Here is a 62,633-nt window from a genome sequence, read left to right as displayed (position 1 = left end):
CATTTCTGTAAAGTTCAATGAAATAGCTGCTCCAAACTGTCTGTATTCTTTCAGACTTAAATAAGTGATATTGGAGTGTCTGTTACATAGTGGTGGAAGTGAAACGGATCACAAAATTCACGGTTCGGATCATTTACGGTTTTTGAGCCACGGATCGAATCATTTGTGGAGGTGGGTGTGGACTGGAGGTGGGGGTGGGGTAGTTCCATACTGCATCAAAAACGCCTCGGTTACGACTGTAACCTCGGTTCCCTGAAGAGGGAACGAGCGTTGCGTCGAAATTGACGCTATGGGGAACGCTTTGCGTGATGACGTCTTGAAGCACATGTAAAATCAGTCCAATGGTGTGGCGGAACGTCAGAGGCGGGTGACGTCACGTACCAGGAAGCTATAAAAGCCGGCCCGAAACAGAAAACGAAAGCTTCGTAGAGTCTGAAGTCGTGCTGACAGGCATGAAGGAGATATGGCAAGGCGACGCAACGCTCGTTCCCTCTTCAGGGAACCGAGGTTACAGTCGTAACCGAGGCGTTCCCTTTCAAGGGAACTCGCGTTGCGTCGAAATTGATGCTATGGGGAACGTCTATACCAACGCCACCATAGCTACAAATGTCTGTCCTGTGTGAAATCAAGTGAGCAGCACTAGGAAGACAAAACCTGAGACCCTGGAGTAGAGTCTAGGTCTAAAGAGTAGAACCTGACGAAGGTGTGCGGTAAGGACCGGCCTGCCGCATCACAAACGTCCTGTAAAGATACTCCTGATATAAGGGCCTTAGAGGCCGCCATACTCCTAGTAGAGTGCGACCGGACAGCCCAAGGAGAAGGCTGCCCAGCCGCCTCATAAGCAAGTGAGATGGTCTCAACCACCCACTTGCTCATCCTTTGCTTAGACACTGGACCTCCCTTGTTAGGGGAGCAATTAATCACTTTTCCGCCACAGGGCAGCTCTGTGGACATATGCGTCTAACGCCCGAACAGGGCAAAGCAAATTATTCGCCTCCTGGTCCGCTTTTCAAAAGGGAGGAGGACCTCCAAGTGCCACGAGGGAAACGAGATACCAAAGGGTCTTTCCCCACAGACATTCCACCCAAAGGACTGTGGTAAGCACCTACGGCCGCCACATAAACCTTTAAAGTGGACGGGGTCAGACCTGCAGTGAACCGGTCCTGCAGGAACTCCAGAACTGTACCAATTGGGCAGTTGACTGGATCCAACCGACGGTCACTACACAAAGAAGTGAATACTCTCCACTTCCGGGCATAAAGTTTCCTCGTGGAGGGAGCTCTGGACTGTAGAACGGTCTCAACAACCTCAGTTGAGAGACCTGACTCTATGAGCTGGGCCCCCTCAGAGGCCAAGCCCACAGGTTCCACCGTTCTGGCGGGGGTGAAATATTGAGCCCCCTGCTTGGGACAGAAGGTCCCTCCTGACAGGAAGCTCCAGAGGATGCCCGTCGAGGAGGGACACAAGATCGGGAAACCATACTCTGCCCGGCCAGCGCGGGGCTAAAAGAAGCAGGCAAACCCGGTCCCTGCGAACTCTCTCCAGAACTCCCGGGAGCAGAGCCACTGGGGGAAAAGCGTACAGAAGTAGCCTCGGCCACGTCTGTACCATAGCATCCAGTCCAGAGGAGCTGGATGCGTGAGGGAGACCAAAGTCCCTCCATATCAGCTCCACCACCTCGGGGTGGAGCCTCCATTCCCCGGGCCTCGGCCCCTGTCTCGACAGAGTGTCTGCTCCTATATTCTGAACCCCGGGGAGGTAGGCTGCCCTGAGTGACAGCAACTTCCCCTGGGACCACAAGAGGATATGGTGTGCCAGATCGGATAATGGGCGCGAGCGCAAACCCCCTTGGTGGTTGATATAGGCGACTACCGACGTGTTGTCCGTATGTACTAACACATGGTGTCCCCTGAGACCTGTGATAAAGCTCCTCAGAGCCCGGAAGACAGCTAACATCTCTAGGCTATAGAATGCCAGGAACGATGATGGTCTTCCCACAGACCTTGAGATGAGCGACCCTCAGGATCGCTCCCCAACCCGTGAGGGAAGCATCCGTCGTTAGCAGTTTGCGACGACAAGGAGCTCCCAGCACTGGGCCCTGGGACAGGAACCAAGGTTTCTTCCACATAACCAAGGCACGTAGGCATCGCCGCGTGACCTTGATTGTGCGAAATGGGTTGCCCCTCGGGGAAAAACCCTCTGGTCCTGAGCCACCACTGCAGGGGTCTCATGTGCAGTAGTCCAAAAGGTATCACGTTGGAAGCTGCTGCCATGAGACCCAACAGTCTCTGGAACTGTTTGACAGTGAGTAGCTGGCCTAGCTTTACACTTTTCACAGCTGCAAGGATGGAATCTATGCGTGGCGGTGACAGGCGCGCCTGCATCGACACTGAATCCCAAACCACGCCTAAAAAAGTGGTCCTCTGAAATGGAGAAAGCACACTCTTCTCGGCGTTCAGCCGTAACCCCAACTCTTTCATATGGGCGAGAACAACATCTCGATGTTGAACCGCCATCTGATGCGACTGAGCTAAAATCAACCAATCGTCGATGTAGTTCATGATGCGAACACCCTGGAGGCGCAGAGGCGCCAGAGCTGCATCCACGCATTTGGTGAAAGTGCGGGGTGATAAAGCCAGGCCGAATGGAAGAACTCGATATTGGTATGCTTTTGCCCCCGAAAGCAAACCTCAGGAACTTCCAATGACACGGACGGATGGAAATATGCGTCCTTGAGGTCTATCGTGACAAACCAGTCCTCGGACTAATCTGTGGCACGATTGTCTCAATGTTAACATTTTGAACTTGAGCTGCATGACTGCCTCATTCAGAACTCGAAGATCTAAAATGGGACGCAATCCCACGTCCTACTTTGGAACTATGAAGTACCGGCTGTAAAACTCGGTTTCCCTGTTGGAGGGAGGTACATATTCTATGGCCCCTTTCTCTAACAGAGTGTTTACTTCCTGTTCTATAACCAGAACCTGCTCGGGGCCCACCACTGTGGGCAGGACCCCCATAAACCGCGGTGGGCGTTACTAGAATTGTATCTAATACCCTTTTTCCACGGTCGGCAGGACCCAACGAGAAACATTTGACAGTAGCTTCCACGCTGTCAAAGATTCTACTAGAGATACCAGCCTCGCGAGACTGGTTTCTGGATTTTGTTGCTGTTGAGTAGTCGGTTCGTCGCCCTGTAACGGCGCACCGGCAGGGAACGACCAAACAGACTGCTCTAGCACCCTCCTCAGAGGGGGCGGGCATCCCGAGGCCACTACGTTTCCGGGTGGACCTTGAGATATGTGCTCGCCGGAGACCGCTGCGCCCTGTAACACCGGAGGCGACAGGGTTGGCAGAACGGTCCCCTGAGGGTACCGAAGAGAGACGGCACCGTATTTTTCTCCTGCTGTTGAGTAGTCGGTTCGTCGCCCTGTAACGGCGCACCGGCAGGGAACGACCAAACAGACTGCTCTAGCACCCTCCTCAGAGGGGGCGGGCATCCCGAGGCCACTACGTTTCCGGGTGGACCTTGAGATATGTGCTCGCCGGAGACCGCTGCGCCCTGTAACACCGGAGGCGGCAGGGTTGGCAGAACGGTCCCCTGAGGGCACCGAAGAGAGACGGGCACCGTGAAAAGAGGTGTTAACCGCTCTGCTTCGGGGGGACTACCCTCATTTGTCCTGAGCCCTCAGACATCAGGACTTTTTCCCAGCAGCCTTCTTGGCGGTAATAACGGTCCGCAGATCCGTTTTACCCCTCGAAGACTGCTGGGTTTGAGAGCGCCCTCCGTGTCCCCGAGATTTTTGTGGGGGTGCACGGGAGGAAACGCTCTGTTTCTGAGTGGCGCGGTGCTCAGCACTATTTTTAGAGGAGTGAGGCTGCTCCCGCTCAGCAGCCTCATAGAAAGAACGGCGGGGGAGAAGTTTCTGAAGTGCAGCTGCCTGTTTTGAAGCTTCTTGTGACTTCGCTACAGCACTATTAACTGCGTCTCCAAATAACCCTTGCGTGGATACTGGTGCATCTAAAAGAACATGTTTTTCTTTGTCCTTTATGTCACTTAAGTTGAGCCACAGATGCCTCTCAGTGGCCACCAGGGCTGCCATAGAGCGGCCGATGGATTTAGCCGTCTCCTTGGTGGCCCTGAGAGACAAATATGTGGCTCTACGCAGTTCAGACACCGTATCAGCACTAATACCCCCGCCCTCCTCATAATCACCCAATAACTCAGCCTGGTAAGCCTGCATTATGGACATTGTATGTAAACACGCTGCAGCTTGATCGGCGGCGGCATAAGCTTTATGAACCAGGGAAGATGTAACTTTTACTGGCTTGGATGGAAGTGTGGGAGCCTTCAGAGAAGATGCCGTTGCTGGAGAGAGAAAGCTCGCGAGCGTCTCTTCCACCTTCGGCATCTCCCCATAACCATGCTCTTTATAATTGTGAATGGATGAATAGTGTGATGTTTGTGCAGTATACACTCGATATGACACTGGTTTCCCCCACGATCTCGACACCTCGGTGTGGAGATCGGGGAAAAACGGAAGGCTTCTGCACTGAGGCTGTGCACGAGATGGCAGGAAACGTTCGTCGAGCTTGCTTTTCGAACGAGCGCCCTGCCTATCTTCTGGCCACTCAATAGATAATCGCTCGACAGCTCTAGTGATAACATCAAGCAATTCTTCAAACGCATGAGACTGAGGTGGCGAATCCTCAGACTCAGCGTCAATACTAACAACGTCCAACTCCTCAGAGCTGGACAATTGCAGTATTGGTGCCTCCATCGGGGGGGAAGAAACCGCAACGCGTGCTTCCACACCCTGATGAGAGGCACTGGATCTATCAGAAGGAGGCTGAGATAAGGCAGAGCCCGTCTCAATATCCACTGATAGATCCATTTGCGAACCCCAGGTCTGTGATTGCCGCCGTGCCTCGGCAGCGGCGGGACCAGAGCCCTGGGGAACGCGATCGGGATTGAACCGAGCCAAGCGGGATCGGAGCGTACGCAATGGAAGCGCGTCGCAATGCACACAGTCACCACCCTCGAGTGCTGACTGGGCATGCTCCTCACCCAAACAAATAACACAAAGAGTGTGAGTATCACCTCCCGTTAAATAACGCAGGCAGGGATGGACACACACTCTAAACTGCTGCTTGCTCGCCATACTGAATATATATATATATGATATAGAAAGACCAAATATACAGACAGATTTCACACAGAGCGCAACTGAAGACTCAGAAAGCTTTCGTTTTCTGTTTCGGGCCGGCTTTTATAGCTTCCTGGTACGTGACGTCACCCACCTCTGACGTTCCGCCACACCATTGGACTGATTTTACATGTGCTTCAAGACGTCATCACGCAAAGCGTTCCCCATAGCGTCAATTTCGACGCAACGCGAGTTCCCTTGAAAGGGAACTACTAGCCTAACTGATAAAGTTCACTATTTAAAACAAGTGAACAGCCTGTAATTAAATAAGAACAAATACATGATAAATTACAAGCAGAGATGAATACTAAATAACAAAGTTACAAAGTCTAACAGTATTCAGGTAGGCTACATAAATTAATAATTAAGCCTAAATGTAAAATAACTCTATTTGTTCACTGTAGACATTAAATATAGAAATTAAAAATCTTTGTTAAAGCTGTATTTTGTTGTTTTATTAATATTATTGACACAGACAACAGTAGGATAAGGTTTGTGCTGTCACTTTAAGACCGACTGCAAGGACCGAAAAAAACTGACAAACATCCGTTTTCTTTCTCAATTTTGTTTCTCTTTTGTTTACTTATGACATAAACGAGAGAATACTTGCCGAGACAAGCCTTTAGACTGGTATTGACATAATTTTGTGTTTATGTGTCCGTTCAAGCCGAGGGGCAAGGAAACGCAAAAGAGGAATCAATTCGGTGTTCGAGCGCTGTCTGAAACCCCCCAAAACAGATGATTTATGAATGTACAAAGTGTCTCTCTTTATCATGATATATGGATATAGTCCACCACTCCATAGGCGTGTCATTGTAATGCTTTTCTGAGTGCATCTTTTCAGTTTCCAGAAAAACGAGAAAGCTAAAAAATGATCTGTAACTTGTTAATAAAGATGCTGAAATAATAACAGCCGAACTCCATCATAAAATAATGTATTATGTTAGTTAAGTTGTGTTATCATTATCAGAATACCCAGCCAAGAAATACGATCCCTTATTATGGAGAAATAGTAAAATTCAGGTCATAATTTAACGTTTCCTATATGACACATTAATGTAGCTTGTTTTTCCATCTTAATTACTGCCAAATTTCCTTGTCTGAAATACGTAAATCTTAAGTGTTTTAAGATTGTTTTAAAGGTGGTTTTATTTGCTTGAAATAAAGCAAATAAATTTCTCAGGGAAGATATACACGCTCACACTTACATTCACATAGCTGTAATCTTTGGGAGTTTAGATGAGCTCATCTCTTGGCAAGTAGCTCTCCGTAAAAACACTGAGTTCACCACTGATTGGCCCTCTGTAATCCTCTCTTAACACAAATTATGTCATTTGCTTGACTACATTTTTTTTGAATATTGTCACAATGGCTTTGATTGGTGACATTAATCTGGAAACTGGAGCTACTTAATCATTGGGTTATCATAATTATACATTAAAAACTTTAGCTTTGGTTGAAGTTAATTTAATATTTGGTTTAATGTTATACAGACACTAGCCTACTGTTCAAAAGTTTTGGGTCAAAGCCTTTGTTCAGACTGCAGGAAAATCAGATTTTTTTTTCTCAAATCAGAACTTTTTAGGCATGCTGTCCGCAATAAATAACAGACATGTACCATAAGCCACAAACCTTCCATGCTGCACATGTGTCTGGACGTGTGGGCAGTTTCCACATACAGGCCATATACATTGAATGCCACTAGGGATTTCCTACGTTTTCTCTTTTCATGCTGTGTGATGAAGTGACAAGGGGAAGTTTGCAAGCAACCATATGGAACTGCCGTCTCATTAATACATCAAAAACACTTCTCTTGTGAACCTATAAACTAACTGAACTGTATGTTTTTGTTCTCCTAATTGTTCTACTAAAATACACCAAAGCCCTTGTGCTTTCAGCACACACGCAAATGCTGCCAGTGTGTCTAAGTGAGCAATTGGTCGCCAAATTAAAAAAACTGCAATGACAAACATTTCATATGATGAAGAGGCCTCTTGGTGAAAGAGCTTTATAATATGAAGATTGAATGACCTGTGTTATATGGCTTTTCTTTGTGCATCCCTCTTATGCCTGCTTGAAATCAAGCCTCTGCACCAGATGCTCTCACAACCTGCATTTGTACAGCAGGAGTGTGAGTTCACACATCCTATCAGCTGGCTCAATTTAAATATTTTGCTGTTTAAACTGCTTCTTCATTTTTTTTTTCAGCCTTCTCACCTGATCCATTCCAGATGTGCGAGCCGCAGGCTAAGTGAGGTGGCAGTAAATTGCACACTTATGTTCTCATCACACACCGGCTGTGTGTGAAGAACACACAGTACAGTAAATAAACACAATAGTAAATACATCTTATTCTATGGAGAAGTCATAATATTGCTGTACCAGATGGGCTCTGCCCTCATAAAGCTAGACGTCAAATAGTTGATTATGAAGTTATGGCAACAGATACCTCTTATTTTGTTCTGCCCCACCCAAGACAGAAACATGGAAGAACTTTAAAATTCCCCTCATCCTTGAAGGGATAGTTCACCCTAAAATGAGCATTCTGCCATCATTTACTCACCCTCATGTCATTCCAAACTCTGCTTAGATGAACACAAGGATATGTGTTGAGGAATGCTGCTTTTTTTTCTGGGTCTGAACTTGCAAGCAAAATTCCATAAAGGTAAACATTTACTGTGCATGACTCGTGCAGACTATTTTAATTTGAAACACCCAACTCGGGAACTCCGGTATCAAAATGATCCCCAAACTTTCAAATGGTAAAAACCACTTGAGAGGGCGTGCATGGCCAATTTTTAACTAGGAAACTTGTATTTACGATGATTCCAATGCTGCTTTCACATGCTATCAGAAATGTCCTACTTCCCACTTCTCTCTCTTTCTCTCTCTCTCTGACGTGTGTCCTTAGACCTTCAGTTCTGTTGAGGCGAACCAGTCCAGCGTCCTATGATCAAGGTCAATTAAACCACGTTCGCCATTCGGGGGCCAATATATGGGGCAGCTAGTTAAAATATGTTCCACAGTTTGTAGTGATACATACAATATGCTTCAAATGATTATTCATATATGTAAATATGTAAATGCAACTTTAACAACAAGACACATGTGTCTACTTCCGCACAGGCTGTAAGTGGAAGGTGCAGGACGAAGTAAATTATGCCATCTCCAGCCTGAAGCATAGAGAGGTCATGGAGTTGGTCCAGACTGAGCGGGCTGGCTTAGGCTGGGGAACACCACAACAGTTCTGGTCGAAAGCCTCCAAGATGCAGCGGAAGTCCATGGTGGTGTAAGAAGTCACCAGGGTTGAGCAGGAGCGCTTCCACATTAAGGCAGTGTCCCTGGGTTAACAAGGTGTCTGGACCTGATGGGATGCTACGGTGAATAAGTATATTAGCTTGGCAGACATCTGAAGACCTCCATAAGCAAGACTCAGCTTTCAGATAAGGGCAGTTTACGATACCCTCCCACGACCTTTAAACTCCAGTGGTTTGGGGATGAGGTCAGCTATTCCCTTTGTGGTAACATCAAGGCAAGCCTGCAGCACATCCTCTCAGGATGAAAGGTTGCGCTGACACAGGTACGATTTAGGTGGCATCACGATCAAGTCCTCACTAAGCTGGGTGAATTCTTGGAGAAGAGTAGGATAGCAGCAAATTACACGCCTAAGACGCCAAAGTTTACACTATTATCCTTTGTCAGACCAGGTGACATCTATCGGGTATCGGCACAAGAAAGAAATACCTTCCTCAAACCTGGGAGTGGCCAATGTTGGTGGACCTCAAAAAGCAGCTGGTCTTCCCAAGAGAGATAACAATAACCACTTCCGGCCAGACATCGTCATGTGGTCAGCTGAGGATAAGATAGTCATCATCATTGAACTAACCATCCCATGGGAAGGAAACTCTACAGCACCCCATGAAAGGAAACATCTAAAGTGTTTCGATATGGCAGCAGAGTGCCAGGAGGCAGGCTGGAATGCCAATGTTTACCCCGTATCTACTCTGTGAGTCTAACGCCCCAATACAGGCAGCTGCAGGGGGTGGCAGGGAGACTTTTAATATGATGGGCAGGTGTTTTTTGCTCAAAAAGTGTTGTTTGCCCAACTGTTCAAATGAATTTATCAGGCACTTCAAAGTCATGAGTGCTGTGTCTCTGTCAAGGGCTGTTTTTGTATCACTTGTTTTGCTTTCTTCTGAATGGACATTTAGAAGTGCAGGGCTGAAAAGGAAGAAAAACATTTAGTTGGAACGTGAGTAAGGAAAAATGTAATGAAGATGAGCAGATGAGCAGATCACTTTGTTGATGTCATATGTTTTCTCTAAAATATTGTCGAGATTTTAGATAAACTTGATGAAAAAATTTAATCAGGAACATTTTTTTTTTATATATATATATACAATTGGCCACATTCTACTAAGGCAATTGTTGGTACAAATATTGGCATGCATTCTGAATAAAGACGAGTCAGAGGGAAGTACAGACAAGACTAATTCATACCAGAGAACATTTGGAGTTGTGTTCCAAATGATATCCTTGGGCTGTTGGTTATGTGCTGGTAAAAGCCCCATTCACTCAACAAGACTCAGTAATGAGGTGCAAGACATGACTTTCTGTCAGAACTCAGTTAAATTTTATATCACTTCATTGGAAGTTTACTAAACTGCTGAAATAAAGAGCAAGGAGACATATATTTTTCAGGGTTGACTTTTCCACGGTGATGCAACTTATCTTCCCCTTTTTGCCTGTATGTTAGCGTGAACTTCTTTTCTTTCACTTGACATGAAGCCTGGACACACAGAAATGGTGTGACCTCAGTTTCAGCAAATTTATGGAAGGAAGTGTAGTAAGACAGTTTTGGCAGTGCAAGTGCCTGCGCAGATGCCTTCCCGGCTAGAGAACACCATTATATCTGGCAAGGATCATTCATCAGAGGAGCATGGGGGACCTTACTCTAATTTACAGGTCCTGGAGCATGCATCAGATTGAATGTTATATTTGGCCGAAAACGTCATCTCTACTGAGAGCTGGCTGCAAATTAAGAACATTTTCTCATACTGCTGAATGTCTGTACCCTCCATTAATACTGGAGGTCATCTTGACCCATCTGAAAGTTTAATGGGATTGTTCACCCAAAATTTTAAAATATGTCATCTATATGTCGTTATAAACCTGTATGGCTTTCTTTCTTCTGTGGAACATAAAATGAGATGCTGTGTGAGGAACAGATACTAATTTAAAAATCAGAAATGTCTGACATTTTGAATATTATCAGTGAAAATATTTTTTCTTCATATATAGAGTTTTTTTTGGATTTGTTTTATGGTGACTTTTTGTAATTATTGGAGATTTACCGGTTCAGCCCCCATTGCTTTTCATCAAATGCTTAAAAAGCAGCATAAACAGGCGTCAAAACACCCTTTTTATGTTCCACAAAGGAAAGTCAAATGGGTTTGGAACAAACTATATTGAGTAAATAATATGTGCATATTTTGGGTGACCTATCTTTTTTAATATTCTGGAAAAAAATATGTATCACATAAAGCATTTCTTGTAATTTCTACATTTAACATTTGTAAATATTTTTGTTTTGTGCATATCTTGGGCATCAACATTATAGATACCATTCAATCTTCTAACTAGTCTTTTGTGAAGTTTCTGTGCAAACAGAAGTTCATTGTGCTTCTTTTGATCAGTCGATAAACCTTGACTTGATTTCTTTGGCACCTTTATTTAATACAAAATAAACATAAGTGTTTCATTTCATTTTATTTAAAAGTGTTTAACTTTGAACATTATGCTGATCATGAGAACCCACAAATCATTGTTGGTAAAAGAAGAAAAAAGACAGAAACAGAAATAAACAAAGTTTCAAGATTCAGTAACATTTTAAACAAAGAAACATTTGAATGTAAGATGAATAAGAAATATTGTCAGATTCACATTACAAGCCAGTTAAATTGTGGGGTTTTTTATAACCACCTTGGCAGAGATCATTAAATTATTTGAAAGCAGTGGAACAGAATGTTGTTTTGCTGGATTGTGCTGGGTAAACATGTCATGTGTGTTAATTGTTAAAACAAATTTCTGGCATCTTGTTTTGACAGTGGTTGATTCAGGTTAGACATTATGACCTGTGTATGGAGAGGTAGCATGAAAACACACAACAGTGAATGTGTAACCAGCAGAAGCACCTTGGAGATGGTATGTTACATTGCTGGATTGTGGTTACGAAGTGCCCATGCCTGGGTATCAACATACTGTATCTAAAATGCATCCATAACTCATGTAAATTTACATCCCAGGAGAACATTGAGTGTGATGTATTGATGAACCATGCCATATAGGTCAGACGAATGAAGAAGAATTCAAACATCATAGAACAAGGCTAATTCCATTAGCTATGTATAGGCTACGCAAGTTTGAGGGCACACAAACAACATGCCTACCCTGTAACACTGACGCAGAATGAGTGCGTAATGATATTTTCACCTTGCAAATGCCACTGCCTGGTTTTAAACAAATCCATGATGTAGAGCCAGAAAAGCATTTAAAGGTGGGATTGAGGCTGACATATGACAAGTCATAGACCCCTTTTTACTGAAACCACATATAATTCTCTTGGAAACAGCTGATGAAAAGTCAAGGCCATTTTCTGAATAAACATCATCAGCCCCAAACACTAATCATCTCTGGCCAGTTTGATGTCAAACAGACATGGGCCTGAGTAAAGAGCAGGGAAGAGAAACAGGAAAAGTCATTCAATTTCTCGGTCAAAGGAGGCAAGGAATCCAAGAATAGTTGGCTAACTGCTCTAAAATTTGAAGAAATAACTTTTTCTGAACAAATTTCCCTGTTGTCCTGAAAAATAACAACAGTTTGCTGACACTCAAAGTCAGTATTTAAATGAGCGTGCTTTTTGGCCTGTTTTGATAAACTCATTTGTATTTCCGTATAGGGGAAATAGAAGTACCAACAACACTTCTCTGACAATGTGCAGCCTTTGACAAGATACATGAAAAAAGATTCACCTGGTTAGATATAGAGATTGCAGACCAAGATATACTTTTGACCCACAGAAAATAGGCAAAATGTCATGAAATGACTGAGACAGGTCAAATAATTTGTTTTCTCCTAGATTGTGCAGTGCAGTAAAAACCCTTTGTAATGTCCAACCAAAAGGATGGGGATCTTACGGCCTCTTGAAGTTATGAGAATGGGAATCATATTAGAATGGGGAATTCTCAGAATATTTTAGTAGCTAACAATTCTTCCATGACCAATTCAGTTTAGAGATGTTATATTATGTGGCTCTTCTGTAACACAGTTACACAGCTAACATTTACTTCTTACAAATAAATGAGATTATACAACTTTTCTGTAATATAGTGGTTCTTTTCAACCTGCTCTTCCTCGGCCAGACTGGAGAGCCAGTGATCAGAACTGACCACAGATGTGTTCCTTTGGGAACCTTTAAAGCATTGGTTTATATTTCACAAAGTTCTGACATTTTGAACATTATGCACTCAATCAACATCCAGCAAAATCCATCCATTTTTTTTTCTAAAGTTCTGGTGTGAGCTGATTTTTTTCCTCTAACCCCTAAGTGAAAGGGTGGAAACTGGATGTTTTCCAGGAGATAGAATGGATTATAGTAGTGTGCCCTCTTTTAATCTTTACTTCCTCTGGAGAGATGGGTCTGAGTCTTTACAGTCTATAGTGAACAAAGAACAGAAGCCTAAGTCAGAAAGAACATGACTGAGTGCTAAATGGCATGCACTGTTGTCCTATCTATGTTAAAGGGCAAAAGATAACCACTGGAGTCAGAGGCTCCCGGGTTGCCCTGTGATGTGAGCTTTTTATGAGTAAATAAGAAATTTAAAGAAATAAATTCACTTATGATTCCACAGCTAATGATTTTTCATTGAATCTAAAAGATGCACTTAAGTGATGCAAAGAGAGACTAGACGTTCATGACAGCTTGTCTGACTTTTTCGAGATGGAAGAGCTTGTTTGTTTTGGCTAGACTTAAAACAGACTTGGTCTGGCAGGACTAGAGGTTCGTGAAATTGAGATTATGGGTGGAGAGCCACACTTTAGATTAACACAAGTCTTGAAGGAAACCAGCGTGTAGATATTTTTCTCAACATTAGTTGTGCCATATAAGACACTACAAAGTCACTTTACGAACAGACTATCCATTACCGAGCATACCAGGCAAAATGGTACTGCATGTTAAAATAGCATGGAATAGCTTATTTCCTTGGCTTCTACAATATGTTTTAGTTAATTCACTGGTTTTAGACAAACATAGAAGCTGAGAAAGAGGGTCAACTTACATCTTCACACCACTGGCACGACTGCACACACAGCAAACACGTCCATCCACGTTCAACCTGTCACTCACATGAGATCACAGCAATTGAAAACCACAACAATCCAATGATCCAATCAATTCCCGATAGACAGTTCAAGTCCTGCCCTACATTTTTTCTTTTTCGACATGCAGTTTCACTAAGAAATACATCACAATAGGGAAGAAAACTTACTGCAATTTCCGTTTCGTGCAACTTAAACTTCCATTTTACAAACTCCAGATGGCGTAGGCTGATCGGTCCATAACTCAATCTGCTTGCAATCACATCATTCTCTATAAGGCACAGCTGATTGGTTCCTGCTGAATCAGTAGCCAATGAGCTCGCTGCTCAACCTTCAAATACTTGGTATGACATTTGCTGTAGCAGTTGCAGCGCACTTTCAGAAAACCCTCCACCTTCCCCAGCTCCACCTGTATAGATCTGCTATGGGTAATTCCTGTATGTTATATTGTACAGCAGCGTGTCTTACTTCTTCACAGCAGTGTTTCATGTATGTATTGGCAGTAGCAATTCCCGTACTTGTTTAGTATCAATAACAGCAGCAGCGTAGCAGATCTATTCTGCCAGGACCAACCATATCAACATTGTCATATCCATTACCATGCCAAACACTCAGAGAGCTGTCGTGACAGAAATTAAATTATGATAAAATGTTCAAGAAGTGTGTTACTTTAGCTCATTTTAATGAAGTAAATTTAAATCTTGTTTTTTTTTTTTTTGTCATGTAAACCATTACATTTACATGTTTAGTAATGTAAAAGTAACTCCATAAATATTTAATTCCTGCTATAATAAATAATATATAAAAGCTATAATAAAAGCTATAATATATAATAAAATAATTAATGTATAATATAATGTATAATAATAAAAGCTATAATGTGCATTCCCACACTTTTCAGATGGCTCTTATGCTCCTGGCTAGTCGGTTTATAGATAAATGTTTTCCTGTCTCTTGCTGTGAAACAAGTAGAAGAGCTTCTGGCTGATTTTTTTAAAACAGACACAGTGCTGACACACAGTATAAAGAGGCCCACCGAGAGGGCCAAAAAAGAGTACGGCAAAGTTCATTGGGTTCGTCACACACTATTAGGATCAAAATATTAACCATATTATTTCCTTGTCTACAGCTATGGTGAATTACATAGGAGAGGGGTCCTTATAAACACTGGTGGTTTAAGGAGTGTGTTCCATGGCACTATCTCCATCAGCTGCAGCCAGCAGATAATGCCCTGTGATTTATGTGGTGCGAAAACTGAGGCTCCAGGGAGCAAAGAGCTAAACAAGTGGAAGCTTAAGGAGTAACTTAACAGAGGATAAACACATTAGAGGATTAATGTAACACCACACACACAAAAAGAACAAAGCACACACACACACACACAAGTCCTGGCTCAGATGTGCCTATTTGCATTGAGCAGTGTGCATTCACTTGCTCCTTAAATTGTTTTCATTTTTTTTATGCACATAAAGACCCCCAAATATGATGGGCTGCATGTGAGGGACTGCCCACTGTAAAATAATAATAATAATAAATACATAAATAAACATCCTGGTAACTGTGGTTGCCAGAATAATTCTGTAAAAACCAAAAATACAGTAAAAATGTAACATTGTAACAGATGTAACAGAACAACCTGTAAATTTTACTGTAAAAAAAAAACTGTAATTTACAATAGGAAAATGTGCAACTTAAGGCTATACACTGCTTCTAAAATCTATGTTGTACCTTATATATGCTATGCAAGTGGTAAAAGAGGAAGCCACATGATGAATCATGAAGAAGTTCAGTTTTCTACTAGCTGAATTATACTATTGTGGCGAGCAGGACGAGGCAGAGGGCCGTGGGAGAACGGTGTGAGGACGGTGGCGTGATTGCTAATGAGCGACACCTGTAAGACACGCCGGTCTCGTATTCAGCGGAAGCATAAAAGGAGGAGCGACGACAGTGGAGATCGAGAGAGGCCAGGCCTGGATTCATGTTGTGTTTTGTTTTATTATGTGTGGCGGCAGTCGACCGTGAGGGACCGCCGTCTTTACTTTAATTTTGTATTTGTTTATTTATTTTATTACAATTTGTTTGAATGTTTGCCGGTTCCCACCTCCTTCTTCCCATAACTTCTAGCCTTGTTACACCTATATAGAAGGTGCACAAGAGTCTTTCATGCAAACACAAAAACACCATCATGGTAAAACATGACACTTAAACAATGCAATAATCATTCATCAAACAACAGAGATGTAACATAAAACCCAAATGTGCATAACTGATACACAATTATATTAGCAAAGAAATGATTTGAACAAAATACCTTGAAATATGAAGTGTCACACAGAGAATGCTGGGATTGTCAGTTTACAGTTTTTCACAGTAAATTATAATTTAATTTGTTCTGCTATACTTCTAAAATCTATACATTTAACAGTATTTTACTGTAAAATTACATGAAATGTACGGTTAGATCTTTTACGTTTTTTACGGTAATACTGTTAACCTATTAACAGTTTATTCCCATAGCCTTTTTACAATATTTTGCAGTTAAAGTCTGCGTGAACCGGAAGTTGCAAACGACTTTTCTCCAGTGCTGTGACGTATTTCCCAGTGAAAAGGAATATTGAACAGAGGGCAGGGTTTTACTCTAGCGCTCCTCCTCTCCATCTCTCGCTCATTACAGACTAACGATTTGAGGGGAGTGGTAAGCGTTTCCCAACCTAAGTCCTCAAACCTACTTCATCAGGGAAGGTCCTCCAATGCAGAGGGGAGGGGCATTTTCAGATTTTGATTAAAGATTACGAAGCCAAAAAATTGTTTTGTGTGTTTTAACTTGCACGGATTAATTGTTCACCACAAGACTAGTAATATGCGCTAACAAAGTAAATACGGTCCATTTTGATTTCAGTTGGACTTTAAAATTACAGTGTAAAATAATAATTTTTTATATATAAAGTACACCAATAATGTTCAATGAAATACTACATTTACTAATAGTCATTGGCCTTTTTAATGTCATTATACTAAAGCAATTAGACTTAACTTTATTAACAAACACCTTTCTTCTTTCATTGTATAATTGGCAAAGGTTATAGACATGAAGAAAGCATTTGTTTAGAAAAAAAAAAAATGGCTGACAAGATAAAAAGTATTTTAAGCCTGCAGTGCTTCATGCTAACCGTACTTTGCTGTCCGATAAAGATGAGTAACATGGCCTCCTGAAATATTATCCAGAGTTGCACATATGAAATCATAAGACACAGCAATTCAACTCGACTTGACCGTGCAGTGTAATGGAATATCTGTCATGAGGCATGTTTTGATTATCCAGTGGCGTGGTTTCGATTTGAAAGAGACGTACCTTTTAGAATAGCATCTTCTGTATCTGGAATGTGTCTAGTGACAAAGTGAGAGCTCAAATGTTTTAGTAAAAAAAAAAAATGTTTATGATTTCTGCCACAGCATATTATGGTCTGACCAAAGAACAGTGTTTATAAAAGATTGCGAATTTGGGATTCTTTTTGTTTAACCAGAAGCATGTTTACATTTATAACCCCGGAAAAAAAAATCCTGTTCGGTCTTGTATCACTACTTGTGTTTTTATGTGTTTGTCATAGTTTTTACTCTCAGAAACATGTTAATCAGGTAAAAGTCATATTTGCATAAAGTAATGTTTGGACTTTTCAGTGACACTTTACTATAAGGTTTCATTTGTTACCATTAGTTAATATATTAACTAACATGAACTAACCATAAGCAATACATTTGTTACTGTATTTGTTAATCTGTGTTAATACAAAAACAGTTGTTCATTGTTTGTTCAAGTTAGTGCATTAACTAATGTTAACAAATACAACTTTTGATTTTAATCATGTATTAGTCATTTTGAAATTAACATTAACAAAGATTATTAAATGTTGTAGAGGTGCAGTTCATTATTAATTCATGTTAATAATGTACTTAGCCAATGTTAACAAATGAAACCTTATTGTAAAGTGTTACAGATTTTTCGTATGAAGCTGTTAATATAACTACTATCCAGCAAAAGTTTTATATCATTGCTAACTCTGTTAAATTACAAGTAATGTGAAGTCTCTAGAAAGCCTCCATGATTGTCAGGAATGAATTGTGACGTCACTTGTTGAGATACAGATGATGGTCGTATTGCATTTCCACATGTTTGCCAATGCATTGACCACTCTGATACAAAAAAAATGTAAATCACCCTCTGGCTTTTTCCTTCGAAAGCTGTTTCAATCAAACTGTTGAATGTCTTTGAATGCCAGAAAAACAACTTATTAATAAACAAAGATTTTGGCTTTTATAATGACTTAAAATATTCGCTGCCTATCACTGGTGTGAGATATGACTTCCTGTATTAAAGTACAGAGTCACGAAGTGTGCAAACAGACATTTTCATTTCCTTTGCAGGTTCTTAAAATAAATTAATAAACTGTAGATAATAAATGTGAGGTCAAACTGTGTTAATTTGCCTGCAATTGTGCTTTTGCATAAAAGAGCGACTGTTTTGTGTCTTGTCTGTTAGTGTTTTGCCTCTCTGTTTTGCCAGTAGTCAAGTGTTGCCAATAGGGAATTTATCTTGATAAATGACCAGTTTAGCCTTAATCCTGCTTTAAGTATAGCTTCATGTACTTCCCTTTGCTGATGAGAATAATTGATTGCATTTGGTCTTTTAAAAGGACAAACTGTCTGCTTTCAATTCTTTTTTTTCAACTTTAATCTTGTATCATTTACCAGTGACTCAGCTATGATTTGCTCAGTGCAAAAGGGGTGACGAGGCTGGCCATGATGACTGACTGTTGAAAGGTAACTCTGGAGCTAGAGATCCGTCTCTGCACTACAGATGATTATGTGACACATGTAGTTGTGCTTCAGCTTTCATCTTTAGTGCATTTTCTTTATAATTCTAAATGTGCTGACATAAAAAAAAAAATTTATAAAAAAAAAAATAGATATGTAACATGTAACCTGCACTGGCTTTGTTATGGCCATTTCTAATAATCATCTGATTTATTGTTAAAGTTGACATTGGAAATCAGGTTTATATGCACACATTAACACTGAATATTATTACAGTGGCTTGTGAAAATATTCAAACACATTTTTTGTTGCTGCCTTAAATTAAACTACTTTAAATTACTCTTTATCCATATCAACACTCCACCATAATGACAAAGCAAAAAACAGATCTGTGACCACTTAGCACATTTATTAAAAAGGAAAAACTGAAATATTTGTAAAGAACATGAATTCATGAACACAATTTTAATATTCATATTAAATATTATAATTATGATAAGTATCATTAGATATTTATATCAATATAAATTATAATATATTTGTGTATGCACACACACTTTATATTATTAAATATGTCTTTACGATAAGGGCTCATTTGTTAACATTAGTTAATGCATTAATTAACTATGAACAATGAGCGACATATTTGTACAGCATTTATTAACCTTTGTTAATGTTACTTAATAATACTTCATGTTCATGTTAGTTCAGTGCGTTAACTAATGTTAATAAATACAACTTTTGATATTAGTAAATGTTGATATTAACATTAAGATTGATAAATTCTGGAGAAGTATTGTTCATTGTTAGTTCATGTTTACTAATTTAATGTTAACAAATGAAACCTTATTGTAAAGTGCTACCAATATGTCTTTTACATATAAGTTACATTTAAAAAATATGAATGCATTCAATTATAATATTCTTTTAACTAATATTTGGTATTATAAAGTAAATAAGATACAAATTAATCCAGAATTTTATAATTAAAAATATATGCAGAATTGTTCACCTCCCATATATTCAGATAGATTTGGTTGTATATAACAAACAAAGAAGTATTTCTTCTTTGCAAAAATATATGTGTGATGCTATGATGTTTTTTAACTTTCCTTTTCTGCTTTAGAAATAGGAAAGGCAAAGAATTTTATTGACGTAAGAAGTATGAGTTATTGATCACAGTCAAGCGTACCTGAATGATAAAGGTGACGCAGGCCCTGAACAAATAGCCCGCTTAGTGCATTTCCCATCACCAGCCAGACACATCCAAAATCCAGCAAAGCCTTTGGTCTTGATCCATCATTACTCTCTCCCATGTGGCTGCCTGTTTACTGGCAATGCCGAGAACAGATTAGGTGAATACCTAAAGGGATATCATGACCCTGCAACTTTACCCAATCTTGACGGAAAAATCAAACAAGCCAATTCTCTCTCCCTGACGAAAACAAAGTGGACCTATCAGCAAGCCATCTTAAAAATACCTCTCACTCTGGCATCGGTTGTTGGAGCATACCTGTTTGCAATTGATGTTGAATTGCTCAATAAAACAGGATAATACATGCTGAATCTTTTATTTTAGGAGACAGCTCAATATCTTCTATTATTTGAAAAGAGTTATTTAAACCTGGGCTGTTATTATAGTGTTTAGCATGAAACGTGTCCTCATTTGACTTTTCCAATGCAATTTTGATTTATTTACATACTATTTATTATGGTAATATCTGGCAAATGTAACCAGCACATCAAAAGTAGTTCAAGTTTCTGGAATAAAAAAATAATAATCTTGCTCCATACATATTTTTAATAACTGTTAATGTTCAAATATTATTGATGACAAATTTTCATAGACAACAATATACTTTTTGAATCCAATCCAATTTTGAAAAGTGTTGTTTTTATGGTGGTTTATACCAAGCAATCATCGAAATGAGCAAAATGTCTGGAGCTTTCATAAAGGGATTGGAAACAAAATATAGAATTTCACGTAACCGCAACTCCATTCAATTTAATAGCCTTTCAGAGACAGTCCTCTGAGAAAACGTCTCAGGATATCATGATGATTTTCCTCTCATTCTCTTTTATGCTGTCAGCTTCTTGTTTAAGACAAGCTGGCCGTCAGAGTAACGTGGGTCTTAAAAGGGAAAATTAAATCTGAAAATAATTTATGCATTGTTTTTGTTTTCTCTCTTGGTCAAACTCTATTTGCAGAGCATTTCTGATGTTGTCACATTTGATTTTAACTGAGTGAAAGCGAACAATTGAAGAAAAATATGTCAAAAAGAACATGACAGAGTCTGAAATGTTTCTAGTGCTCAAACGACTATATGAGTTATTCCTTATACTGCGTTTAATTCCTGAACAGTGTAAAAATGACTCAAAAATACGACATATAGGAAAGTTCTTAACTGTTTTTTTTTTTTTTATGCTGAAATAGCAGAAAATAGTTTTGTTTTTTTTACCAAAAAAAAGAAAAAGTTTTTGTTTATGAATACAAGTTATCTATAGAATATTGTGAGATATTAAACTAATAAAGGTGATCTCTGATAGGCTATTGCCCTGGATTTTTAGGGCCAGATTTACTAAACAGGGCAAATTAATAGGCCTATATTGTTAACATGTCCTGAGGTCTTGTTAACTCCACCTAATTGTATTTTAACATTATACATATTTTATGGTTATTGTGCATTGGAGGTTTGATGCTGGCGCAAGCTGTTAGAAAATCTGACCCTAAGTCTATAGAATACTAGTATTATACAAGGTATGCCTGGTTCTCATTGACTGTGTTGGCCGCCCCAGAAGCCATTATCTACGCATTCCACACAGGCTCTGTGCAGGTTTTAAGTTTACACGATACACCGGCTGGCAACACAACACAAATTTATTGTTGCTCCAAGCTGAAAACTGTTTAAATGAATCTGTGTAATGTTTTCTATAATACCATTTTGAGAATATGCTAAGTTTACTGTTCATTTTCACACTTTGTTTTCTTTAACTTGAGTGGAATGTAATCTTGTAGAGTAGAACATGTGCTGAAAGAAAACAGGTAAGTCATACATCTTGTTATAACATCAAAATTTAGAGTTCACACAGCTCTCTTTAATCGGTCCAAAAGCAGAAAACAGAGTCTTAATTAACAGACACTGCTGAAGCTCGAAGTCATGGAACAGGATAATGCAACTGAAGCAATAACTATCATTGCATGCCCTCTTCTGGGTATACAGAGTCCTACATGAGTGTCATGCATGTATTGGCCTAGAAATAGTCGTTCTGATATTTATTGCAAATAAGAGTTTCCCAAATTAAATATGCTTCCCTGTTAATTACAGCATGGGAGCAATAACTGTAATGATGCTGTGTTAGTCCGAGAAGACATTGTTACAAATAGCTCAGGTTTACCTTTGTGTTGCTTCAGACCCAAATATACTGAACAAATAAAAGGAGAAAAAAAACATGGTATTTTAAAATATGAGTAATTGGTGCACAATATGTGCATTTTTCTTAACAATATCAATATTTAATTGTAATTATTAATTAATTTATAAGTACAAGTTTATATAGTTTCCGCAACTCCATTTCTTTAGTTTTTATTCATACGTTAAAGTTTTTTTTTTTTTTTCATATCATTAGTTTAACTGTCCTGCGGTATTATACTAGCATTTTTAAAAATGCAAATACTGCATACTCTCTCAGTTGTAAGGTCATAACACCTCTGGTGGAAAAAAACTATACCGAAATGTATTTAAAATACATTTATTTCATACTAAGTTAGTATAATACAAAACCATTAACATATTTACTGACATAATGCATGAAGCTACTGATATAAATATCATAATGAAACTTTTGAGTACTTTGTTTATTGCACAATGCACATTTCTTAATATTAAGCATAAAATGTGTTTTAATATCACTTTGAGTAAATATACTATGATCTATGTAGCCTACATCAGTCTTTAAATTAAAGATATTTAAAGTGTACCTAAAGTATACTTGCAATAGTTACATTGTAGCACAATCAAATATACTTTAGTTTATCTTTAGTTGGACCTCAGCACTATTTCCACATAACTCCGTTAAGTACAAAATTAGTTGTTCCAATTTAGCAAGTTTATCAATTTAGTATACCAACAGTACAATTGCAGGGTATTTATATTAAGTAGGCCTACATAAATGTGTAAATGTATTTGCAGTATAATTAGCATAAAATAAATGTATTTCAAATACATTTTGGTATATTTACATTGGTACATTGCATACCAATGGGTAAACTGTGGCTTTTTAGATATTCTTGAAATGAGTCCGAGGAGCTACTGACTTTTCTCAACGGGAAAAGAAAGAAAATTCGTCGCTTGGTTGATGACGTACTTCCTGGGTTGTGTAGTTTATTGTAACACGTGGAAATCTACAGTGGACTGAAATACTGCTTTATATCTATATTTACAGTTTTGGGAGTGTACCGGAGTAATCGATCACAATGGTTAAACCAAAATACAAGGGGAAAAGCTCCATAAATCCCTCAACCTCCAGCAGTAATCCCGGTAAGATGAAATGAACCGCTGGTTTGAATTTGAACTGCTAGCAAAGCTAAGCTATTAGCCAACTCTTGTTGAGAAGTATACGAGTCGTTCTATAGTTAAGTTATGTTTTCACTGTTGCATGTTGTAAAGCAACTTGCTTCTATTCGTACAGGGTAACTCGTTGATTGTGTGTAACCACGACTTCTGTCAAGCATTTAAATGTCCCATCAGAGGCTGTTGGCACTTGAATTGTGATGACCGTGCCAAACGTGCCTTGTTTTTACATGACAATTATAACATGAAATAAAAAATCGTACTAGATTGCTACCACAATGTTTGATTGTTTTTCAAAAATGTCCCGGATCAGTTGTCAGTCCGAGCAATTATGGCGCTGTCACTACAACGGTTGTCACATTTTTAAATATCTCAAAGATCTTTTTTTCTTTTTGTAAAAAATATTTAGCATATATGACCACATGATTGCTGATCTTAAGTTAACAGGGATTGAATGTAATCAAGGATAAGTTTAAGGACACATATGCTACAAATTAATACAATAATATATATATATATATAACTATATATATAACATAAAAATTATTCAGCAAGGATGCATTGAATTAATCAAAAAAAGTGACAGTGAAGACATTTAAATAAATGCTGTTCTTTTGAACTATTCATCAAAGAATAATTGACAACAAAATATCTATAGTAATAGTAACATATTATCTGATAATAGTCTGTTTTCAGCATCAAATCAGCATATGAAGGATCATGTGACACTGAATACTGGAGTAATGATGCTGAATATTCAGCTTTTGCCATCACAGGAAGAAATGGAATTATAAAGTGTATTAAAATAGAAAACAGTTGATATTTCACTATATTACTGTTTTACGGTATTTTTTATAAAAAATGCAACCTTGGTGAACATAAGAGACTTCTTTCAAAATCCCATTATGTTAACCCTTGTGTTCCAGTTAAACAATCTATCACAGTTCACCCAAAATTTAAGTAGATTGATCTATATGTCCCTGTGTATAACAATTTTTGTCCTTTTTTTTTTTTTTTTTTTTTTTTTTTACATTCCCAACCCTACAGACCGAGTCAAGGGAGCTGGAGGGAACAACATGAGGGACCGTGCCACCATCCGACGGTTGAATATGTACAGACAGAAGCAGAGATGGTAACAGTTTGACCTGTGATTTACAAAATTACATATACAAGTTTCAGATTAGTAGCAAACACTAGTTTTTTTATTTGGATCCCCATTAGCTTCCAGAAAGTGGTTGCTAATCTTCCTGGGGTCCACAAAGCAATACAAGACAGAAAGGCATACAAATAAAATAAAAACCAAAATACAGTCAATTACTCTAATCAAATCACCAAACTATACATCTTAGCAGTAGCAGCACATCCAACACACATCAAGCATGTCTTTTACATTGTATATAGTTGTAGTGGGTCGTGAGGTTTTGACAAGAATTAGTTGCATAAAACATGCATGTTTTTTCATTATTATCCTCAAAGCAACAATCGAGGTAAGGTGATCAAGCCCTTGCAGTACCAGAACACAGTTGCTCCTGGAACTGTGGCCAGAGTTGAGCCCAACATCAAGTGGTTCGGTAAGAGCATTTTAGAGTTTTAATGAATCCTAATCTGTGAGAATGATTATTGAGGGGAATTAGCCTCAATTGTCCTCTTTTCCAAGTAGGATTAGGATCTGAATATATAAATATTGATTTTCTTTTCCCATATGCTCCCTGTGCAGCTAATACACGTGTCATCAAGCAGTCATCATTGCAGAAATTCCAAGAAGAGATGGACGCAGTTAAGAAAAGTCCATACAGAGTAGTGATGAAACAGAGCAAGCTACCGATGTCCTTGCTGCATGACCGAATAAAGGCACACGTGAGTATGCAGATACCTTGGTATACATCCACTGTTTTTAAATACAAAAATCCTGTTTTTTAGTCCCAATGTAGCCTGTTAAGAGGAGACAGGTAGGCTGTTTGCTTGACACCCTTTGAGATTTGCTGAACAGCCAGTCCCATAATTCATTGGGATGAGCTCTGTAAAATAAATACATCAAAGAAATGTGAATATATTTATAATTCACTTAAAACAGAAAAAATAAATGTTTTACATATTTTAGAGTATCAAAATGCTATGTTTGCAACATGCTAACGTCTAACTCTGGCCTTTACATGAGGTAGTGTTATTTTAGTATTTATGCACTATTATGTTATTTATTAAGATTTCTTCAAATGAGCTTTTATTTTTATATTTACAGTTTTCATTTAGAAGTTTAGTAATTTAGTTATGTGCCATTCACTGGTCATTTTTATTGGTTTTAGCTTTAATTTTATTTCAGTTTTTGCCAATTTAACATCTAATTTCTAGTTTACGTTTTTCATAAAGTTTTGTTTCAATTACTGAAAACGATTGATAATAGTTTGTTAGCAGTGCTGTTTCATGATACACAGGGTTTCTGTGTGTTATGATTAGAAAAAAATAAAGCAAAAATGTCCCTGACTATAAACTTCAAGGGTAAAATTGCCCACTCACAAAGTCAATTTCCGACTTGAATGACCAGTTGCTCATTTCCGGCAAATTCTCATAAACAATTTGCATTTGCTCATTTGTATTTGTTTTTCGCCTCTTGGCTAAACGTCTCGTAACTTGTAGACCTCGTGTAACGCGTGCTAACCACAGCAAAATGATTTTGTTAGTCTGACAGCGGTGTACTAGTGAGTCCACGGCCTGACCTGCGTTAGAACTTACTCTTTGGCACCTGAGGGCTCGCCATTTGCCAGTATTAAAGAACTGAGCAAAAATATGTGCTCAGAATAAAATGTAATGTTTTGCTCAGTTCTTCATGTTCCTTCTGCAACTGTTGTTGATTCGCTTCAGGATCTAAACTGTTCCATGTGTGAGCAAAACCTTTTAGGACTTTGTGTAATGAACATCTCACTTTACTTTTATTCTGTGTCTCAGAACTGTGACATTTAGTATGTTTTTGCTCTTGTATTCAACCTTGGTTGCAGGGAATTGATGATACGGTCTCAGTTATTGTACAGATATATTTTCATCCACTCTTTTTGATTTGTGGTGTTCGAGCAGCCCCTCCAGCGTGTGCCGTAATGCCCATTGTTTGCGCACATATTTGCTCTTTCTCAGAAATATTTTGAACATGTTGTGATGTGGTGGTTAGCCTCAAATCAGGTTGTTTTTTTATCATCCACGTCAATTGTTCCAAAGCAATGCAATCTTACCAGAAGTAGAATTTCTTACGAGAAATGTTACTGGCTTTGACAAGATCTGTAAATTGCTTGTCGTTTTATTCCATCCTCTGTTGCAACAGTGGTATGGCTTCCTTTTTTTCCCTTTTTTTAAGGTAATTACAGATTGCAATTTAGCCGGGTGAAGTTAAACGTGTAAGATGTTTCGTTCATTGTTCTTAGGATTTGTGTGATCTTGATATAGGAATATTTGTTTTTATCAGCACTGTAAAATTAGCTGCCTTTTTGTTAAAATGTTAGTTATATTCTAGCTACACTGCTGCTCAAATGTTTGGGGTCGGTAAGATTTGTAAAATGTTTTTAAAAGATGTCTTTTATGCTCACCAAGACTGCAGTTATTTGATCAAAAATACAATAAAAACAATAATATTCTGAAATATGATTACATTTTAAAACAACTTTTTTCTAGTTTAATAAACTAGTGTTGGCAAAGCTGAATTTTCAGCATCATTACTCCAGTTTCACATGATCCTTCAGAAATCATTCTAATATGCAGATTTGAATCTTACTGGCACCAAACTTAAGAACAGTAGTGTATATACAATTCTAAATGTGTAAAGCTGGTGTTTACAAATCTGATTTAAACCACATCTGCATTTAGTTCGAAAAAGTTTAGATTGGATTTCAAGTTTTCTTTGTTTGGGATGTTACAAAGTGTGCAATGCTTTCCAAATACAAATTTAACCTTATTTAGTGTATTATGTTTCTTAGCATCTTGTTGACGCCTACATCTTAACTATAGTAGATAGTCAGACCACACTGTCTAAACAAACAGATTTCAGCACTTCATCAAACAGAAAGTCAATCCTAAAGATCAGTTCTAAAAAAACAAAATAGATTTATATGCTACATGAACATAGTCAAATTAATATATGCTTAATAGAAGCGATCATGTTGCTTTTGTATGGAACAACATTTTATGACACACTCTAATACGCCATAAAATGTGTTGAGTACACTCCGCTCTTCCAAAAATCATTGGGGCTTTTTTCCTCTTAGGAATGGGGCATAGAAAGCTGTCAAAATGCTTAAAAGAGCTGAAAGAACATAATCTTCTTCAAAGAAATTCCTAAAGTTGTGGAGATCATGATAGGTGGATATAACGGTCAGTTCTCATGAAATATGAATGTCAATTGATCATCTGCTGGATCTTGTAGAACTCCAAGGTGCACATTCTGGACACAGAGACGTTCGAGACCACTTTCGGGCCAAAGGCACAAAGAAAGAGGCCCAACTTGACTGTGGGAGAGCTGAAGGACTTTGCTGAAAAAGCAGAGGTCTCGGCTCAGAGCTACAGTACTGAAAAAGACCGTGATTTGGTGTTTGAGGACAGCGGCGTCAAGTGAGTGGAGTGATTTCTAAAGTTCCTATAGCTCAGTACATCCCTACTGCAGAAACTATGCCCTGTTGGTATAGCAAATACCAAAAAAAAACAGATAAATGTCTCAAAGCCATTTAATTTCCCCATCACTGCAGGGACGAGGCTCGGGAGGAAATCTTCAAGAAGGGTCAGTCAAAGAGGATCTGGGGTGAGCTGTATAAGGTAGCTATAACCATCTCACAACAACTTGCTCTGAAAGTTTTAATAAAAACCACAGTACTGCCAAATGATGCCACATCTTAAAATGAAGCATGTTTTGCACAGGTGATCGACTCTTCGGACGTCGTTATCCAGGTGCTAGATGCTCGAGACCCTATGGGCACTCGTTCCCAGAGCATTGAGTCCTACCTAAAGAAAGAGAAACCTTGGAAGCACCTCATCTTTGTGCTCAACAAGTGTGATCTCATTCCCACATGGGTTACGGTAAGAAAATAAACCTGAATACTTCAATACTAGTTCTAAAACCTGTTGAGCTGCCTATGTAGGCTGGAATGATGTTCCCGAAGCTTTTTAAGATGGGGAAACTCAATGTAGAATGCAAGCAAAGTGCACTTCAGTAAGCTAAGTGGCGGGGGGGAAATCCGTCCAAAATGGCAGAAACAGTGCAAGAAATGTCAATTATAAATCTACTTCTAAATTAAAAGCAAATCTAAATCTAGCTTAAAAATATCATTAAACATTTATTTTTCCAGCATTTGTTTGTGCTGCGTGTCAGAGTATTTTGTCATTAGCTTAGCAAAATTCTAACATTGCCTGTGTTGAAATTCATTTATCGATAAATCGACTTATTCAGGAGCAAAAAACTATATTTTGGAATGAAGATATTGGTAATACTAAACAAAAACACTATTTACCCAACATTTTGTGTGTGCTGTGTATTTGTATTAGTGTTATTAGCTTAGCGTTATTATAACTCTAGCCTCTTTTGATATCTATTTAAGTTGGTGGTAGAAATGTCAGAAGTCTTAATGATAAATATACTCGTACATTCAGTTGCAAAATAGTTAAATCTAATAAAAAACACTTTTATCCCATATTTATGTGTGTTATGTATTTATATGCCTATTAGAGGATCATGTTGTTTAGCAAGTACTTAGTAAATTCCTGTCTGTGTAGAGCTATCCAAAATGGTCGCTTTTGTTTTTCCTGGACAATTAGGATGTATGGAACCGCATATGTAGGCAGTAGACAGCAAGGCAGCTCACTAGGGTTTTTGGGAAAAGGCCACTGTCTGCAATGTGTCCTGTCCGTACATTCAATTATCCCGTCTCTGGAGTTTGTTTCACTGACAGACAGGCATGTTTATCTTGGCTTGCCCAACTTTTGTAATGGGTAACCAGTTAAAAGTTCCTTCCCTGACAGATATTTTCCAATCTTTCACATCTATAATTCTTGTTGTTTGTAAATTGTGTTATTGGCGATTCTGAAATGCAGCAACAGGAAACGAGGGAGCTCTACCAGCTGTTTATAAGCTGCAGACTTTTGCATTCAAGCCGAAGAAACATTTGCCTACCTCCTTCAGATTTATGACAGGTCTTTTGTAAACCTAACAGGAAAATGATTGGGAAACCCATTATTTTTGTTGTTGAGAGGGAATCACTAATCATTTTGCAGTGATTATTGTTGGGCAGCCCGTGCCCTTGTGCATTTTTTTTTTAATCTGTTCTCTCTTATCAAAGACATTTCATTTCTTAGATCACTTCTAGTGTCTAGACATTGGGAGACATTTCGAAAGCCCACATTTGACCAGATTTGATCCTAAATCCCATGTATTTCATCCTACATCAGAAGTGAAGAACAAATCGGGATTTATAAAGGCAGAAACTGACATGAAAGTCGTTTTATGTATACGCCAACTGAAGAGCATGCATACTTTTTTTGCGCTCCTATAATAATTTAACATTAAGAAAATGTATCATGAAAGATAAATATGTAATTATTTATATGCCGCCTTTCCTTAGCTCAAGGTCACTTTACATTGTACATTACAGTACATTTACACAATTCAAGATGAACTGCGATTTATAAAAAGGATGCATTTTGGGAAGAAAAAAATTAATATGGACGTTTAATAAATCATTATATAAACTGTCGTACTAGGATCATTCACCTAGGATCTTTCTACGGATTCTTGCTTATACATGTATGTATGTTGTAGAAACGCTGGGTTGCAGTTCTTTCTCAGGAACACCCCACTTTGGCCTTTCACGCCAGCCTTACCAACTCCTTCGGCAAGGGCTCCCTTATCCAGCTCCTGCGGCAGTTTGGCAAGGTAAGACCTTCAACAGTTACAGCATATTTTTATGTGCACACACATCGTGCACACCATGCCTTGGAAACCAGGGGCAGCAGGTTTTAAGTGCACAGCGGTTTCGCTGCACAACATTTGTCTACTCAAACCGCATTTTTAGGACAAGATCAGCCTGTTTTCTGGTCCGTAATGGCAACAGATAAAGACAGCGGTGGTTTGGTCGGGTACCAGATGCTCCCCACCCTCCCATACTATTGGGCTCCTCTCCTGTCTTCACATCTGCCTCTGAGCTATTTTTGGGAGCACGGCCGTAAACAAAAACTTGGAAATACTAAAAAGGAGAGTGGGCTTACGTAACATAAATTTTGTGAGAGTTATATGACAAGACACTTTTTATGAGTTAGAAAACACCGGCAGAAAAATATCCCGGTTACCATGCGTGCAATATAAATCTGAAGGTGTAATGACATTTAAGAGGCCTATGAAGTCTTCATTTCTTGGGCAGGGGCCCCCTTTTAAAGGTGAATCGTGAAATGTGAGAGGCAATGTGTGCAAATTATTGGTGGAAGAGTTGATCCAAGGTTTTTCTTAGATTTTCCAAGGTCTTCCAAGGTCTTGTTTTCCTGACCTTGATACCATGAAACCGACATTATATCAGAGGACTCGACAATATGCATGTAACTCTTCTATTTAATTGCTACTTTCAAAATGACTTTTGCCTACTATTAACATGTCCATATTGATTTTTGCTCAGCTCCACTCAGACAAAAAGCAGATCAGTGTTGGTTTCATTGGTTACCCCAATGTTGGAAAGAGCTCTGTTATCAATACCCTGCGCTCCAAAAAAGTCTGTAACGTGGCACCCCTTGCTGGTGAGACTAAGGTAAGACCTCAGAAGCTTTTTTGTTTTCATCTCATATATATAAAATAAATGTATTATTGTTAATAATATTAATATGTGACAAAAGGTTAAGTTTAGCACAATATTAAAGCTGCTATTTTCCATGCTATGAATAAAGAGGAAAGGCTGTCAACCAGCCAATAACACATGCAGCACTTAAACTGCATTTCAAGTCGCCTTCTATTTAAGATTTTTCATTTTTGGTGATCTGTTCTTATAACATCCACTTGTAGTTGTTAGATACTGATCGTAAACATCAGACGATTGAGCGACTCTTCTTTTAAGGGTCATTAAGTGATCCTGAATTTATTTGTAGCGAGTGTAAGACTACCTGCCAGCTCCTGACATGTGTTAACATCTTGGATGGCTTAAGTTTCCAGCAGTTTGGTTTTGGCTGCTACTTTTGTGTATTCATGTTTTTGTGTGAAATTACTTTTTTATGTTGTCAAATTTTTCCTCTCATTTTGCAAACATGGAACTGAGAGCGAGTGAAAGTTCAAGGCGAAGGAAAAACACATTACTAACAGAGGCCAGATTGAAATCAAATTCTAAACAAATCTGGACTTCCACGCTGTTCTGTTTATGTTTTAAATGATAAATTGTATAATATAAAATCTCCCTTGTGTGCCCTGATTTGGGTGATTCTTCAATTATTAGACGTTTTCTTTCCACTATTTTCTTTTCTTTTAAAAACAGAGTTTCTAGTTCGATTATGAAATAAATAGATTGATTTGATTGATTATAATACTTTTTTGTTATGTCTCTTTAACTAGTTTTTCCTAATGTTGAAATGTTACATTTGCTTCAATCACTCTTTAGGCCTGTTTAGTTTCATTTTTATTAACTCAAAAGTTAATTGACTGCTTGCTAACTTGACACAAGTTCTTATAAATCGCATTTGTTTAAATGCAGTTCATTATATTGAAATGTTTTCGGTCTTGTGGTTTCTTAAATGGAGGAAATGGAGGAATCTATGGACTGGTTCAAGCCTAAGCTTTATGCCACAACCAACTGTTTTGTTTCTGTCTGACAGGTCTGGCAGTATATCACACTAATGAGACGCCTTTTCCTCATCGACTGTCCCGGCGTCGTCTACCCCTCTGACGACAGCGAGACTGACATTGTGCTGAAAGGAGTGGTACGATGGCCTGGACTCTCAAAGTCAACCGTTCCGATTTTGCAATCCCAGCGGCCACTTTATCCACTTATTTTATATATGTTGCTTTTAGGTCCAAGTGGAGAAGATCCGAACTCCAGAGGATCACATCGGAGCGGTGCTGGAGAGGGCCAAAGCGGAGTACATCCAGAAGACATACCGCATTCCATCCTGGAGCTCCGCCGAGGACTTCCTGGAAAAGCTCGCCTTTCGCACCGGAAAACTGCTTAAGGTCTGGCCTGATTGTGTAGTATCTGATAAAATGAACTGTCAGCTCGGTCCTCGCGGCACATTTGTTTATTCGTTCCTCTAGAGTGTCCGATTGAGATGTGACAGTTTGCTTACTTTAAGCTGGTGGAAAACATTTAAATTAAAGTTCAAATAGCCACATTTTTATGCTACTCTTATGCCAAAACCACTAAGATTTAATTCAAAATCTGAGTTTTATAAAAGGATTTTGGCCTACAGGCTGGTTACACGGGTTAGTTCACATCTTTGTCTTTGTCCAAATACTGTATATGTCTGTGCTGTAACGATTGTTTTGTGTTGTTCTGGTAATACAGGGTGGAGAGCCAGATCTGCCTACTGTGTCTAAAATGGTTTTGAATGATTGGCAGAGGGGACGCATCCCCTTTTTTGTGAAGCCGCCTGGGGCCGAGATGGATGAAGAGGTAAATGTTCTTAATTTTCCACAAAGTTTAGATTCTTTTAGTAAAACAATAGCTCAGGCTCTATTCAAAAATGAGTTCCAAGACAAATCTTTTGTAAAATTAGAGCATTGTGTTCTAAAAGACCTCAGAAGACATTGTTTATATGTAACTTCCTTAATGCATATTGAATTACTTGGTACAAATCCTTTTTTAAGTCACTGTGGCCAACAAAATTACTTGGATTTTGCCAGTCTTTATACTGGCAGACCCTAATGCACTTTTAAACATTTATAGTCTTAAACTGACACTTGATCTTTCCAATCAGTACAAAGCAAAACTGATGCTGGAAATGGCTGAGAAGGAAACTGAGAAGGAAGAGTTGGAAAACAGACTTGAAGCTCAGGATGTGGAGGGGGCCTCATCTAGCCAGCAGGAAGATCAAAAGCTGCTGAGACAGAAACAAGAGGAGATGCAGAAAATCTTCAGTAATGTCAAGCAGAACTTTGGCAAATTAAACGTCGCTCCGGAGTTCAGCGAGGAGGACCTTGTTCCTGTCGAGATGCCTGACATCCTGGAACCCTCTGGTTCAGAAGATGAGCAAGATGAGGAAAATGAGGAGGATGAGGAAAAAGAGCAGAGTGGAGAACTACAGGAAGAAGAATCCTCTGTTTCCGGCCCCCTGACCACAGCAGAGAAAAAGAGCGCACGTGAAGTGAATGAAGAGATGGATTTGAAGATTGCCAAATTGAAACAGTTTCTTGATCGTGCCAAGTCAAAGCACTTCTCCGCCATACGGTTTGTTTAAACTCATATTGAAAAGGTTATGAGAGGGTTCTGTGATTTTTGAGTTCAGTGTTAAGCTCTTATCTATTGATATTCTAATGTGTTGTCTTGATGTTTTTACAGCATTCCTAAAGGCCTTTCCGAAAAGGTGTTCACTGAAGCCACAGCAAAGCAGAATTCTGCAAAGAATCTGCAACGGAAAGGTACACCCACCCAACTAACCCAAGTTGATGCCAAATGCTTGTGTATTAAAAAAGATATGGCCACTAGAACTGCATATTTAATGAACATCTATATTTTGGGTTTTATACATTTATATTTTTATTGAATTTTTATAGAATAAGATTTTTTTGTATCTTTTAATTTAATTTTAAGAATTATCTTATGCTCACCATTGCTGCCTTTATTTAAACAAAATACAGTAATACTTAATACAGTAGAAAAAGTAATATTGTGAAATAGTATTACAATTTAAAAAAAACTATTTTCTTTTTTAATATATTTTAAAATGTAATTTATTCTTTTGACGGCAAACATTACTCCAGTCTTCAGTGTCACATGATCCTTCAGAAATCATTCTAATATTCTGATTTGCTTCTCAAAACTTCTACATTTACTTATTTCTACTACATTAACTTCTATATTTCTTCTTCTTCTTCTTCTTCTTCTTCTTCTTCTTCTTCTTCTTCTTCTTCTTCTTCTTCTTCTTCTTCTTCTTCTTCTTCTTCTTCTTCTTCTTCTTCTTCTTCTTCTTCTTCTTCTTCTTCTTCTTCTTCTTCTTCTTCTTCTTCTTCTTCTTCTTCTTCTTATTATTGACATTGAAAACAGGTTTTTGTGGAAACCGTGATAGATTTTTAAGGATTCTTTGGTAAATAAAAAGTTAAAAATAACAGCATTTATTTAAAATAGAAATCTTTTTAACATCATAAATATCTTTACTGTCACTTTTGACAATTTAATGCATCATTGCTAAATAAAAGTAATTTACATTTCTTTCAAAACAAATGATTACTGATCCTATAAAGTATTTAAAAATTCACAATAATATGAATAAATATTGATATAGACAGCAATATAAATCTCAGTTGATATAGACAGCAAAATATAAAAAAAAATCTCCATAATGCAAGGTAAGACTGGCAAACCCAGTTGAATACACTGAATATTTCCTCTGAGTCTTTTCAGAGCTGTTTCAATGATTAGGGGATGGGTGGTGCTGTAAAGAAGTGAGTAAAAGACACTCAACCTTTTTGTTTTCCAGCTGTGACAGTGGGCAAAAAGAGGAAGGCTGTGGAAGATGAGGAGCCTGCCCAGGCTACCAAACTCACATCTAAAGAGGTATGCACTGTTCTCCCAGCTCCACTGCCGCTGTCAATCTTTCTGATTCCATAGTAAAGATATCTCAAATGAATATGATACCAAACTAATCTCTTTCTCTCTGTTGAACTACTTCACCCAAACAGAAAAGAAGCCTGGAGCGTGCACAGAAAGTGAAGAAAGTGGGGGTCCGCTATTATGAGACGCACAATGTCAAGAACAAGAATAAAAACCGAAAAATGCCCTTGGATGGCAAGAAATCCAAACGAGCTAAGCGATAAGACCTGGTCAGAAACCCAGTCACATCAATCCCCGTTTCCATCGTCATGTCGGTGGCTAAATTGGAACATCTGGAGTGGAATCACAGTGATTTGTGTAACGGTGAATGTTTGGTTGATCTGTGATGCAATCGTTCCAATGCACTTTATTCATACTGTGGCTCCAGCCATCCTCATGAACATTATGACTACAATTAATTTCAGCACTGTGCATTTTCAAAGTTTTTAACTTAAGACAGTGTATCCTGATTCAGCAGTGTTGAATGGTGGATCATGTACCCGTGTATCTATGTATGTTCTTTTTCTTTTGTTTGAAGAAAAAAAAGAAAATAATAAATACTCAGAATAGATGCTTTTATAAATGTTTTATTCTTTGAAACTGAATAGTGTGTGTATTAATATTCTAATAATATCTAGGCTTTATTCTTCAAGGAAATTATGCCCTCCAGTTGTGCCTAAAAAATAAATGGACACATTAGAGTCTGAAAAAACAATGTCAGAAATCCTGAATATGATGATCTCTGCTTTACCTTGAGTTGCTGGTTGGCTCGTTTGAGGAACTGGACCGCTTCGGCATGCTTCTTTTCCTCAATTTCCCGCCGTTCTGCTTCCCGTCTCTCGGTTGCTTCACATTTAGCCTTTTGCTCATTCAATAGCCTCTCCAAATCTCGCTTCTCGCTCTCCAACTCTGAAATCTACCAAGAGTTTTTATCTCAATGAGTAGAAAATGGTAATTGTTCGGTCATGCGTTAAAGATAATGATATTTCTTCTGCAGAACACACACACAAAAGATATTTTGAATAATATCTTATTTTGACATTAGATATTATGTCTCTTGTGTCTCCCCCCACAAAAGTAAAAAAAAAAAATTGGTTTGGATGCCACTGACTTTCATTATATGGACAAAAACAAAAAACATTTGAGATATTCTTGTGTTCCGCAGAAGAAAGCAAGTTTTTGATTTAACTATCCCTATAAGGACCTTGTTCTCCATGTCAGATTTTCCCTGCTCCCCCTGAAGTGCTTTCCTCATGCCAAAGGCCACACTGCTCTCGTACAGTGTTTGATAGGCAGCGATGGTCATGCGAATCTCATCTCTTACTTGCAGCAGCAGGATGCCCCGCTCGGCACAGTTAATGGTGACTTGTCTGATTAACTCATCTAAGAGATTGACAGAGGAAATGTCAAGTAAATCAATGTCAAGAGCTATTAACAGGACACTTCATTTAGAATATATGTCTTTTTACCAAAGCACTGAGAGTAGAGCTCCCTGCGGACTGGGCAGATGCCGGTCTCTCTGGCCTGCCTCTCCTGCAGGGTTTTGTCCAGCTGTTCTTGCAAATGAATAACATCCATTCGTGTGCATGGAGCGCTGGACACTGGCTGCACCCATAACTGGTTATCCTCCATCCATTCCCTGCAACAAAACCATTTGTATGATTTATACAGTTCCATTCAAAAGTTTGGGGACAGTAAGATTTTTTTTAATGTTTTTTTTAAAAGCTGAATTTTCAGTATCATTACTCCAGTCTTCAGTGTCACATGATCCTTCAGAAATCATTCTAATATGTTGATTTGCTATTCATGAAACATTTCTTCTGATTATTATCAATGTTGAAAACAGTTGTGCTGCTTAATATTTTTGAGGAAACCGTGATGCATTTATTTCAGGTTTCTTTGATGAATAGAAAGTTCAAAAGAACAGCATTTATTTGAAATAGAAATCTTTAGTAAAATTATAAATGTCTTTACTGTCACTTTTGATCAATTTAATGTGCCCTTACTTAATAAAAGTATTATTATTAGGCCTATTTATCTTACTGAGCCCAACAATTTTAAACGTTAGTGTGTGATGTGATTAGCGCTACTGGTAACGTTAGGTATCAACACCCGATTGAAGAAAACTTCTACTAATCATTGTAAGAGGTTTATTTTACTTTGGTGGTAGAATGGCATTTAGGATCTCTTCGGTTTGCTGTTTGCTGGCATCCACTGAGGGACTCTTGGGTTTGGGTGGAGGTGGGACCGGGCCGGTGTCAACCATCTGTTTGGGACTCACTTTCAAAGGGCGACTCTGTGTCAAATGTGAAGGAAGAGATAAAAATCAAGTGTTAACGCTTTATTACAAAAACCATGTATACTTTAGAAGGTTTGTTTTTATTACGTATAACGTTAACGTTACATTCAATAAATGTGCTTACCTTTGGAGACTTCCTCTCTGTATTTTTGCTCACTAACACCGGATAATCATACTTCAACAAGGAGTCAAACGGAGTAATCATGCTTACAATGATAAAGTGCAGAATTTTTTTTTTTTTTTAAGTCTGCGTTTTGTTTTAGGAAGACTTCAAATTCCCTCGGTAGGGATGTGGAAGTTTCGTTTCGTTGTTTACGTTGCTATAACAACCGGGTTTGTCCGTCCCATCAAGGATCTTCAGTTTGCAGGAGTGGAAATAAATTCTTTACCAACTATACTGCTAAATTTACCGATTAAATATTTATGACTGTTAAACCTTTTAAAATAAATTACACAAATATATTGTGGTATTTTATTTTTCTAATATTTCTGTTCTAAAGCACAAGACACAACTCGCCACTTGGTGGCACTAACTGTTACACGTTAAAGCAAAAAGGCTTTTGGCGCACGTATTAAATATGATTTTGATTTATAAGTGAACAGGCATCCTTTTACTCGTTATATACTTGTTTTTGGTTTATTTGGTTTTTATTACGCTTTGACACTTTTTTTATTAATTAATTTACATTTTCATTTTACTATTTGCGTTATTTAACCAGTTAAAATTGTAACATATTGTTTATTGTATATTATTAAAATGTTTCTTATTTCATTTCTCGATAATCTCTTTTTTTAAAACTCTGTACATTGATGCCCTGAAGAAAGCGGAACTAAATTGCTTTCCATAGAAGGAGGGACAGATTTCTTCAGCGTACAATCATCGGACCGGAAGTGTACATGGGAGTTTCGTAAATGTGGTTTGAATCTGTTTTCATGTTCTCCTCATACTCTCCTGTGGTATGAACGACTCTTACTTTTTACGAAGCTAATAGGCAAGCTTATTTCAGAATGGATAACAGGAGACGACACAGAGAATCTCCTGGCCGGGTTGTAAAGACAAAAATCAAGCAAGAAAAAGTGAGTCCCGCGCGGCCTCCGCGGGCTCGTCGATCCAGCTCAGGCTCCAGCCGCGGCAGCAACAGCCCTCCACCGAAACGACGAGACAGCAGGTAACTGAAATAAGCAGCCTTATACCTCACACTCTGTTTATCTTAAATGACAGCTCAGCCGAATAAAGAGATTGGCCGAAAAAAAAAATTGTAGTATGTGGGGAGGATCAACAGGTTATTTTATATGTAGCCAGTGGTTTCTTACAGAATGTTTCCTGAACTGTGTTTGTAGATCACCAGTCAGAAGAAAGGACAGATCGCCAGCGAGAAGAGACCGTTCATCGGGCAGACAGCAGGAGAGGTCACCTCGACCCCAGACCAGCAGAAGCCCGCATCGCAGCACTGATGTCAGGTTAAAGCGGGTGAGCTCAGTACAGAAACAGATCAACTTGTACCGAGTTATGTCATGAACTGACGAGAAAACTGTCTTTGAAAAGTGATTAAAGGACACAGAGGGTTTTGGCACTAAAACTGGTCGGGACCTCAGTGGGAAAAACTGTGATTATAAAACATTATGTGACTCCTTAATATATAGTAGGCTATATTATTTTCTTTTAAAGGGAATTTAAAATACACGTTATTAATATGTTAAATTGTGGATATTTAGTATTTTGGGATATTTTATTATGGTTTACACATTTTTTTTATTTATAGTTACATTACAGCATTGCAGACTCAATAGTCATACATATATATTAGGCTATATAATTTTTTTAATAGGAATTTAAAATACAAGTTTTTGTGTTTTTTGTTTTGTTTTATGTTCATTTGTGGACATTTTAGAATATTTACAAACATGTTGAGTTTCATTGTTGTTTACAAAAGATTTTATTTACAGTTACATTACAGAATAATAAAGAGATAGTTCTAAAAATCGTTGTAAATGTAAAACAATAGCAGTGTCCACACCACAACTATAACCATAACGACACAGAGCATCAATATAATTGGAATCATGATATATATATATTTTTTTTTTAAGATAATGAACAATAAAAACATTGCCAGCAAATCAGAATCCATTAAAAAGCTCTAACATTTAAAGTGGCAGATGATAAAACTGCAGTGCACTTATGATCAACAGAACGATATTGTGTGCTGGAGTGGACACCAATATAGTTATCCTTTTAGTTATCGTTCTTGATGTGGACAGTCCTTTACACGCCCAGTAAAGTCATAATAATATAGTTAGCTATATTCATTTATTTTATAGTAATTTAAAATACAAGTTTTTTTTAAATGTTACATTGTGGTTATTGTATTTTAGAATATTTAATAAGCCATTTTCATTGTTTATAAAAAAAAAATTATTTACAATTATATTACAGCATTACATAACCAACATTATGATATACATGTTTTGATGCTGGTACAATCTTGATCATGATCATTAATTGATGGGCAAGCTGTCTTTAAGGGGTCATGCCATGAGGAATCAAGTTTTCAATGGTCTTTTGAGGTGCAAAGAGGCTGTTTATAAAACTGTATTTGACACAATAAATAAAATAAAACACGAAATGACACATTTTATATGCAGTAAATTATCTTCTTTAATAGAAGTTTAAAATACAAGTCACTCTATATAGGTTTAGTTCTGTAAGCTTGCTTTATAACTTTTTATAACTTTAAACAATTTCTATAAAGCCCCAATATTATATTTCTATATTTATTTTATAATTAAGTTAATTATATATATATATATATACACACACACATTACACGCTGCTAAATAGGCATACTAAGTGGAGGTTTTAAGGAGATCTTGTTCTTATTACAGGAGCAAGATGATCACAGAGGACCCGAAAGTCATCGGCCTCGTGAGAGAAGGGATGATTCAAATGACCGCAGAATGAAAAGGGAGGGAGAGCGTCCACGGCAAAGAGAGCGAGACAGAGAACAGGACAGAAATAGGGGAAGAGAACGTGATGCCCACTTACAACAGCAACAGCAGGCTGAGAGGGAACGGCAAAATGAACGGCGGCGAGAGAATCGCCTCAGACAGGAGGCTCAGAGTGGCAGTGGTGACGACGGGGAACAGGACTTTGGTGGTCAACAGGATAGTGATTCCGCCCCTGCAGCTGAGAAGGAAAAGCCCAACTTTGAACTATCAGGTGCCTTGGTGGAAGATACAAATACATTCAGGGGGGTGGTGATCAAGTATAATGAGCCTCCCGAGGCCCGTATACCCAAAAGAAGATGGCGTTTGTACCCCTTTAAGAACGACGAGCCGCTCCCAGTCATGTACATCCACAGACAGAGTGCGTATCTACTTGGACGACAGAGGAAGATTGCAGACATTCCTATCGACCACCCTTCTTGTTCCAAACAGCATGCTGTTTTTCAGTACAGGTCAGAACAACAAAAGATATTTTGGTAACACTTTGCAATTAGGTTTCATTTGTTAGCATTAGTTAACTACACCAATTAACATGAACTAACAATGAACAGTGTTTCTACAGCATTCACTCACCTAGAAATGCTATCATGGATTTTCTATTGGAGCAAATGGGAACGCAAAAATGATATATGTTATAGTTTCCGTTCACCACTATAGGGTTACCCATCTATGACGACTCCTGCTTCTGAGAACCCCAGAAATGTGAAAAAGGCCCATTGACTGCAAACTTGCTTTCAGATCTGCCTCCATCCAATCAACCACGATGCATGGAACCAAGTCCCTGCCCTTTTTTCATAATGTCCCAATACCAAAGAAAATATTTAAAAAATTTATTTTAAAAAGTATTTAAATGTTTCAAAGAGACATTCAGATTGTATTCGCTATGGTGTTTATCTCAGCACCAAATACTTAAAGACTTAATATTTAAAGACGTAATAGGCTATTTATTTGCGAACGTAAACATTTTTACATTTTAATCTGGACTAAACATGTCTTAGACATTGATTGAAAATGTTCTGACTCTTGATTATTGTTCAGTAACATTATAGTAAATAAGGTTCTATTAGTCAATTTATTTGTTAACATTAACTAACACTAAAAATACTTCTAAATTATTTATTAATCTTAGTTAATGTTAATTTCAACATTTACTAATACTGTATAAAAATCAAAAGTTGTATCTGTTATATTAATTTTAATGGACCTGAACTAACATTAACTAATAATGAACAGTTGTATTTTTATTAACTAACATTAACAAAGAATAATAACTACTGTAATAAATGTAGATATTGGTCATTGTTAGCCAAGGTTAGTTAATGGATCGTTACCTAACCTATTGTTCTCTATAGTTGTTTTGCACTTTAATCTGTTTGAAACATTTGTTTAGTTTATACATTATTGTGTATTGTTTTATTGTATTTAAATGTTCTTTTTGTTATATGAAAAAGTTGGACCTGTTAGGACGACAGTTTTTGGTAACTTAGTTTTTGATACCGTCACATGCCTTAACGTGACAATTTATTTATTGAATTTATGTGGAAATTTCTTCCCATACTAATTGTCCTTTTCTCTTTGACTTTTATCATCTCCAGATTAGTGGAGTTCACACGGGCGGACGGCACCTCGGGCAGGAGAGTGAAGCCGTACATCATTGATCTGGGTTCTGGTAATGGCACCTACCTGAACAATCAGCGTATAGAATCTCAGCGTTACTACGAGCTCAAAGAAAAGGATGTGCTGAAGTTTGGCTTCAGCAGCAGAGAGTACGTGCTCCTCCATGAGTTTTCCGACACAGCCGAGGTTGACGCAAAGAAGGAAGAAGAAGAAGACGACGAAGGCCTGGATGAGTAGTTCTCGCCTCAGCGTTTACCAAAGTTACCTGTTTTGTGCTGGACTCTTTGAAAGAATTTCCTCCGTAGGAACAGGGCGAGCATGAATTGCTCAATTTGTAATTTCCTTGTGGACAATGAAACAATCATGCTTCAGCCTGCCCAAGTTGTCTGTATGATTATTCTCAGGTGGATAGCTTTTGTATCCCGTCAAACTGTGTACAGTGTTGTCCCTCAAAGCAAGTGCTCAAAGCCAGAAATAATTAATCTATCTTCAAAAAAACATATATTTTGGATACTCTTGAAGAAGTGCATATAATGTCCAGATTTGGTTACTGTAAATATACTGGATGTATTTGATGTGTGCTTGTTTCATGTGTTTTAGTTTGTAGTCTGTGATTAGAGACATACGTTGTCCTGGTAGTTAAAGCCAGCAAGTTAATAGTCCTCATGGTTATTCAGAAAATAATGAGACTAATTTGAATATTGCTACACAAAAGATGCCATCTTTCTTTAGACATTTTCTATTCTTCTCTCACAGTACATTCATATTTGATTTTTAGATGTTTTGTATTGTAAAATAAATATGGATAATAATAATTATGTTTTGTCTTTTGATTGACTGCACACGTTGTTAGAGCAAATGAGGATATTTGAAACTGATAGTCCCTCTGATGAGCCAAACGTTATTTCTTTGTCAAATGTGCATTGAGTTAAGAAAACCAATATTTTTTTTATTATATATGCAGTGATGATATAATGTTATATTTTTTATGTTTCAGTTTACATAAGTAATCTGATATTATGACTATCACAAAATATACAGTGCTCAGATTTTTAGTGACAAAGAACTGACGAGCTTATGCTATTTTACGCTGATTTCGCCCGATTAATCAAGTTTTGTATCGTTTCTGAATTAACTTAAAAGTATCATGTCAGTTTTATGGGACTTTTATTTTGGAATAATCAACATCCGGTTCACAGCATGTCTATGGCGGTGTGATACAGCGAAATAATTCACTGACTTTTAAAGGTTTGCGTTTTGTTTTATGAATGTTTGTCTTACGACATTATACATATTTCATTGTCAATATGCGTTAATTCTAATTAATTTGTTTGTCTTATTTGTTTAAAATATTTTGTTTACGGGTGCCCTGTAGCTGCTACAGATTTATTCCCGAGCAAATCTACACAGTCAGTATCTGATAAAAAGGATAATAATAATTAACGGTTACCAGTAATTCAAAATTAAATGTCAAATTAAACTTAGCTGTTACTAGTTTATAATCTTCTCTTAAAGAGATCATATTCATTCTATATTTACTCACATTCATGTTGTTCCATATGGTGACTCAGACAGAATTTTTATTTTTTATAATGAACATGGTTCATTTGTTAACTTTAAAATTCGCACTATTTTCTAAAAAGTTGTCATTTTCTCTTTTAGATGGAACCTAGTTTGTCCGTTTGCATAGTGGTGAACCTCTCTTCATCATGATGTCATCACATCCTTCAAAACCAACTCTACATTTTGGCCAGGTTGTGATTGGTCCACCTGGTTCAGGTAAAACCACTTATTGCCGGGGCATGCAGGAGTTCCTGAGCCACCTTGGACGCAAGGTGGTTGTTGTAAACCTGGATCCTGCCAATGAAACGTTGCCTTATCCATGTGCCGTGGACATATCCGAGCTCATCACTCTGGATGATGTGATGGACAGTCTAAAACTTGGCCCCAATGGTGGCCTCATCTACTCTATGGAATATTTAGAGGCAAATTTGGACTGGTTAGAGAACAAGCTGAAGCTCCACCATGACTGCTACTTCCTTTTTGACTGCCCAGGTCAGGTGGAACTCTACACACATCATAACTCGGTAAAGAATATATTTGCAAAGCTGTCAAAGTGGAATTTTAGGGTAAGTACATGGTGGGTAACTTCTCTCTGATTTATTAAGATATATTTCCTGTCTGATTTCTTCTGATATTTGCAGCTGACTTCAGTGCATCTGGTGGATTCCCATTACTGTACTGATCCGGCCAAGTTCATCTCTGTGCTGTGTACGTCCCTGTCCACCATGCTGCAGGTTGAATTGCCACATGTAAATGTGCTCTCAAAAATGGACCTCATTGAGCAATATGGCAGACTTGGTAAGATGAAATAAGTCCAGACTGATGCAGAATGTCTGAATAAAGAATAATTTGTGGATTAACTTTTCCTTTAATACCAACTCTCTTTTACAAGCATTCAATCTGGACTTCTACACTGAGGTTCTTGACCTGTCGTATTTGGTGGAGCACCTTGCTTTGGACCCTTTCTTCAAGAAGTTTCACCACCTGAATGTGAAGTTAGCTGAAGTGATCCAGGACTACAGCTTGGTGTCTTTTGTACCTCTTAACGTCCAGGTTAGTGCACACTTTTGTAATTGTAATTTACCTGTAACTCAAACAGTAGAGTATGGCGCTAGCAACACCAAGGTCATGGGTTCGAATCCCAGGGAAAGCTAGAACTGATCAAATGTGTACCTTGAATGCAATGTTAAGGGTGTGTTCACACTTGTAGTTTGGTTGTCTTGGATCTTTTGGTCTGGACCTAAAAAAAAAAAATAGTACAGGACAATGCTCCTGCCTAAATTGCAAAGACAACCAACAAGTGGTTTGAGAACAAGTCCATCAGGCTCATGTTTTGCCCTGGTTAGAGTCCAGATTTGAATCCTATATTAAATATTTGTTCTCATATTAAACTCAAATGAACTGGGAGACATTAACTTTGAGTGGAACAACACTGACTCTTCTTCCTGTAAAAAGCTGTCTACAAGTTGGGGGACTTGTTGGGGAACTTGTATACTTTGTTACTTTATCTACAGTATTTGTGCAATTCTTGACCAGTGATTTTGTGATTAAAATGGTTAAGACCATTAAAAGACCGCCAATTTTAGCTTTGCCCATTTTTTTGCCCAGGAGTGTATGTGGTATTTTTACCTGCTAGGAACCCCCCTACCGGCTTATAAAATGTGTAAAGGAGTCACAAGAACCTCTATTGTGCACAAACAGACGGTGGTTCCGATGCCTGTACCAAACTGTAATGGGCAACTATGCCAAGAAGAACCAGACATAATTGAGCATTTTGTCCTTTTTAGGGTCACATCTTGTGACGACATGTCCTGTTTTTGGTTCGTTTAGAGGTCTTTGGTCCGTATTATGTTCGTATTTTAGTCGAACCGCTCCAGAGTTCGTTTGGAAATGGACGGAGACCCCTGGAAAAAGTGACTTTCGGGTCCACTTGTTTGGTGCACTTCAAGGTTCGGTTGGCAGCGTTCACACTTACAGAGCAAATGCACCGAAGTGTTTTTTGATCAAACCAAACCATTAGGGTGTGTTCACAGTTGTAGTTCGGTTGTCTTGGTTCTTTTGGTTCGAACCAAAAAAGAAAATGATACATTTAGGCCTGCGGCCGGTTGCATAAACATAGCCATAATGTTAAGACAGTGTCTTAAGTTCTAGTATGACCTACTAGCAGTTAGTCAGGGGCAGTCAGTCTTAGTTTTCGGTATCAAAGTAGGCTTATCTACGTTTTTATGTAACTGATTTAAAAAAGCTATGAACCGTCTTACAGAAAATAAATTGATGTCCAACTTGTAAAACTAGTCTTAGAGGTTTATGCAACTGGCCCCTGGTTTCACATACAGGGCTTAGATTAAGCCAGGATTAGGCCTTAGTTAAATTAGGACATTTAAGTAGCTTTTATATATATGCATTAAAAAAAATGACTGCTGTGCATCTTGAGACAAAACAAAATAATTCCAATAACAAAATGATTTAAGATATGCCAGTGCAAGTTGCTTTCAGTTAAAACAGCTCAAAAATGCAATTTAGTCTGAGATTTGTCTGTGAAACCGGAGGTTAGTCTTGTTTTGCTTAGCATTCACACAGTCATTTTTAACACCGACCCCAAAGATATATATATATTTAAAAAAATATATATATATATATATTTTGTGATGGAAACTTACCGAACATCCCAAAAAATGCTGTGTGCTGGGCTAAACTTTTTAGGGTTGCATTTTGTGACCTCATGTCCAGTTTTTGGTTTGTTTAGATGTCTTTGCTCTGTGTTGCATTCATATTTCAGTCGAACCGCGCCAGAGTTCATTTTCAGGGGTCTCGGTCTGCTTGTTTGGTGCACCAAGGTTCGGATGTTAGCGTTCACACGTATTCAAATGAACCACACTAACAGATCAATCTCACCATAGTTCGTTTTATTCTAACCAAACCTGGCGAGTGTGAAAACACCCCTAGTCACTTTGGATAAAAGCGCCTGCCAAATACATGAATGTAAATGTATATCTTTTGACCATTGTTTTTCTACAGGACAAGGAAAGCATGATGCAAGTTTTGAGAACTGTGGACAAAGCCAATGGCTACTGCTTTGGAGACCTGGAGGAGAGGAACATGCAGGCCATGATGTCTGCTGCTGTTGGAGCAGACTTCCAGTTCAGCACGTATCCTTGTCATAATGTTTGGTTTTCTGTTTTTGTGAAAGTTATGTTAACACTTCCATTCATTTATGCAATCGCAATCTCGTAAGATTGTCCTTAACTATTTATGTCAGAACTCTTGGTGTACAGGAGAAATATGTGGAGGCCGCTGGGAAAACTGTGGAGGATGAAGTCATGGATTTGTAACCCTTTTTGTTATATTGATTAAAAAAGAAAAGAAAAGAAAAAATAGCAGAGCTGTCTTATTTCACAAATTATAACACTGTAGACATGTTGAAATTCCACAAAGGAGCAAGTAAAGTTCATTTAAAATAAAAAAAATAAAAAATAATAATAGAATAAATAAATTATTGTTTTGTTCCCCACATTAAAATACTGGAAAATAACAAGGAAATCATTGTCTTTGAGCACTTAAAATAGTTTTAGAGGCATGTCTCAAAATGAAGCAACATAAGCAATAACTAGACCATTCAGTTTATTAGATGTGAGTTCACAAGGTAAATAATTAAATAAAAATGTATTTTGTAATAACTTTTCTAATTCAAAAAAGCAGTTTTTTTTAGTTTTTTTATCAACAAAACAATGGATGTGTCTAAGTAAAGTACTGTTGATCCACAGTAAAATGAATCCATATCTCAATTTAAGTGGCACAGATAGAAGGGAACTGAGTCCTCAGTTTTGTAGATCTACATCTTGTGTTTGGGTTTAAAAAATATGATCCATAAATAAACGCATGGACATAAACTCACCACTAGAGGTCACGGTCGTAACGGCTACCTGTTCACACAAGTCAGCTTTTCCTCGTTTATTATAGAATTTTAGGAAACTACAGTCGCCTTATTTTTAATACTCTGACAGTATTAAAACCGTATAATTCATATGGCTCACATTAAACTAACACGTTATTGTCGTGCTTAAATGTGTGAAATTGGCAACAATTCGTTTGGAAATCAATGAACGCTGGTTATTTTATTATTGGTTACACCCTCGTAAAACAGTATAAAAGGTTCCGATTTAGTTTAATAATTTGCACAGATTTTCTCACTCGCTCTCATGATACAGGGCGCGTATTTTGCGAACTTGTGGCAGAGCCGGAACACCTTTCATATCATGTGTAGTCTGGACCTTGAAAAGGCCTTCTCACCCGCGGAAGAATACAGGAATGCATTGTACACGAGAGGGAGACATGACAACTATGTTATAGTGCTCGATGTTTGTAGAACTTGTCTTTTGGTCAGGTTTTTCTTGCTAATATCAGTAAAATATGATCTAGTAATTTAAGCTTATGTATAAAAAAGTGCCACAGCATTCCTCAGGAATAAATCTCCTCAACAATCACCTTAACACATAGGCTACTTGTGCTCGGTGTTTGTAGAACTTGTCTTTTGGTCAGGTGTTTCTTGCTAATATCAGTACAATATGATCTAGTAATTTAAGTTTATGTATAAGAGGAATACTCTCGCAGGAATAAATCTAGACCAACAGTCACCTTAACACATAGAGGCTACTTGTGCGAGCCACGGAAGTATTCCGGGAACCAGAAAGAAGTGCTTCGCCTCTTAGCGCACTCGGTTTGGGGACCATGGAAAACGCGGGATGGAATAAAGAAATTACATTGCTGTCTCAAAAACAGACTGCTCAAACCGCTTGTGTCAGTCAGATGACTTGGTATAATTTTTAAGTTAACTATATGTCTATATATGCTGTGATATACTGTTATAGGTAACTGAAAAATAATGTACATATTATAATATTCTTGTGTGGGGAGTGGACTATGCTATTGCACACTGTGTATGTCATTAGAACCTCATGTGCCAAAGCGGTATCAATGTCGGTTTATGATCCAGTGCACATTTTAGTCGAATCCGCAGGGTAAAAACAGGAGACAGACAGGGAATGGAGTTGGCAATGTGAAATCTGTTTCTGCTTAACAGGTTCTGAGTATGTTCAAGCTTGACACTTTATTTGCTCTTGTCATCATAGGGTGATTATGGAAGTTTAGATATTTCAGTCTGACAGGAACTAGTTGGTGTGTGGCTATTGAACTAAAAGAAAAGATGCTGCTGCTATTTTCTTTCAATTGGGGTCTATGATTTCATGATCTTTGAATTCCGTTGACAAAATAAATTGACAGAGACCATTTTTTTATATATTTTGGCTAATAAACAAATAAAAATGAGTACATTTTTGTACTAATGTTCTGAAAATCACATGAAATCCTTGGGAGCTAGCTTTCTCAAGAACCTGAAAAAGAAAGCAACACAAAAGTTATATATTTGGATTATTTATATATATATAAGCCTGTTATTTCCTCAGGCAAATGAAGTCATCATGAAGTCACCATAAATATTTGTGTTGTTATAAATGTCATGAGTGTATGCCACAGTTATGGTTTCCTATGGCTCTCTGGAGTGGCACTTCCTTCCCTAGCACACTTCAGAGAGTAATTTTGTGTGTGTGACGGCTGCCCAGCAACCTGCTGGCTGAGGACCAACTTCCTTGTGTCTGCTCTTGCTACTTTATGGATTCCCATGTGGGGGTGTGTCTGAGAACAAGGGATTGAATGAAACTCTGATTGAATGAAGGGCTCTGCTGAGCAGTTTCCTCCCTTAACCAGCAGTGTATACATGTGGCTTATTGGCGCACCAAGGGTCATGAAAGGGTTTGAGTACACATGGTTTTGTTTACACGGAAAATGTGACATACTTTGTACTCTGCCTCATTAAAACTGTTGACAAACAAGGACAGATGAAAGCTGCACTTGTTTGGCTTTCATTTTTCGCTTGCAAATCTCAGCAAAATCATTATATGTCTTTCAGATTTCATTTGCTCTCAAACATTTTAGGCAAAGAGCGACATATTTGAAATGACAGTGTTTAGACGGAAAATCTGCAACCATTAAATTTCCACTATTTAGCACAATTTATTGGATTTAATTACTAGTTGTCTTTATCTCAATGTTGAGATTTTTTAAATAACTTCTAAATATGTGGATCATTTATAAGTTTACTTAGAGTAAATATCACAGTTCAAAACATATTTGTGTGTTTTGTAGTTCTGGTAGATCTTGATGCTTGCAACGTGGGTTTGATCCGGAATACCAAACTGATCTCACAGGAAAACATGTTACGAGTAGATGATTTTCTATGAATCTGTACAATGTGAATCATTCCAAAACATACAAATGAGATACGAATTCATACCAATCAGCCACCGAATCGCCAAAGTGTAAAATAGTTGGGAATACTATAAATGTATACCTTGAATCGAGGTTATTATTGTAAAGTACTAAAACTAAAACCAGGGCAACATTTTTCATTTTCATTTAGTTTAATTTGAGGTACTAAAATAACTAATACTAAAAATTAAACTATATAGGCATATATACGGGAGAAGTTCAACTTCGCTTTCATGTTCATTAAAGCATTCTGTCACAAGTCTTGCTGTGTGTATTGGTGCATTCTCATGCTGATACACAGCATCCTTTTCAGGATGATTGAACCATTAGGCGCACATGGTCCTCCAGAATGGTTCAGTAGTCCTTGGCAGTGACGTTCCCATCAAGCACAGTAGGGAATGCCATGATATTGCAGCTCAAACCTTCACTGATCTTTGGAGACGCAACAGGCCGAATGTTAAGCCTCTTTGAGGCTTCTCCACACCATAACTCCCACGGATGTGGGAAAAACAGTGAAGATGGACTCGGACTCAGAGAGAGAGAACATACATTTTTCACTTTGTCCACAACCCAAGATTGCCTCTGCTGGCACCATTGAAAGCGACGTTTGGCATTAGCACGAGTGACCAAAGGTTTAGCTCCCGATGAACAGTTTTGGAAGAAACAGGAGAGTATTTTATTCTACAGTGAATTGGGCAGCTGTGGTTTTATGTCGTTTGGCTAGGACCTGGACATCCCTTTCAGACAGCTTCCTCTTGTGTCGACAGTTACTCTGTTGGATGTGGTTCGTCCAGTGTTAGGCAAAGTTACTTTAAAAAAAATAAAAAAATAATGCATTACAATACTGCATTACTTCCTAAAAAAGTAACTAATTGTGTTACTTAGTTACTTTTTACATAACGTAATGCATTACATTACTTTTGCATTACTTTTTCTCACCTAGGCTTTGTTTGCTTGTTTGTTTTATAATAACAAAAAAAAAAACAATCTTCAGAAAAAAAAAATGAAACAAATATGATGTTTATATAAAAGTAATTTTTTCTTATTCGTATGGTTGAATTAGATCATCGAAGGTAAGCACTCAGCAGCAAAGACATTGGTTTATAAAATAAGATTAAATACAAAGTGTATATGTGTTATTTAACATTTGCATAGTATTCTGAGTTTGCATTTCACTGTTTTTTAATTTATTTTTATTCCTTTTGAGTGCCTGTGAGTTTTAGTGCCTGTGAGATGAGTATAAAGGCCTGCTTACATTTAGTCTAGAACTACAATAAAATCATATTTACCCAGCGTACACAATTCCTCTGCATTTCTCTCCACAAGAGAGGTGTCAGTAGGCTAAATAAATGGCAAAACTTGTGTTACTTGTTTGAAAAAGTAACTCAGATATTTTGCTGTAAATTTAAAAGTAATGCTTTACTTATAAAAAGTAATCCGATTACGTAACTCGCATTACTTGTAATGCGTTACCCCCAACACTGGGTTCGGCATACATGGTGGTATGCCGACATAGCTCTCGATACACCACAAATACTTGCTGTCCTGGTCACAGATGAGCCAGCGAGACGCGCACCAACAATTTGTCCTCTTTTGAACTCTAACATGTCTCCCATTATGTTGTGTGGATTGCAATATTGTATGTACAGCTGAGCTGTGCCATTGCTCTGCTAATTCAACCTTCACACTCTGCTCTTATTGATGGAATGTAAAATCAGTGAAGATAGGCGTAAAACCTTCAGCACTATCGGCCAGTGTTTCAGTTTCATTGTATGTATCAATGATGCTAAAATGACACAGCCTTGAATGCACTGTTAAAATGCTACTTTGATAAAAGCATCTGGTAAAAGGCATAAAAAATTTGCTAATGTGTAGAAAGAAAATCGTGACATGAAATCGTTTTTATTAGCTGTTTTTCTCTCTCCAAAAAATGTATATTATCATAAATTAACTTAATCTTCACAACTGTTTCAGCTATTTTGTTGTATAAAATAACAGCATGATTTATAATATATATTAACGCTTTATATATTTAGTATACTATCCATATTATCCATCAAATATTTTTATTTTAAATACTTAACCTTTCTATCATTCACCGACAGTTTCAGATAAATATTAACAAAGAGATTTTAGATCTCCAAATCAAACATATGAAACACTATATCACAGTTTCCATAAATTATTCATCTGATTTCCATATTCTTTGCCTTAAGATGAAATATGTATACATTTCACTAGGGAGAATTACATTTCCCAGATTCAATATACTGTTAAAAAGTGCCAGAGAGGATCTCCCTACTTCACAGGACACAACTAGAGTTGGCCAGCAATGCTAGCGGCTCTGCATTGCATTAAGGTTGAGCTGTGCTGCTCTGCTCTGCCCATCCCCCATACTGAGATACCAAAGCAGAGTTGTGCTGCTTTTGCAAGCAGCAAAGCTTCAGCTCGAGTGAGAGGCAGGCAGGGAGAGAGGGGGTGGGGAGAGCAGAGAACGAGAGACGGTGTGTTATTCTCTCCTAAAAAGATATTTTCCCCAGAGATCCTTTCTCTATCTCTTTTTAGATACCAAACTGAACCACAGTATAAATAGATTGGCTTATTTTCTGATGATAATGTATTCTGCCTTTCAACCACTTTATGTGGTTTATCTGATTTTCTTCTTTACTCGTACTCTCTCCCTCCCTCTCTCTCATTTTTCATTTTCACTTCCTGCTTGCAGACTAGCTCAACCCACCACCAACCCTCCCTTCTCTTACTTTCCTAACGCATTTCAATCAGCACAACCCCCTAAACAGTTTCTTAACCGGTTTGACTTCAGGACTCTAATAGGCCTTTCTTTTGCATCAAGTGAAAACCAAAATAGTTTTTTTAATATAAAATAATAATGAAATGTACTGATAAATTAAATGTATTAAAATTAACATGTACTGTATAGGCCCTACAATATGGAAATTATTAACCTAATTATTTTATTTTTTTCTATGTATCCTAATCATTTTGTTAAAAACATGTATTCATTAATTACATTTCTGTCTTAAATTAATACATTGTTAGCTAACCGTGTAATTGGACAAAATTGTAATGTAGACACACATTTTCTGTAAAGCTGCTTTGAAATGATATGTATTGTGAAAAGCGCTATACAAATAAATGTGAATTGAATTTGAGTGTATTTACATTTATCTTGCATAGGTTTTTTCATGTTTTTGTGCCAAAATACAAGACACACAGTCTTTGACAACCTCAAAAGATATGGGAAGCATTTTCTCTTTCGAGTGTGTCACTCTGCAACCTTTGGTAATTACTAGAGAAAACCAGTAAGACAAGCTTACTTCATGGGGAGAATGCATACAACCAATGCATGGTAATGCCTGATTATATGGTTACATTCAGTTCACTACAGCCACAGTTTTCCCACCAAAATCTGTTCTAGGAGCCGTTTTCAACCTTGCCGTTATGCAACGTCAATTTAACACCCCCCTCCCTCTCTCCCCACCAGCCCCCCTTCTCCGAATCCATTCCGCACTCCGAAGAGATTCCGAGCCATATTTTACTGGTCTCAGCGCACCTCGGTAAAATGGCTGTATCTAAGTGAGCCTCGTGCTGGTGTGATCCGTTCCTCGGCTGTAGTCTACTTCTGCAACAGAACCCCCACAAATTCCGTGTCGGTTAAATTTCATTTCCCGGGAACTCGGTGAGAGAGAGTCTAAAAAACGGGGCCGACGGTGGAGTCCGGATTCGGTCCGGCGTAAGGGGTGGGGATGAGTCGGGACACGGGTAAATTGTTGTAAAACTATTGTATTTACATTCAATGTTTCGCGTTTGATTGTGACCGACTCGCCGAGAGGGAGAGGGGGGGGGATCATGGCCGCTCAGGTCGCCAGCGCTACCTCTCTCAACACCAGCCCGCCTTCCGAGCTGAAAAAACCGGATCGAGACCCAAAGGAGGAGTCGGTACCGGGGGAGAAGCAGCAGGAAAATAAGGAACCGGGACTTAACAGCGGATCTCCGGCTCGCGGGGAACTGCAGGACCGGGCCGATGTGGGAAATGCTGGGGGAGGAGGGGAGTCGGAGATGAAGAACGGCAACGGGAATCCGTCGAGGGTGAACAATAATCAAAATGAGACCACCGGACCGGAGGGGAACAACCACCCCGGGATGGTACACCATCACGCGCCCGGGTTTCAGCCAGCTTCCTATAGCTACGCGCAGCACTACGGACGGGCCCCTTTTCATCAACATGGCGGACAACAAAGCCCTGGCATGGCAGCTGCAGCGGGGCCAGGCGCGCTGTCGAGCAGCATGATGGACTCATATCAACCCAACTCCCATGATCACAGCTTCCCGAACCACCAGTACAACAACTACAGTCCGTTCGGGAACCGGAGCCCGTACCCGGGCCAGAGCTACGGCATGAACTCTCCGCGCAGCGCTCCTCAAGCTCAGGCGGTAGGGGGGCAGTCAGCCAAGCAACAGCAGCAGCCAGCAGCGGCTGCATCTTACAGCAATCAGCGGTATAACATGGGAAACCCGCAGCCAACATCCACCCCGACTCTCAACCAGCTCCTCACCTCCCCGAGCGGTGGCCGGGGCTACCCGAATTACCCACCGAGCGACTTCAACAGCCAGGACGGTGTTAAGGGACCAGCAGATATAACGTTAGGCAGCAGCAGCGGGCAGTACGGTGGGGGCCATCCGGGTTGGCAACAAAGGACCCATCACCCGCCACCCATGAGTCCTGGAAGTACCGGGCAGCCCCTGGGTAGAAATCAGGTAAAATTACAACCCTAATGCCTTGTAAAACTGCATCTCTCTGGCTTTGCTCAAGTCATATGAGTGGTTGAAACGCACTGTGCTTGCTATTGTCTAAGCAAGAGACTCTATAAAATGGCTGCCTCCTTGGTTTTCCATAGCAGCTCATCATTTAACTCTTTATTTTTAGTTTAAACAACGAAACTTTAGAAAATCTACTAGGTTCGTGGCTGGACGTGTGTTGTGAGACGAAAACGGTTGGCTATTATTGGATGAGTTGAAGGTAGATCTCCGGTTGAAAATGCCTATTTAGCGCAAGCTACTTCTCCATCAAGGAGGCTTAAACGCATTTAGCTTTTCCCTCTTAGGCCTTTCTGTGTGTTATATGCTTTATTCTTCTGTATATTTACCTAATATGTAAGATGTATCCGATTGGTGTATTGTTTGTCAGTTCTGATGTTAATTAGGAGAGCTATTAACATAAAATCAGCGGATATTTCATGTGGAAAAACCCGTGTTGTGTAAACCGATACGTGCGTGTCACGCGTCTATGGTCGAGAAAAACAGACTAATTAACCTTATTTTCGACTAAAATGTATTTAAACGCACTTTAAAATGACGTTGCTAGTACATTTGACGAGGAAAAGCTTTAGTTTTGAAGCGTAGACTCCAACTGAATGTCGGTCTCTATGCGCGCAGCTTGTAAACACAAGCCCAGTGATTTGAGTAAGTGCAGATTGGTTTGCAGTGGGATTTGAATTGTGGAGGTAAAATCCTCCTGTCAAAGGCAGGAGACAGTTGGTCTTGGGTTGACATGCTCGCTGAGATCTGATTGGCTCTGCATCCTGTGCTCTTGGCCATTTATAATTGCATATGATGTAACAGAAACACTTGCTGATTAGTTCATGTTCCTCACCTCCCTCACTCTTTCAGTCATGTAATGTTTATGTGAAATTAATGAGATGCGTATATTTAGGGTGAATTATACATGTTGGGAAGTACCTAGGAGTTTATTAATTTAATAACTGAGGGTTGTATTCAGACTTTTAACAGCATGTTGGCAGTTAAACTTTTATACAACTTATATGATGCGTGTATAAAATATGCGTATAAGATGCATTTATATAAAGGATTCATGCCAGTTATCCTTATTAATATGTCATGTATGGGAAAAGATCATATAAATAGTAATTAATTTCAAATTTTTGCAAATCTTGTTGCTCGTATCTGTTGAGATGGTGCGCTAGACCAAGATATTTTTTCAAAACTTGTATTTTAAAATGTCATTAACAGCAAAAATTGTAATTCAAACTTTGCCACTCATCGACTGGGAAGCTTTAGTGCAGTTTTGATTATTGAAGACACTTGAATAGCCTGTGTCTTATTTCTCTAGCCTGTTAGATATTGAGCTAGAAACCCTTTTTGAACTCTTTAATTCATGCCAGTTGTTTACAGTATGATGCTGTGCACTATTTCCTGTCTGGTCATTCACTGCATGCTAAATTCTTGTTCATGTGGTCCCTATCATGATTGTTTGTCTTGGATATGTCCAAACACTTTTAAGTGCAATTTCAAGGTTGAACTACATCTGTTTACCACAGTTAACTTAGTTTCTAATACTAAGTTGAGGCTACATGTGCTTCAGTTTTGTCGCTGTGCAAACTGTGCATCTGATAAGGGGGTTGAAACTTGGTGATTTGGTGGTTTTTCTTTTTGCTCAGTTTCTTCATTGAAGAAAATTAATTGGAAGTAATAGCCTATTATGGTATTGTGAAGTATGAGAACCTGTGAAAAAATACCAAAATCAATGGGCCTTTTTTTTTTTATGAATGTCCTTCGTAATCTGAGCATTATCCATGCTTTTTGCTAACTAGATTTGGATCTCTATGGGATTGCTCACTTTTTTTCTTGGAAAATATCAGTTTATTAGACAAGTTCTTGTCAAAGTGAAGTATGATCTGTGAGTTTAAGTTACTGCCAAAGAAGAGCTGTTTGATGGTTTGGTCCTCAATTTCCACAGCGTCTGTAAATGGGCCAAAAATATTTCCGGTATCATGATGAAAAATCTGTTGATTAGTTTTCAAACCATCTAACCACACTAACTAAAACCCAGATCATACATATCGTTCACAAAGTTTGGGGTTGGCATTTAAAAGAGAGGTTTTTGAAATATGTCTGTAATGCATTTATTTTATATATTATAATATTATATCTTTTAAAATGTAACTTATTCTTGTGACGCAAAGCTGAATTTTCAGCATCATTACTGAAGTCTTCAGCATGGTATGATTCTTCAGAAATCATTCTAATATGCTGATTTGCTGCTCATGAAACATTTCTTATAATTATCAAAGTTATTTTGCTTAATATTTTTGTGGAAACTGCTACTTTTTTTTAGTATTCTTTTATAGAGCAGCATTTATATGAAATAGATTTTTTTGCCAACAATGTAAAAGTACTGCCACTCACTTTTAATCAATTTAATGCAGACTAAAAGCATTAGTTATTAAATCTTGCTGACTTTTGAACAGTAGTGTAGGTCATTTAGAATTTGTACAGAACTTGATTATATTAGCTTGATTCATTTTGCTGTAGCTTTGAACTCTGACTCTATACTGGCCTTATTGAATCTCAAACAGAGTTATGCTTACTGCAGCTTCAGTCGATCTGTAAGTCTTCTAGTGTCCACCCCATCCCCGCGTGGCCAATCACAGCGCCCGTCCAGCAGCCTCTCCTGCCAAGGGAGCCCTCACTTTATCTTATGCAGATTAGCCATGTGCTGCTTTTATTTATTTTATTTTTTCCGTTCGGACACTGGAAACTGTCGAGCAGCTTGCCCTCAGTCATTTCACACTCCAGAGCGTTTACAGCCGTAGACTTTTCAAGGTTTGTTCAAAGCTAAATTCAAAACAAGCCTCTTGGATATTAGACATGCATCCTAGGTGAGGTTTCGCTGGTCCAAATTTGATAGGACAAGACAATACTTTCTTGTCTATTTATTTTTCATGTTGTGTCGTTCAGTGATGATGTTTAAGCGTTGGTCATGTTTGAGTCAGTGGTCATCTGTGAAGAACAAACAGATTGTGCCATCCATTTTTACAAGATCTGACTTGAATTCACTAGAAGAAATTAGGCTATGTGTTTAAAAGCAAAATTAAAAATAAGACTAAACAAAGGGTCTTTTAAAAGTGTTCACTGAATTTTACTGTTGTCAATTTGTTTCCTAGTTTTGCTTCCGTCAGGCATTTAACACTTTATATCAACATATGCATTTCAAATTTGTCACAGTTGTGCTTTATTGTCAGCATAGGCATAAATGCGTCATTTGTACATTGTCATTTGACTTTGTGAAACCCAAATCAGTGTTTGTTTTTATGTTCTGGGTCATCGGCTACAAGATGAATAGAAGGGCTTTGTGATATCAGTGTGAGATTCAAATGTAATATGAATGTGTGCACTACAGTTATGTTGCTCACCTATCTTCTAAAAGGAAGCTAAAATGTAGGCCTAATTATGCCAAAAAAAATCACATTAATATTACAATGATTGATCTGTTGCCTAATGGACTTGAGTATATTTTATTATTGTAATAATTATCATCACCCGATGCTTAATATAGTGTCATAATCGTACCAGTAGCATGATTCAAGATAAATGTTGAAATTTTAAAAACGTAATGTATGACAGGATCTGGGCAATTATAGCTACACCTGTCATGGTATATCTTGATTTTAATTTTTTATTTTTTTCAGCCGTTTGAGGATGTTTTATGCATACATTTAAAGTGTCAGAGACAGGTTTAAAATATCTTTCATAACTTTCATCCTTGGAGTTAAAAAGGGGATCATGAATCTGTTTGACTCTACTCTTTAGGAAGCTTAATGGCCAATTAAAAAGCTCATTAAAACCATCACCATAATACACACATTTGCTTAATTTTATTGTTTATATTCAATCTGTCACCCAGCCATATGTTTTACATGCTGTAATATGGTGCACTACTGTTCAAAAGTTTGGGGTAAATAATATTGTTAAAAATCATGCTCATCACCAAGGCTAAATTGATTTGATCACCTATTTTTATATATTTGATGTCCTTTATTCCTGTGAAGGCAAAGCTGAATTTTCAGCATCATTACTCCAGTCTTCAGTCACATGATCCTTCAGAAATCATTCTAAAATTTGGTACTCAAGAAAAATGTATTATCAACGTTGAAACTATTTGTGCTGCTTAATATTTTTGTGGAAACCAGAACATAATTGAGCATTTAGAAATCTTTTATAAAATTATACATGCCTTTACTGTCACTCTTGAGCAATTTAATGCATCCTTGCTGAATAAAAAACGGTCTTATTTACCCCAAACTTTGAACTGTATTTCATACTGTATATTGTGTACTGTAACAAATATTGTGTAGGTGAGGAGTATTTATTTGGCTGCTTTGTAATCATGTATTAAGCTGACCTTCAGGATAATTTTTTTTATGTTGGATAGATTTCACATTATGAAAATACAACAGACAATATGGATGAATGTATGCTTAATATTTCATGCTTCTGATTGTTGTTGTTTTTTTTGTCAATGTACAGGGAGAATTATGATAGAAAAAACAGTCTGATGTGATTTTTCTGTCTGATGTGAAGATTGAGTTTTTTGAAGTGTGAGTAAGTCTATTACTAGTATGAAGTACTATAATTGAATGCAACCAGGCATTTATTTTTCCCCTGGAAGAGAACAGACCGTGGACCGTGGAGTCATAAGGATGTTATTAATTAAATTAACATTCACTTGTTGTTATTATTTAAAAAATGTTAAATATACATGTAGTAAAATCTTTTTGTGTGTGTGTTAAAAGTGTTAGGCATCGATGTTTGTTTGAATCAGTCAGATTATTATTAACGTACTGCCATGTTCTGCATTCAGAAGGAATGGATTTTGGAAACTGGCTGTATTTTGTTGTTCATCCTAGGGCATCCTGTAGTTCATCCTTTTTTCTTTCTTTTTTTTTTGCTGAATAGTGATATACAGTAGGCTATATATCTCAGTATTTTCTCTTTCTGTTTGGATAAATTCTGTATAAAAAAAAATGTATTTCACATCCTGTCCTGCACAATGATGTTTGTATTGAATTCTATGAAAACCGATTTAATGTAACCATGTAGGTAGGGCTGCACAATTAATTACATTTCTAATTACGATTACGGATGCCACGATTACCAAAAAAAAAAAAAAAGTATAAATAAATACTATAAAATACCAATAAATCACGTTACTGGTACGTCGTGTGTTAGCTGAGAAGGATTTGCATGCAGGTATGATGTTCATTCTATTCATCAGGACAGGAGCAGTTTCCATGTTACATTAACGGTTCAGTTCATCATGGTAACTGTTGTTTCCATGTTTTCCATATATATATATATATATGGCTTGATGCCCATGGAAAAATATGGGTCCCATGGCCAAACGAGTTGAGAACCACTGGTATAAAGCTCATTCAGTGTAATTGCAATTAATTTCAAGAGAATAGTTAACAATTATGATTTTTTTCATAATTGTGCAGCCCTACATGTAGGCTATGCTATATGTTATGTGCAAAAAAGGGGTTAGAATCACATTACATTCTAACATTGTAACAACATTACAATCTAAAAACAAGTTAAAATCACCAAATTCAAAATAATACAAAAGTACCTGTGAAATGTAAGTTGCGCACACTACATCTCAAACGCATTAAACGGCACATGTATCTGTCTGAGCATCTGATGGGGCAAGCCGCGTTACCTATATCTTATGCGTTATTTTGAAGCCTTAACGTCAAGCATGTCTCATGTTTGGGACAAATTGGATTATGCACTTTCCCCACAGCAGCTCACTGCGTGTCCTCCGCACTTTTTCAGATACGCTTGGAACATAATACTACTGTATATCGATATAAACTGTATTCTCATCCTATGTCGTTTGTACGATATATCAATATATATTCTATAAACTCAATATTTTGGCCAGCCCTAGTTCATCCATGTTTGTGCAGTTGTTTTGTTCCATGTTTGTGCAGTTGTTTTGTTCCATGTTTGTGCAGTTGTTTTGTTCCCAATATTTGCTAGTTTACAAAAACATGACTGCTATTCCAACTCCAATATTTACATGACCCCTCATTTTGGACTTTTATGCAACAGCACTCATCTCATTGCAAGTCAAGCTGGACTTCTCCACTCATGTCATTAAGCTCTGTGTCATTCATTCGGTGCCAAGATTGCCGTCTTTTTTCAGAAAAAAGGAAAAGCTGGCTTGGCCGCGGCTCAAGCAGAGCTACAGCTGGGATGTGTTAAAAATTCGGCAGACTGCCCTCCATTTGAAATGAGTTATATATAGCACTGTTGACTTCCTTAACTAAGACTGAGCAAGGTAACGGTCAGGTTAATAACCGTGGGAATCGGCAGCAGAGGGTTATTTGCTGTCTCTCATTTTCCTTCTCCTTTTTCCACTATCGTTTCCCCCTCTGGCTGTTCTCTTCTCTCTCTTCTTCTCTTGTGGTTTCTTGCATTTTTATTCTGTCCTTGCTATTCTTTCATTTCCACCCTGGCTTTTTAAAATCAAATTCTCCAGTGTGGGAGTGCAGTAGCACAGTATAATAGTTAGATTTTTTTGGGTTTTGGAAAATGTGTCCTTGAGTTGAAGGCTTTGTAGATGTCTTTGTGTAAAACTCAGTTTATGCTTTTCTGTCATTATCTGAGTTTCCTTTGCTCAAAACCTCTTTGTCACTCTCGTTCCACAGACTCCAGGCTCCATGGATCAAATGGGGAAAATGCGCGGTCAGCCATATGGGTCAGGTGGGCCTTACTCCCAGCAGCCCCATCAAGGGCCTCCTTCAGGGCCCCAGCAGGGCCCTGCTTACCCAGGCCAGGGCTATGGGCCCCCTGGCCCTCAGAGATACCCTATGGGCATGCAAGGACGTATGCAGTACGGCCAACAGGTCATTGCTCTTTCTCAGTGTTTTAAGGGTTCACACTTTGACTTGGCTTTCAGGGATGGCGAATGTTACGGCATTTATACTGTTTTTTTCCCCCCATTGATACTGGGTTTTTTTGCTTTATGTGCTACACTCTTGTTATTAAATGACAATATTCTGGAAACGTTGTTACTAATAATGCATATTTTGTAACACTGCAATGCACTCGCTCATTTGGATAAAAAAAATGTATGTTGGGGGAAATACTGGATTATTGTGCAGTGTTCAATTGTGATTTCGATGTACTGGTATCTATGTAATTTTTTTAGTACTTTAGTAGGATTTTTTAGCTTCTAAAGTTAGTTTAGCAGCACCAAACAAAATGTTTAACTCACAGAATCCATGCTCTTGTGAGGAAAAGAAGACTAAGATTAAGAATAATTATGTTCTTAATTTGAATTAAAATGGTTTAATTCTTGGCTGGTTTTTGGTGTTACAAAACATGACAAAAATAGCAATATGTAGCATATTGTATCCCAGGTGGGATCTCAGGTGGGACATGGGATCTCTAGCCATTCCTAGCCTTAATAAATTATTACAAATGTGATGCCAGAGAAGGTCACACTTTCTGGGAAAAAAAAGCTACATTTTTATCAATTTCTTATTGTTTAGGGAATATGAAGGATAACATGTTGGGCTCATTATGTACAGGTTATAAATAAAACCCATCTGATCTTGTTACTTTAGCAATAAACTCTGTCCCTGTGTTGATATTTGTCCATTTAAACTCATATTAACAATATCAGGGAATTTAAATATTTTGATTTCTAGGCCTGGTAGAGTCATGGAAATTTCTGATGTGGAAATATCCATTTTTCTTATGCTGTGTGTTAAAACATTTTGAGCTATTCTCTGTTTTGCTACATTCAAATCTAAGGACATTTTTGGCCTCACTGATGACATTTGTACATTATTATTATTTTAAAGTAGCAATTCAAATCTTTTAAACCTTTAATCAAGAATGACTGGAAAAGTCATGGAAATTCAAGTCAAGTTTACTTTTATAGCGCTTAATACACTACAGATTGCTTCAAAGCAGCTTTACAGTAATTAACAGGAATAAAAGTGTCAGTGTTGCAAATTCATTTGTCAAAAGAAGTGGGAACCTTGTCTATTGCATGTGAAAAGAAGTTGGTTTTTTTGTCCATTTACCCGCATGATTTAAATCAGTGTAGGAAATGCCATGAGTGTAATGATCTTTAGTGCCATCCTACTTGTTTTTGCAGATGCCATCATACGGACAGCAGGGACCAGGGGGTTACGTGCAGCAGGGGCAGCAGCCTTATTATGGCCAGCATGGTCAGGGTTCTCACTCCGGGCAGCAGCAGTCGTCATACCCCCAGCCT

The 62,633-nt window shown here is 38.1% G+C and overlaps 5 protein-coding genes across 10 annotated transcripts in view; 4 read left to right on the top strand and 1 right to left on the bottom strand.

Moving 5' to 3' along the window:
* Positions 1–22,752: 22,752 nt before the first annotated feature.
* gnl2 (G protein nucleolar 2) lies at positions 22,753–35,284 on the top strand. Its single transcript, XM_082148726.1, has 16 exons — positions 22,753–22,936; positions 24,017–24,101; positions 24,446–24,540; positions 24,687–24,826; positions 27,375–27,559; positions 27,694–27,760; positions 27,863–28,021; positions 29,757–29,870; positions 30,604–30,732; positions 31,784–31,888; positions 31,980–32,138; positions 32,470–32,577; positions 32,882–33,351; positions 33,463–33,542; positions 34,601–34,677; positions 34,803–35,284. Exons 1-16 carry the CDS (start codon positions 22,873–22,875, stop codon positions 34,935–34,937), a joined length of 2,172 nt encoding a protein of 723 aa, XP_082004852.1. The 5' UTR covers positions 22,753–22,872; the 3' UTR covers positions 34,938–35,284.
* Positions 35,285–38,455, bottom strand: dnali1 (dynein, axonemal, light intermediate chain 1). Of its 3 annotated transcripts, XM_082148730.1 has the most exons (6): positions 37,137–37,544; positions 36,873–37,009; positions 36,183–36,352; positions 35,918–36,096; positions 35,465–35,629; positions 35,285–35,389 (listed from the first exon to the last, which is right to left on the bottom strand). In XM_082148730.1, exons 1-6 carry the CDS (start codon positions 37,215–37,217, stop codon positions 35,348–35,350), a joined length of 774 nt encoding a protein of 257 aa, XP_082004856.1. In that variant the 5' UTR covers positions 37,218–37,544; the 3' UTR covers positions 35,285–35,347. The 3 variants fall into 3 exon arrangements, with proteins under 3 accessions (XP_082004856.1, XP_082004857.1, XP_082004855.1); XM_082148731.1 differs by lacking the exon at positions 37,137–37,544 and adding an exon at positions 38,327–38,455 and having other exon boundaries at positions 35,285–35,629; XM_082148729.1 differs by having other exon boundaries at positions 35,285–35,629; positions 37,137–37,556.
* Positions 37,879–42,450, top strand: snip1 (Smad nuclear interacting protein). The gene is made up of 4 exons (XM_082148727.1): positions 37,879–38,181; positions 38,354–38,483; positions 39,899–40,470; positions 41,614–42,450. Exons 1-4 carry the CDS (start codon positions 38,021–38,023, stop codon positions 41,870–41,872), a joined length of 1,122 nt encoding a protein of 373 aa, XP_082004853.1. The 5' UTR covers positions 37,879–38,020; the 3' UTR covers positions 41,873–42,450.
* A 320-nt stretch (positions 42,451–42,770) lies between these two features.
* gpn2 (GPN-loop GTPase 2) lies at positions 42,771–46,625 on the top strand. Its single transcript, XM_082148728.1, has 6 exons — positions 42,771–42,883; positions 43,298–43,764; positions 43,840–43,996; positions 44,091–44,251; positions 46,217–46,347; positions 46,458–46,625. Exons 2-6 carry the CDS (start codon positions 43,345–43,347, stop codon positions 46,528–46,530), a joined length of 942 nt encoding a protein of 313 aa, XP_082004854.1. The 5' UTR covers positions 42,771–42,883; positions 43,298–43,344; the 3' UTR covers positions 46,531–46,625.
* A 6,432-nt stretch (positions 46,626–53,057) lies between these two features.
* arid1aa (AT-rich interaction domain 1Aa) overlaps positions 53,058–62,633 on the top strand; it is a 23,583-nt gene continuing 14,007 nt past the window's right edge. For 3 of the 4 annotated variants that reach the window (XM_082149385.1, XM_082149384.1, XM_082149383.1), the window contains exons 1-3: positions 53,058–54,298; positions 61,054–61,251; positions 62,514–62,633. The exon at positions 62,514–62,633 is cut by the window's right edge. In XM_082149385.1, coding sequence (XP_082005511.1) covers positions 53,390–54,298; positions 61,054–61,251; positions 62,514–62,633 — 1,227 coding nt within the window. In that variant the 5' untranslated portion in view covers positions 53,058–53,389. The remainder of the gene's footprint in view (positions 54,299–61,053; positions 61,252–62,513) is intronic. The other variant, XM_082149386.1, reaches the window with a different exon arrangement.

Source organism: Leuciscus leuciscus (assembly GCF_965113295.1).
Source record: "Leuciscus leuciscus genome assembly, chromosome: 20".
NCBI classification, from domain to species: domain Eukaryota; kingdom Metazoa; phylum Chordata; class Actinopteri; order Cypriniformes; family Leuciscidae; genus Leuciscus; species Leuciscus leuciscus.
Note: the sequence above shows the minus strand (reverse complement) of the source record. Positions and strands in the feature narration are given on the sequence as shown.

Bases quoted from the DNA above. Each gene is read 5' to 3' on its own strand.
- gnl2 (XM_082148726.1), top strand. From the start codon at position 22,873: ATGGTTAAACCAAAATACAAGGGGAAAAGCTCCATAAATCCCTCAACC. The intron at 24,102-24,445 runs GTAACAGTTTGA...TTATCCTCAAAG, and splicing joins TACAGACAGAAGCAGAGATG to CAACAATCGAGGTAAGGTGA. The intron at 24,541-24,686 runs GTAAGAGCATTT...CTCCCTGTGCAG, and splicing joins GCCCAACATCAAGTGGTTCG to CTAATACACGTGTCATCAAG.
- dnali1 (XM_082148729.1), bottom strand. From the start codon at position 37,217: ATGATTACTCCGTTTGACTCCTTGTTGAAGTATGATTATCCGGTGTTA. The intron at 37,010-37,136 runs GTAAGCACATTT...CATTTGACACAG, and splicing joins CAGAGAGGAAGTCTCCAAAG to AGTCGCCCTTTGAAAGTGAG. The intron at 36,353-36,872 runs GTAAAATAAACC...GTTTTGTTGCAG, and splicing joins AATGCCATTCTACCACCAAA to GGAATGGATGGAGGATAACC.
- snip1 (XM_082148727.1), top strand. From the start codon at position 38,021: ATGGATAACAGGAGACGACACAGAGAATCTCCTGGCCGGGTTGTAAAG. The intron at 38,182-38,353 runs GTAACTGAAATA...CTGTGTTTGTAG, and splicing joins CCGAAACGACGAGACAGCAG to ATCACCAGTCAGAAGAAAGG. The intron at 40,471-41,613 runs GTCAGAACAACA...TATCATCTCCAG, and splicing joins CATGCTGTTTTTCAGTACAG to ATTAGTGGAGTTCACACGGG.
- gpn2 (XM_082148728.1), top strand. From the start codon at position 43,345: ATGATGTCATCACATCCTTCAAAACCAACTCTACATTTTGGCCAGGTT. The intron at 43,765-43,839 runs GTAAGTACATGG...TGATATTTGCAG, and splicing joins TGTCAAAGTGGAATTTTAGG to CTGACTTCAGTGCATCTGGT. The intron at 43,997-44,090 runs GTAAGATGAAAT...CTCTTTTACAAG, and splicing joins TGAGCAATATGGCAGACTTG to CATTCAATCTGGACTTCTAC.